The 72,089-nt window shown below is 39.3% G+C and overlaps 2 protein-coding genes and 2 non-coding genes across 13 annotated transcripts; 1 reads left to right on the forward strand and 3 right to left on the reverse strand.

Moving 5' to 3' along the window:
* The first annotated feature begins 24,025 nt into the window (after positions 1-24,025).
* On the forward strand, positions 24,026-32,682 carry LOC141653677 (uncharacterized). Of its 10 annotated transcripts, none has more exons than XR_012547485.1 (9): positions 24,117-25,217; positions 25,312-25,598; positions 28,806-29,948; positions 30,172-30,330; positions 30,471-30,777; positions 31,037-31,141; positions 31,276-31,346; positions 31,439-31,561; positions 31,934-32,682. XR_012547485.1 is itself a non-coding variant. In XM_074461510.1 (8 exons), exons 1-8 carry the CDS (start codon positions 24,452-24,454, stop codon positions 32,282-32,284), a joined length of 3,210 nt encoding a protein of 1,069 aa, XP_074317611.1. In that variant the 5' UTR covers positions 24,026-24,451; the 3' UTR covers positions 32,285-32,682. The 10 variants fall into 10 exon arrangements, 5 of the variants coding, with proteins under 5 accessions (XP_074317611.1, XP_074317612.1, XP_074317614.1 ...); XR_012547486.1 differs by having other exon boundaries at positions 24,135-25,217; positions 31,037-31,134; XR_012547483.1 differs by having other exon boundaries at positions 24,138-25,217; positions 28,803-29,948.
* A 12,988-nt stretch (positions 32,683-45,670) lies between these two features.
* LOC141654487 (small nucleolar RNA R71) lies at positions 45,671-45,776 on the reverse strand. The gene has a single exon (XR_012548046.1). It is a non-coding gene; the product is annotated as a small nucleolar RNA R71 (small nucleolar RNA).
* A 10,519-nt stretch (positions 45,777-56,295) lies between these two features.
* On the reverse strand, positions 56,296-56,401 carry LOC141654489 (small nucleolar RNA R71). The gene has a single exon (XR_012548047.1). It is a non-coding gene; the product is annotated as a small nucleolar RNA R71 (small nucleolar RNA).
* Positions 56,402-69,364: 12,963 nt separating this feature from the next.
* LOC141651851 (uncharacterized) lies at positions 69,365-70,105 on the reverse strand. Its single transcript, XM_074459545.1, has one exon. It carries the CDS (start codon positions 70,103-70,105, stop codon positions 69,365-69,367), a length of 741 nt encoding a protein of 246 aa, XP_074315646.1.
* Between the last annotated feature and the right edge of the window lie 1,984 nt (positions 70,106-72,089).

The following is a 72,089-nucleotide window of genomic DNA, read 5'->3' on the forward strand; positions in this document are numbered from 1 at the left end:
GAAATCATAGAACCTCGTAAGCATCTCAAGGGGGGTATTGAAGTTGTACCTCCTTGTCCCCCGAACATTTAGATAGGACTCAAGGAATGTCAAATCAAGGAGAGTGAACCTATCTTGCTCATATCTCCCATTAATGGTGCCGGCTACGAAACGTTCGGTGATCCGAATCACCGGGTGTTGAATAGCAAAGGTGTAGCATTGTTTTTGGTGAATGAAATCCCACCCGGAAATAGCCTTCCAAACTAGGTCCACATCAAAGTCGGAGGGTTTGTTGATGTTTCTTGTTGGTACAACAAGAACAAAAATTTGAGCAAATTGGTCAAGTGATAGGCTATGGTCGAGGTTGCACAACCGGAACTCCATACCAACATTGTTCCGTGTGTTCGAAACAATATGAAGGCTACTCAAAAATTCCAAGGTAAGGCTAAGGTACGTCTCTTCATGGGCATGGAATAATTTCCCAATCCCCAAACCATCAAAGAACATTTCGGTTTGGTACCTTATACCTAGGATTTCTAACACCCTAGTGTCAATAAATTGAGTCGGTTCGTAATGCTTACCTAGCAACTTGACGAACTTAGCGCGGTGGTCGTCGGATGTGAAGAGTACCTCCGGAAAGTACTCAAGTTGCTCCACCCCTCCTCTTATCACGGGATGAAAGTTTCTTGGTACCATCATTTCTTGAGGGGATGAAGAAGATGAGCCCTTGCGTTTCTTGGTAGCGGCTTCAACAAGCTTCTTGGCTTTTCTCTTGAGATTCATCATTTTTTTTTGGGAAAGTTAGGGTTTGGTTGGTTTTTGTTGTGAAGGGAGTGTTTGGAGATGAAGATGAGTGGATTAGGTTTAGATAAGATGAGGAAATAAGGGATGGTGGGGGTATTTTTATAGAAAAATGGGGTGGGACGAGCGGCTGAGGGTCGGGCTTGGGCGGATTAGTCGAGGTAAGTGCAGGAATCCGAACGTCTTTATGGTTAGGACGAGCGTCTTGCTGTATTTGGTCCGAGCGTCTTAGCACAAATCCGTTCGGATTTCATTCCAGGGATCCTGCTTTAGCTGGGATGGAGAAAAGATGAGCATACCGAGCTTGGGACGAGCGGCTGAACTGAGACGAGCGTCTTCTTCAGAATCCGCTCGGATTCAAGCCTAGTGCGAAATTTTTCTTTAGGTGTCCTACAGGACGAGCGTCCAACTAATAATACGGGCGTCTTTTTCTGGACGAGCGTCTTCCTGCATAATCCACTCGAATTTCATGTCAGCGCCAAACAGTACCCTGAGGACGGCTGAAGACGAGCGTCCTGCCCTCGGGACGAGCGTCCCTCGCTGCTTTTCAAACTTTTCTTTCTTTTCTTTGCAAGATCGTACCCTTGCACCTTTTTATCATTCCTCCTTATCTTTTTCTGAAATTTTGCTCAATAAAAATGTAAGGAAACTCTCTCTCACTACTCTCATGCAAGAAATTATAAATAAAAGTGCTAAAATGTACCATATTATACAAGGCAAAGGTTTCAAGGAATATCTTACAAATGGTGGTTTGAGATAGAACTCCACCAAACTAGTTTAAATTGTAGAAATTCTTGTCCATAGAGCTCAAGGCTCTTAGAAGGAGATCGAAAGCTTGTGAACAAGCTCCAAATAAGCATGAGTATGGTTTTCTTAACTTCAAGATGAAGCTTGGCCAAGGAAGTTTGTCATTCATTCTTGTCTTCTTCCTTTTATTGGCACTTGAATATTTACGATGCTTCAAACCGATTATCCCATGATTCTTGTTAGCGTAAGGTAGGAAGTATGGTTCATGGTTGTCCGGAGACTTCCACTCACTACCTTTTTCTTCAACTTCGGTGATGATGATAGCATTAAATTTATCAATCCTTCAAGAGTAGAAGGAGAATTCTCATAGCATTGATGACCGGATACCTTAGGAATTGATGTGGTGGGTGCCGAATTTCCACAAGTAGCTTCATGTGCAAGTTTCTTTTTGAGCTTTTCCACCAAGTATCCTTTGTATGATGTCTTGACCTTTTGGAGGAGATCCACCATATCGTCGTTAACAATCATAGGTTCCATAGTGGGTGTAAAGTACTCTTCATGGGCGTTAAGGAAGGAACATTCTTCTTCATGATAAGATATCTCAAATTTCTCAAGGATAGGCTCCTCAAGGAGAGCAACCTCATACACTTCCGTTTCCTTACCCCATTAGTTCTTGAAAAGCACGATTTTATCATCATAGCTATCTTCATAAGAATCATAGATGGGCGCTTCATTCAACTCTTTCTCCAACATCTCAAAGTTCACATCAAAAGACACACCCTCATACTCACAAAGGCTAAGAGTACTTGGCTTACTCAACCTCATGTCTTCTTCATCAAATACCATACTTTCATACTCACAAGAGCTCAAGGATATTGGCTCTTCCCACTTGTCATCTTCTATTTCAAAGGTTACTACTTCAAATTCACATTCATGATCAATGTTTAAGGATTGGTGGGGAGTGGTTTCTTGGGTGGTCTTTAATTTGGCAATTTGAATCTCCAACTCCTCACTTTGGGTAACAATGCCTTGAAGAACATTGTCCCTCTTTTGGCTCTCATCTAGCATTTGTTTGAAGAAGTTTTGTAGATCTCCCATTATTTGGAGAATTACATTTCGAATGGGTTCATCTTCTTGTTGTGGGTAGGTGTGAAAGTGGTTGTATTGTGGCAATTGAAAGTCATTATGAAGTGGGTATTGAGTGGGTGGTTGTTGTGGATATTGGATGTGGTGATTTTGGTGGGAAAATTTGGGGTAGTAGTTAGGATTTTCATTGTATGAATAGTAAGGTAGGTTTGTATTGAATTGCTTCTCAAACTCCCCATACCCGTAGTCATACTCAAAAGATCCACCACATACTCCATATGTCAAGTCTTGAGCCATCATAGCTAAGACAAGGAAATAACTACAAGCATGGAAACTACACAAAAACGGTAAGAACAATCCTTGAGAAAAAATTTCCTCAAGGTGAAAGCACAATTAAACTAGACAAACAAGTAAGAACTTAATCACATAGCACCATCCCCGGCAACGGTGCCATTTTGATTGTGAGCATGTCGTTATACACCCAATCAAAACACATTTATAATTCTCAACAAACAACTAGTTAGTGGTTAAGTCGAGGTCGATCCATGGGACGGTGTGCTTTGGGTTCTAAGTCTATCTATCTCAATTTGTGCTAGTGTCACAATTGATGGGGTTTGTAGTTGTGTCCAAACTAATGCAAGCGATAAAGTAGAACGAGCAATAAAAGGAAAGATGTAAACAATTGACTAAAAGTGCTAGGATATCATGGGGTTATGGGGGATTCATGGTGTTGATCATACAAACATGTTTACAAAGTTGCAAGCAATTAATATTGTGGAGGAACCGAGTTGGTTTATGTCTTACGGTTCATAGGAAGAGTTGGGTCCCGGAGCCGAATCAATTAGATTTTACAACACCTACAAGTCGACTTACTTTCCTCCTATTCAACTTCTATACATGGTCTAACAAGACTTGAGTTAGTTTATATCTTACAAGTCTCGTTGAAAAGATAAGAGATGGGTAAAAAATGCAAGGATTCATAGGCTTAGCATTTCATCAAACATAACATGTGCATAGGTTGACATCACAATAAGCAAGCAAACTAATTATGAAAACATATTAAATTAAGCATGATTAATCCCATGTTTGTTTCCCCTAATTACCCACTAATCCTAGTTAAGAGGCTACTCACTTATTATCATGGTAAACATGTCATTTATGGTGTCAATCATCACAATAAGTGTAAACATGATAAGAGAATGAGGAAATAAACAATAAAGAGTAAAGGGTAAAATAATTATGCCAACTTAAGATGATCCAAATAATAAAGAAAAGAATAATAGAAGAAAACACGATTGATTGATGAAGAGTTGTCAATTCTCCAATAATAACCCAATAATCTTGAATTACTCAATAATAAACTTGAATAATAAACTTGAACAATAATTAAGGAAAGATTAATGTGTAATTTGTGGAAAGGTTAAAGAGTAATCTATTCTAATCTACTCCTAATCTAATCTAAGAGGAATTTCTAATATGGGAACTTGGTTAAGAGAGCTTGGTCCCTTTGATTATTACAAATGGGGTATTTATAGTAGGGATTAGGTGCACAAATTAGGGTTACTAAGGGCTTAAATGACGATTAAGTCCTTGAGGAATCGCTCCTCTCAAGAAAAGATGCGGGTCTCCTTTTAGCTAGTCTTTCAAAAATATGCGCATCCCGAGCGTCTAGGCAGTAGGGACGGTTGGCACTGGAGAGGAATCCGAGCGGCCAAGGGGTCGGGACGCTCGTCCTGTAGCAGGGGGAGACGAGCGGATCAAGCACGGGACGCTCGGATCTGAAGGCCTCAAGACGAGCGTCCTGGAAGAGAGGACGAGCGTCTTGTCTCAGGGGACGAGCGTCTTAGTCTCGGGACGAGCGGATTGGCGGACAGCTTCTTTATTTGAGCTCGGATTGTAAAACGAACGTCATTTTCTCATCCGGACTCCTATTGGAGTGATTCAAAAGCCTAGATGACTTGATTTTTCGACGCTGTTTCATTTAGAGCCAAAGGAGCAACCCTTGGTTTGGTTTTCGACCAATTTCTTCTTGTAATGCCTTCCTTCTCGTCATCCTTGCTTTTAACCCTCTGATCCTTCTATATACTCTTTATTCCTACATCCTTGGTCATCATTCTTGCCTCCTCTTCATACTTAGTCCATCAAATATCGTCAACAAGCTTTCAAATATGCACGAAAGACGGGAATTTCCGCCTAATTGTCTTCTTTCCTACAAAACATACAAAATGTACTAGAAAAGCAAAATAGGAAACATTTGACGGATAAAATGGCTATGAAATGTTATATTAGTATGCAAAATGGGCTCAATTAGGGGACTAAATGTGCGCAATTATGAGTCACATCACTAACCGTTTTCAAATTTCAATTCAAATCAAACCTTTGAAAACAAATTTAACCGTTTTCAAATTTCAATCCGAAATCAAACCATTTGAAAACAAATTTAACCGTTTTCAAATTTCAATCCAACTTCAAATCTTTGAAAACAAATTTAACCGTTTTCAAATTTCAAACTCAATATCAAATCTTTGAAAACAAATTTAACCGTTTTCAAATTTCAAATCCAACTTCAAATCATTTGAAAACAAATTTAACCGTTTTCAAATTTTCAACCCAATTTTAAATCCTTTGAAAACAAATTTAACCGTTTTCATGGCCATTGTGATGATGATTCCAAATTCTTCGATTTTCGATTTTCAAATCCGTGATTCGGAATTTCAAAAACCGTCTCCGGAAACAACACTTTGTTTTTAGAGCCGCTGCAATTTCAATTCAAACCGTCTTTTCAAAACAAACCTAAGACAACCCTTTCAACTGGCCGACATTTTTGAAGATCCCTACTCTTCAAAAGTCGTAATGACGAATTCTACCCTCGAATTTTCAAAATTCGGAATCAACTTTCAAACAAAAACGGTTTTAAAACCGTCGTAATGACGATTTCAACCCATGCAACTTTCCAAATTTCAAAATCAAATTTGGCTTTTCTAAGCCATCATAATGACGATTTCAATTCTCACACTTTTAGATTTGCATACCGTCTTTCAAAGGTTAAAACGGTTTTCTAACCCGTCGTAATGACGAATTCAATCCTCACAATTTCCAATTTCAAACCATTTGAAAACAAATTTAACCGTTTTCAAATTTCAATTCAAAATTGTGGACAACGGGGGGCCCACGGGGGCGCTTGGGAGGAAGAGAACAAGCGTTTGCATTTTTGTGGAGTCGCCACCAATTTTTATGGGAAATTGGAACCGTTCGAATACCTCGTGCCATGTCAAGACACAAAGTAGAGACATGAACACCAAGCAATCGTTACCCTTAGCATTCTATGTCTATAATGACTCTCGTGGATGCCAATGAACACGGATATTCACAGAGATCTGGAGTAAGGGGTGAGGGTACGTATTAGGAAGCTCTTTTGATCGAACACCTAATCCCGCCCGCCTCGATAGCGGCCTCTACTAATGATTAGGGAAATCATCTATACTCGATATATCGTCGATTATATGCATGCAATGCAACATCCAAGTTTTAAATCTAGCATGCAAGAATTAGGCTAAGTCGGTTAACAATTAATTAGCAAACAATTAATGTCGAAGTAGGATTTAATGCTTGATTACATGTGAAGACATACAAATGATACAAGAAAATATGACAAATACAATAAAATAAAATTACAATAATGAAAATTACAATAATTACATTGGGTTTATTGATTTATGTCGAAAATACCTTTAAAACGGATAATTTGAGAAAAAAGAATAAAGGAATGAATCAACGAACAAGTCAGATGGTGATAATATGGATAATAGTTAATTAAACGTAAGCTAATTAAACTAGGTCAAGGCAGAACGGAAGTTCAGAGACAGAAATCATCCTGGGAACAAAGAAGCAGATCGCGCCCTCGGAAGAGGTGCGGCAGATTCTTTGCGTCTGCATTCCAAGGGTGAGTTCTGGCTGTGAAGCCGGAACTGCAAATCGTTAATATTAATTGATTAATTTAAGGATTGATTATGGTATTTACTCGGATGGAAGTGATTAATAGGTTATTTACATGTGATAAATGGTCATGAAAGCAACAAAACATGGATGAGACGGATGCAAACGAATTATTTACATGAACGAAGGATTGATTAGTGACATGGGTGAATTAAAATAGGTTATATATGACGAATTGATGACAAATTAATGGCGAACAACATAAATAACAGATGAAAATATACCAAAGGTCGAATTCCAGAAACTCAATATGAACAAATCGAATTTCTACAACCCGGATTTGAATTTTATAACGAAAACCCGCAAATATGAGATTATAAGGGATTTAAGTCGGATTTAATGATAAATTAAACATGTTAATGAGCGATAAACAATATACATGAGATTATTAGACTATTATATCAAAGAATTGAAGAAAACAAACGAAACAAATAAAAGGTTGACGAATTACAGAGGACGAAGGAAGAAGACAGGAAGCAGGAACTGCGGCAGCCTCACGAAGAGGCGCAGCAGGAACTGCGCTCCTTCGAAGAGGCGCAGCAGTTGCTGCGTCCTTTCTCGATGGTATGTCTTCTGGAAATCCGTAAAAAGAGGTTTTAAAGCACGGTTTAGAAATCGGGTTTAAGAGGTATTTTCGACATAAACCTTACAATAGTGGTGATACAAAAGTAAAGAACAATAAATAAAAGGAGAGATTTACACCCTCAGACTTACATGTTTGACAAAACGAGAAGGACTAAGTTATCGATTAGCGATGCTCGACTCGAACTATAATGCAAATATGAAAGTGCCCTCGTAAGAGGAAAACGATTAGATTAATTATGTTGATTGATGTGGAGTTGGTCAAATTGGTCGGTCATGCAAACGAGGCTGGTACTCAGAAGGATCCGAGCTTACGTGGTCGAATGTTCAAGCACGTAGACGCCAAAAAGTAAGAACAAAGGTCTAGAATGCAAAGGGAGAAGAGAAGGGCGGACACTCGCGTGAGAAATATGAGGAGCGAAGGCTCCTATTTATACTAATCACGTGAAGGAGTTAGGGTTTCGGAGAGTCTTTGGAAGTTAATCTCGGAAAGATATGAAAAAGATACGAAAATTACGCAGAAAAGGACCTGGGAAGAGGCGCAGCAGCCACTGCGTCTCGTGGAAGAGGCGCAACACTGCCGCGCGTCTTTCCCAAGTGGTTTCCTCCTGCGGAAGAAAGATTTCCGTGTTTGAGTTATAGAAGGACGGAATAATTTGGTTTTCCTTAATATCTTGTGTGAATATTACGGGAAACTGTTTACCAAAGATTAAAGATTGTGAAAAATTTATAAAATATGGAATAGAAATATCCGGAACATTCCAGAACATTCTGACTCGGGATTTAACGGTTATCAGAAAATGAAGACGGTTTTAGGCCCGGACTCCAAATGTACTCTAATTACTGTCAAAACGACCGCATCGGCACGTAGATGACAACTAAGAGGTAGACATTAGTATTTGAGCAATCACTTGACGATAAACTTACGAACTATCACAAATCGTTCCGCGTACCAAACATGCGGCTCAATCATCACCAGGTGGTTTGCGAAAGGAGCAGAAATGAGGTATCTACAAAAATCAAATCTTTGAAAACCAATTTAAATCGTTTTCAGATTTGAAATCCAATTTCAAATCATTTGAAAACAAATTTACCCGTTTTCAAATTTCAATTTAAAAATCAAATCTTTGAAAACAAATTTAACCGTTTTCAAATTTCAAACCCAATTTCAAATCTTTGAAAACAAATTTAACCATTTTTAAATTTCAAATCCAACTTCAAACCATTTGAAAACAAATTTAACCATTTTCAAATTTCAATTTAAAATCAAATCTTCGAAAACGAATTTAACCGTTCTCAGATTTCAAATTCAAAATCAAATTTTTGAAAACAAATCTAACCGTTTTCAAATTTCAATTCAAAATCAAACCATTTGAAAACAAATCTAACATTTTTCAAATTTCAATTCAAATCAAACCTTTGAAAACAAATTTAACCGTTTTCAAATTTCAATCCGAAATCAAACCATTTGAAAACAAATTTAACCGTTTTCAAATTTCAATCCAACTTCAAATCTTTGAAAACAAATTTAATCGTTTTCAAATTTCAAACCCAATATCAAATCTTTGAAAACAAATTTAACCGTTTTCAAATTTCAAATCCAACTTCAAACCATTTGAAAACAAATTTAACCGTTTTCAAATTTTCAACCCAATTTTAAATCCATTGAAAACAAATTTAACCGTTTTCATGGCCATTGTGATGACGATTCCAAATTCTTCGATTCTCGATTTTCAAATCCGTGATTCGGAATTTCAAAAACCGTCACCGGAAACAACACTTTGTTTTTAGAGCCGCCGCAACTTCGACTCGAACCGTCTTTTCAAAACAAACCTAAGACAACCCTTTCAACTGGCCGACCTTTTTGAAGATCCCTACTCTTCAAAAGCCGTCCATAAAACGACAAATGAATCTTTTTTGAAAATTTCTATTTTCGAAAATTTCAGTCCACCTTTCTGATCCAGCCTCGAGTCGATTAGAGTCCAGTCGATTTCAAGTCAAGTCGTCTAGATAACGTCGAATCTCCACGGAAGTTAGTACTTACCTTCTAGTTTAGGTCGTGTCGCCTAATTGTCGAGACATCTTCAATGTCATTAGCAGAGTCAAAACCTGTCGGGTTTTAAACCCGCTTTTCCCCTACATTACGGGTCAAAGGTCAAGTTTTTGTACATGTCTTGTCCAATGGCGTCACGTCAGCAACAAACCCCCAAATCTCATCAGAAGTCGTCTGTCTAGGCATCACTATGCCAAAGTCGACACTCGAGTCTAAGTTCAATGTCATGCACCAAGAGTTCAAACACAAGAGGTCATTCACGATCTTTAATAAACTCATAACCTAGTCACACCGTCGCGTCTCCATAACAAAACTGCCTTTTGTACATGTGTGTCGTACTTGCCTTTGTTTGTGCAATACCTTGCCAAGACAAGTTATAACGCCTATTGTTATGTCAAATAGGAATCCCTTGGGTGCCATCGATCGTCAAACAGAAACTCAAGAAGCTGATCAACCTTCATCTGCCATGACTTCCGCCGAAATCAACAACATGGTCCTTCGACTCCTTGCTACCATGGAAAACTTGAGCACTCGTCTCTCCCAAGTTGAGGACAAAATGATAACCAGGAATTTTCCCTCTTCAGATATTGAGCAAAGGGTTAAGCTCCTTGAAAGCCGGCTACTTGCCAACAACAAAAACAACCCTCCAGAAAACCCTATTGGACACAGTCAGGAACCTTCCTTAGACTGCTCTCACCTCATCTCTCCTGACGATGAGAAAATTCATGCAATTGACGAGGATGGCATACAGAGCGCCATAATGATGCTCTCCATCTCCATCAACAACATATTCTCAAAGCTGCAAGTGGTTGTCGATGACTTGAACACCCGGATGGCTAATTTGGAGAAAAGGGTCGGTACTATCGAAAATGAAACTGGCCATCAAGAAGAAAACCAACCCTTGGTTCACCAACCAACAGCTGTTGAAAATGAGGAATCATCTAATGGTTCGGACACCCATGAACCCACCAACAAAGAACATGAAATTGCGTCGCCAAATACCCTTTTAAAATGCCAAGCAACTTTCCCAAAACTTCCCATTGACAACGACCAAATCCTGCTTCCGCCCAGGATTGACAAAAACAAAAACAAAACTCACAAAAACATCCCAAAAAACACCAATGTTGGAATCATGGGAAAACATCAAAGGGTCTTCACAGATCTGGGAATAACATATGGCACCGCTCTGGGGATACTTACTTCGGAAGGATTACTGCAACCGATTGGACCAACTCCGGATCCATCTGAGGCTAAGAAAACCCGTTTATGGAACCCTAATGCCTATTGTCAATACCATCAAGGCAAGAGCCATGACACTGAAGCCTGCTTAAAACTCGAGCATGCCATTCAAGATATGATTGAAGCTGGCAAAATCATAATTTCACCTCTCAGTCAAGACAATCCTTCTGGATGTCTCAAGTCAAACAGCAAGGTTGAACGTTCTCAAAGGACATTCACCAACCTCAACACAACCTATGCCGCAGCCCTTCAAAAGCTCATGAGTGAAGGGAAACTACAATCAATCGGGCCAACTTCGGACCCGTCTGAAAGCAGGAAAACCAGTTCCTGGGACGGCAGTGCCTATTGCCAATATCATCAAGGAAGAGGTCATGACACTGAAACATGCTTCAAACTGAAACATGTTATTCAAAATATGATCGACAACCATGAACTGGTAGCTTCATCCCTAGGCCAACCAAGTGATGAAAACAACCCTCATAAACATCTCATTCTGCAAGGAGATGAAAGCCTCATGGACTTTTATCCTCATATCATTCCCAACAGCGAGAGTGAAGTGCTCAAGTGGGTCAATGCTCAAAACCAGACATTCAAGCCGCTGGATGCTGCGAAAGAGACCTTCGAGGAGGAACATGATGATTAGGAGTTTGTATCTACGATTGAGTCTGAGTCCGAGTCCGAGTCTTAGGCTTTCTCATATCTATCCTAGCGTCTGTCCTTTTATTCCTAAGTGACAAACTGGGGGCTGTCCCCATGAGTCGCACTTCATCGAGTCTGTGCTAACATCTTATTTATCTAAATAAAAGCACAATTTCCAACTATCATATATTCTCCCCTTTACCAGTTCCCGTCGATAACGAGAATTGATTTGAGAATTGATTTAAAACAAACAACATGTTCCAATTCAACGTGAGTATACTCGAGTGACGTTCCGTACCGAGTAAGTAGAGGACTCGAAACTCCGTGTCCATTCTCTTTACCTATTCCATGTCTGGCAATAGAAACCTTTCATTAACACCCAATTTAGAACGAGCTTTTATCAAAGGGATTCTACGACGAACCCAGATAACAAACCAGAACATCTCCTTGTTCATGGTCAATGACGGAAGGCAGGCCCATTCCCCACAAAAACATCCCATCACCAAATATCAACCTCTCACCAAAGGGTACATCCCCGTCTTCACCTCTACCTTCCTCGAACGAAGGACGGAAAAAAACCAATATATCCAAAGCAAAACCAAAGCGGAAGGCCAAAATCAAAGGCCCAAGCCAATAGCCATTCACCCAAAGCCAAAGCGAAAGGCCAAAATCAAAAGGCCCAAACCAAAAGTCATTCACCCAATGCCAAAGCAAAACCAAGCCAAAGCAAAGGCAAAAACCAAAGCCGAAGCAAAAGCCAAGGCTAAAGCCAAAACAAAAACAAAATAGTGAAATTCAAATTCGCTATTTCCACAAATTTCAAATAACGGAATTAAACCGTCACTTTTCAAACCTCGGACCAACAAATCCAACGCCAAAATACGAAGCCCAGGACCAACAAGTCCAAAGCCCAGGACCCATGAGTCCAAAACACCAAGACCAGGACCAACAAGTCCAAAGCCCATGACCGACGTTTCTTCCCTCCAAACTCCGGGACGGACAAGTCCAAAATACCAAACACTAAAACTTCAACAAAAACTGCTTCACCCCTAATTGCTTCTAGAGACTATTACAGGGAGACCTATCTAGGATCCTGGGAATTCCCCTCAAGATCATAACCAACATCGCTTCACCCTTAAGTCCTTCTAGAGACTGTTATAGGGATAACTGTCCAGGCTTCTGAGGATTCCCCTCAAGCTCAAAATATCACACCTTAACCTTTAAGGTCCAGACATGGGAATCTGATCCCACATTATTTACCAACCATTTCATGCTCGGGCCACATCAAGCCGGAGACCCCATTCCGCACCACATTACAAACCGTAATCCGTCGGTCTAAACACCACAAAATATAAACTCCAGATTTTATCTGTCAAACAAACCTCTTATTACCAAGCTTCACATTCTAAAATGCCGAAGCCATTTTTATCTTGACCCATATACGGAGTCTTCAAAAAACATTGCTCCCTGGAACGGAGCATGCCCATTGCTTTCTTAGAGTCCACTTTTTAGTGTGCTCACGTAACAAGAAACCTTTTCACAAACTATGCCTCTTCGATTCATGATCAAGAGGAAATTCTCTCCAATCAACTTTCGAGTCACCAAACGGAATTTACCGTCGTGACCCTCAACTCCAGATTTTTATCTGTCAAACAAAACTTTTATTACCAAGCTCCACATTCCATAATGTCGAAGCCATTTTTACCCTGACCCAGATACGGAGTCCTCGAATGCTTTGCTACCGAGAACGGGACATACCTACTCTACCCTTAGGGTCCACTTTTTAGTGTGCTCACATGATAAGGAACATTTTCACAAATTACACCTCTTCGATTCTTGATCAAGGAGGAATTATCTCAAATTAATTTCTCGAGTCACCAAACGGAGTTTACCGTCGTGACCCTCACACTTTAAGGTCCTAACAACTCGTTTAGGCACACATTCAGACGAGTCACCAAACGGAGTTTACCGTCGTGACCCTCACACTTTAACGTCCTAACAACTCGCTTAGGCACACATTCTGAACTACGATCTGGTTTGATTTCACTTCAGGTGAATATGTAGGCAGTCCTTCAAGGACACAACCATACACCTCAAAATCACTTCAAGGTCCTAACAGTTAGCTTAGGCACACAAACACATTCCGAACTACGATCCGGTTTGATTTCGCAAACACGTGAATACGTAGGCAGTCCTATTATAAGGGCACAACCACACCCCCACACACATTCAATTTTCACATCTTCAATTTGCAATCCATTGCACACAAACTCAGAACTACGATCTGGTTTGATTTCGCAAACACGCGAATACGTAGGCAGTCCCCCAACAAGGACACAACCGCACACCTATTTCAATCTCAACCATCAACATCAATCCTCAAAATCAGCCCACCCGGCTGCAAAAACTAATCTTATACCTCTTTACTGGAGGCTTCTTCCTTAAGACATCGCCCATTCCTCCTTTTGTCAAATTCCCACCTTCTCACTCTGGGGGCTTCTCTTTCGAGACGCCACCCGTCCTTTATCCTCAAACATCTTTTGAGTCTCAACTACAGTCCAAAATAAAACCGCCCATAGCCTAGTGCTCGGTTCGGACGATGACAAGGTCTTGGTTCCGCTCTCCGAATCATCATACCTCGAGAAGGGATCTCCAACAAGAAAACAGAGGCAAAGATGTATGGAGAAGATAATCAATTCATGTTCCCCAGCCGAGCGAACCTTCTACCTCAGGGATTTGATACTCGCACTTACATGTGTAAAGTCTATCAGAGTCACCCCCGTGTCGTGTCGATACTGAGTTGGCATCACGTTCATGACTGCCCATTTGTCAGTCTGTCAGTATACGTCTGTGTGATTCAGTGTCCCAACAGCCACGTGTCTCCAATCTATTAAATCACATATCTACGAGTAACAAGACTCGCCTTTAAGCTTTACAACATTCAAAACTTCTATCTCCCTTTGCGTGAGATATTACATGCTAGTTGCTTATATGCTAACTGCTCACATGCTTATGTGCCTACGTGCTTATATGCTTGCGTGCTAGTTGCTTATATGCTAACTGCTTACATACTTACGTGCTTATATGCTTGCATTCAACGTGTTTGTCTATGAGACTGCGGATTTGTGTGGTCACTAACCATGCAGGTAATCTTGAGAAGACAAACGCACTCCAGCTAAGTATTGGGTTCTTCCCAACAAACGCCGACCCGTTAAGTCCAAGGGCTTTAACCCCGCCGATTACATGGCTTACGCTACCTCCCAACGAGCAACAACTCATATCCTCGGCGAGTCTTGAGAAGTTTCTAACTCCCCAGCGAGTGCCGATTTTTAAATAGATGTCACACATGCTATTTTCCATTGTCGATCATTCGACCATAGATGGCTGGCGAGCCTTACAACGCATATAGCTGGCGAGCCTTTGTCCGCAAATAAGGTACAACTCAAGGACGTATCCCGAAGATGCCTTGGGTAGGACTCCTTATCACAGCTGGCGAGCCTTTGCACGCACATAAGATACGACTCAAGGACACATCCCGAAGATGCCTCAGGTATGACTCCTTCCTATGGCTGGCGAGCCTCAAAACACACCTTCAACATGGCTGGCGAGCCTTTGTGCGCAAGCATTTCAAGGACATATCCCGAAGATGCTTCAGGTATGACTCCTTCCTATGGCTGGCGAGCCTTAAAACGCACCACCTTCAGCACCGGCTGGCGAGCCTTTGCGCGCAAAGATTCAAGGACGTATCCCGAAGATGCCTCAGGTATGACTCCTTCTTATGGCTGGCGAGCCTTTATACGTAGTCTAATTGACTTTAAACGACCCAAAACGGACAGTCGACAGACTCTAAACTGTTCCCGATGACAGATCCTTGGCTCGTACCCTTGAGTCGCCTTGGCGTCGCCCTTCCCGACGGTAGGTTCTTGGCTCAAACCTTTTTGAGTCGCCTCGACGTCGCAATGGTCTTCAGGTTGTAATCTTCGATTGACCTGGAGATCATACTTTGACTTTCGCCCTGTCCAAGCCTCAGTCAAAGTGGGGGCTCTGTAGATACCCAGTATCTGCACCTTCCAAAAACCACCCGATGATGATCGAACTATAACGTGTTTTTGATATGCATGCGTGGATTGGCTATACATGAGACGGTTTAATGCACTAATCGAATATGAAAAATGATTTCAAAATTTTTCTAACTTCATTTGCATTAAAATAACACTATTTAGAGTTAAAACCGTCTTCGGGCCCAAAACCGACTCAGAAACCCGCAACTCGAGTCAACCCGAGTCAACCCAAATCCCGAATGTCAAAAATAATGCCATGAATGTCTTTATCATGTCATTTCCATTAAAATGACCCTAATTAGAGTCAAAACCGACACCGGGCCAAAAAACGACTCAGAAACCCGCAACTCGAGTCAACCTGAGTCAACCCAAATCTCGAATGTCAAAAATAATTCCATGAATGTTTTCATCATGTCATTTACATTAAAATGACCCTAATTAGAGTCAAAACCGACATCGGGCCAAAAACCGACTCGAAATTTAAATCCCGACTCACACGGGTCAAACCCGAGTCAAGCACACAAAACACCTACCTCAAGTCCTCAAGTAACACCAAAATCATCTTATTAGATGCCCATATTGTTACACGACATCTTATGTGAATACCACATATCAACAATGGATGGAGAATTTGTAACACCCCACGGTAATTTAAGAGGTCCAGTGATAAGCTTAAATGACTAGTGCTCAAAGGGATTGGAAGTACTACTCATATAAACAAAGTGCACTTTCTTTTATGGTCATCCATGCGAAAGAACTCCAAAGTTAAGCGTGCTTGACGGGGAGTAGTCTTAGGATGGGTGACCTCCTGGGAAGGTTTTCAGGATGCGCATGAGTGAGGACAAAATGCGCTATAAAGGACCCGTGTTGATCTGTGGGCCATGTACATAGCCTGGTGAGCTATCATAAGTAACCGCTCCCGACCCGGTTTGGGCCGGGGTGTTACAGAATTGGCCAAGTCCAAATTGAAAGAGACAATACACCCCATTACATCACGAGGTAGCTCGCGCCTCTTTAGGGTGTCTGATTAGCCTCTAAGCAAACACAACCGACCTACCTCCCCACATTTCTCTATAAATACCCATCATCACACAACACAATCCTCACGCGGGAGTCCGCCCCCTCCTTCTCCCTTAAACTTCTAGACCCCACTTCCTAAGTTACAAAATCGACACGTGTTTACGACCTACCGATCGTAAACACAAGCCTTACACATTTTGTTTGGTACCGTCGCCGTGCATTCGACCGACCCATTTGACCAACTCAATTCATCAATCAACATGTTTTAATTAACATATTTTCAACATATTTTCAAAACTAAATCTTTTTTTAAGGCACTCTTTTAAACTTCTTTGATCGCGATTAGTCACAACGAGAAAACCGTATCTAAAGTCGTCTACTTCGCAAACATCAATACACGTAAGTTTGAGGTTGTAATCAACTCATTTATTTCATGTCTTTACTGTTTTCATAACTTTATAAACATGAACAATGCATAACACGATTCAAATATAGGTTAGACGAGCCAAAACCGAGTTTTGGCCCGAGACAGAAGCCTTTTGCTATGCAAAGAGGCTCGCGCCTCTTGTGGGTTATCGGGTCAGACTCATTCGTGTTTGTTCTCGTCTTTCCTCTTTATTCATTTCTTTTATTTTTACCTCTTTCCTTTTACGGTTTTTACCATTTTAATTCATTTTTATGATAAACATATTTTGACCATTACAAAATCATCCTTGGTTCCTTATACCATGACGGTTTATCCCGTGACTCGATGATATTATGGTTAATTACATTTTAATGGGTATTTTAACACCCTTTTCTTTTATTCACCATTTTTCCCATTTATTTACATTTGCAAACATATTAGTCATGATTCATAATCACCCTTGGTTCTTTATACCATGTCGGTTTAATCCGAGTACGGTGATAAATATCGACTAATTACAAAGAAATGAACTTAACATAATTAGTTCAAATCAAACATTTTACATTTTTATTTGTAAACTATGCTTTTCAAACTTGCAAATCCGACAATGAATATTACTAACACAATAGTAATTATTCCGAGTCATGCAAATCATATTTGCAATCATTAATCACAAAAAATGGTTTTAAACAACCTTTTCAACAACCAGGAGACGACCTCTTAGGTCGGCTCATGGCTTGCGCCCCAAGAGGTCGTTTGTTTCCATCTTTCAAAACCATGGCAGAGCCCTTTATCTCGCCAACAGGCTCGCGCCTTAACAGGGCTGTTTGGCACTGTTCTGCCTCGTTTTTAGCACTTGTCTAGGACGATCCCGACTTCGGTTAACCCGAATACATGACGGATCATATTGACAAGTTTACGTTTTTACACTTTGTCATTTGACACCCTTTTTCAAATAATGGATCGTGTTAAGCATCATAACCCGAATTTGGTAAATAGATGTTTAATTTCCGTTTTCACATGCAAATCAACGTCTAAATCCAACTTGACATCTTATGCTTGATATTTGGATTAACAAACCGACTTAGAAAGCTCACATGTTAGGTTAACACTTTTGGATGTGCATTCATGCATTTACACCGTTTTATCAACTTTTGCACTTAAACAACCACGATCGATCAGTAGAGGCCGCTAACGCGGGCGGGATTGAGTGTCCGATTAAAGGGCTTCCCAATACGTACCCTCACCCCTTGCTCAGAACCTTTGGATAGTGGATGGCCTTATCCAGGGCGTACGAGAGTCATTCTAGGCATAGAATGCTAAAAGGGGGACGAGTCCTTATCTTTAGTACCTATGTCAAACACTGCTTTGTGCTTCGTTTGACCGAGGTATAAAGTGGATTTCGAACGGGTTCCAAGTATCCCACTAATGCTTGGTGGCGACTCCGAACATCTCTAATCGTTTCGAGACCTTTACCGAGATGAAATCGACCGATCTAAAACGATCCGGTTGAAAGCATTTTTACGTCACCGAGCGTGGCTTTCTAGACCGCTGCATGTCCACAGATTGGCTTGGCGTGCAGGTGGCCCGTGACCGCAGATCGGTAGGTGGCCCGTGACCGCGGATTGGTAGGTGGCCCGTGACCTCAAATCGGTAGGTGGCCCAAATCCACAGACCGGCCTGTCGCCCCTGTCCACATATATATATATATATATATATATATATATATATATATATATATATATATATATATATATATATATATATATATTTATATATATATAGAGAGCCAAGTTCAAATGAGTCCACCTAAATAATTGAGTCCCTAAGTCCTAATCTAAGCCATTAGATCTTTTAGATTGATGATTGAGATTTGAGACTTCTAATCAATTTTTGAAATGAAACTTTAATGTTTTAAAAGTGAAACTTTAATATTTGAGAGCAAATTTAATTCTTTATGATTGAAACTTTAATTTTTTATAGTCATTTTGTAACTAAAAAATTAAATTTATGTATTTTTAAATATAATTTTAATGTTTTACGAATGAAACTTTAATGCTTAAAATTGAAACTTTAATTTTTTTAGGCCATTTTTAATATAAAAATTTGAATTTATAAATTTATGTATTTTTAAATATAATTTTAATGTTTTACAAATGAAACTTTAATGCTTAAAATTAAAACTTTAATTTTTTTAGGCCATTTTTAGGTGAATTTTAAGCATTAAATTTTAAGAATTTTAAATATAATTTTAATGTTTTACGAATGAAACTTTAATGCTTAAAATTGAAACTTTAATCTTTTTATGTAAATTTATTTAATTTTACCAATTTATAAATTTTAAGTAAATATTGTAATTTTATAAATGGAACTTTAATGTTTTTCGATTGTAACTTTAATCATACTTTTTGAAATTTTATGTTTTTTAGGATTGAAATTATGTAATTTAAGTCCTTGACCGTATAATTAGTCCATATCAGAGCGTAACTTTAGTCCATATAAGCGTAACTTTAGTCCATATAAGCGTAACCACCGTCGTAACCACTACCAACCACCGTGACAACCCCCCGCCACCACGCACCACCAATCTGGAAAAAAAAGGCCACACATCACCACCATCGCCACAACTAACCCACCAACAACCACCACCATAGATCTTACAAAAAAAAAAAAAAGAGAGAGAGAGAGAGGAAGACACCGCACCCTACCTGTGCTACCACCACCAACCACCATATAGATCTGAAAAACAAAGAACAAAAAAAAAGAGAAAGAGATAGAGGCGGCAGCGGTAGCCTCACCAACACCCACCACCGACACTCACGGCAGCACCCTCCACGAAATCTGAAAAAAAGAGAGAAGGGAGATACGAAGCACAACCTAACAACCACCATGACACATCCAAAAAAAAAACAAAGAGAGGCGGCAACAACCACGCCGACAACCAAAAAAAAAAAACTAACACCACCGAGTCACGCCCACTGCCGACAAAACCACCACAAGAAAACAACCATCACCACCCCCTAACTACCACCGTGACAACAACCAAAAAAAAAAAGATAAGAGGAGGCAGCGGCAGTGGGTGAGGCAGGAGCGGAGGCGAGGTCGTGGTGGGACGGCGATGGGTGAATAGAGCGTGGAGGCAGCGAGGTAGTGTTGGCGTGGAGGCGGCGGAGGCAGGAGGTGTGGAGGAGCGGAGGTCGTTGTGGCATGTGGGAGGTAGAGAGAGAAAGGGAGGAAGAAAGATAAGTGGGAGATGGTAAAATGAATAGAATTAGGGTTTGTTGTGTCTTTTATAGGTCATTTATTTTCAGAATAAATCTTAGCCATTGATTTTGTTATAATCTAATGGCTAAGATTAGGACTCATGGACTCACCTAAGGGAGGTGGACTCATTTGATCCTAATTATATATATATATATATATATATATATATATATATATATATATATATATATATATATATATATATATATATATATATATATATATATATATATATATAGGCTTAGGGCAACACATTTCGCATATCACTAGACATGTTATTCTACTTCACAAAATTTACAACATCAAAATGCCAAGGTGAAAGAACCAAGAAGCAATGCTTTAGAAATTTAGCACAACTTACATTTTCAAGGATAAGAAAACACATGTTACAACTTTCAAAAATCATAAATAAATAATAACATAATTACTTTTTTAGCACTTATACTTTTTAGAAAAAGCAGAGAGTTATTAAATCATAAGAGAAATAATCAAGTTAAAAACACATAAGGTCAATTTATAATGCATTTTACAAATTATTTGGTCGAAACAGAAATTTTACAGCAACTTGTCAGAAACTTAGGTCAACTTGTAAAAATTACTATAAATTGTCAAAATATTTCCTTAAAACATGGCTTATCAATTTAGAAGCATATACAAATCCTTTAAACAGTGGAGTTGGAATCATACCTAATCAATAAGCAACTTTTAAATGGCGATTTTTACAAAAACATGAGACAAAAACATAACTGTACAAATATTCTGACCACTGTCCACTAAAATATTTATTTCTCCTAAACCGTATACTATTTAAGCATGAGACCAGTGGCATATGAAAGTTAACTCACAAGGATATAACACATAAAAATTTTATATAAGAATTTTAAACATGGAGTAAATGACAGCCAAAACAATCAAGCATAAAATTTCGAGAAATTAACCGAAATCACATTCTTCACAATTCCACACAATAATTAATACTTTACATGTTTAATCATATTCACACCTTCCACATACATACCAACATACTTTCCCCATATCAACATGCTTATAACAATGCTTAAAAGAAAATCATATCACATCCCTTCTCCGTAAAAGCAAAGTTACGTCCCCGTAACCGCAATCATCAAAGAAAACAACATTTAAACAAGGCAACAAGAACTTCCAAGGTGAAATAAACAATATTCATTTTAAATTACCCCACACTGTAATATCTCTCAAGGTAACCGGTTCAAAACTGGAAGGGCCAGATCAAGGACGTCTCCCTAACCTAACAAGGGGCTCCTAAACAGTTTCTACCCGGGTTCATTTTAATAGACACATCCTAAGTTCATTATTAAATTCATTAGTTAGGCCTGAGGATCGTTTTGCTCTGATACCACTTTGTAACACCCCCATTTATTTAGGAGCCTTTAGCTAGACATTCCCAAATAAATAGGACTGTTACCATCTCGGTTTCCCGAGGTAGTGAATAACAAAGTCATATTCACCAAAGTACTTTAAATTAAAACTTAGCGATTACATATTAATTACAACTTAACAAACTAAAACTTGATATAAAATAATTACAATTCGCAGCGGAAATAAATAAAGTGATTAAATATTCTATGTGGTCTAGACTTCTAGGTAGATTGGCCAAGTCCTCACGCATTCCCATAGCTCCCAAGTCAGCTACTCTTAGTACCTGTCAAATCTGCTCCCCATTATGGTTCACCACAGGTGTTCACGAATACACTGTCAACCACGAGGTTGAGTAGGAATAGCCAAACAACAACAATAAATGAATACAAGACAATATCAAATGCAAACGCAATGCATGCTCATGATTAATCCTCTTACGCTCCCATTCATCCCGCCAATCCCTGGCCGGGTAGTCTCATCATCCCAACCGAAGTTGAGGTAGTCTCATCATCCCAGTAACAAGTCCTGCAGAACCTGTTCTGAGGTATCCAATGCAAGTGCTCATGATATGAAAATGCAAACAATTGAGCAACACAATTTCTTACCATCTCAGACACGAAGCTGAGGAATCCAATAATCAATATAATCATCTCAGTCACGAGCTGAGGTAGTCAATAATCAAGTCATCTCGGTCACGAGCTGAGGTAGTCAATAATCAAGTCATCTCGGTCACGAGCTGAGGTAGTCATTAAACAATTAATCTCGATATAGTCATCTCAATACAACAATTCAACAATCATAATTCATCCAACACAATTCAATCAAACAATCATATAACATTATCCAAGTAATCATTAAAGTGATTGAGTAGCTATCCTACCTGGCAAGCAATATCCAATTAAGCGGCTTAAAGCGATCCAATAATAAAGCAACCAACTAGAAGTATTATTCTTTAATAAATCCGTTCAACCAATTCCGTCACCTATACAAAATATTATAATTCAATTACTTATTTTTTTATTCCTTTTATTATATTAATTATTCAAATTAATTATTTATTATAATTATCAATGGTTTACGATACTTAAAAACCCGATTCAATTATAACCCGAGTTAACCCGTCTAAAAATAAACAATCATCTCACCACACATACCCATGCACCCCGTGAAAACTCACAACACAAACCACATACAACCCGTCGAAGCCGTGTTCAACACTCCCACCAAAACCCGTCCTTCACGACTTCCTTAACCACCATCAGCCCCGCCCAATCCTGCCACCTCCTAGCCCACACCACGACGAACACCGACAACCAAAACCACCAGCCAAACCGCCACCAGCAGCCCCCAAACACCCCGCCCTAACAGCCCCCTTCAAAACCCGACACAACCAACACTACACCCTCACTCACCTCCTTAAACCACCCTACGACCACCAGTAGCCACCACCATGGTCTCCCTTGATCCACGGTGGTCCCACCACCAGACACGACCACTCACGACACCCCACAACCACCCAGAACCGACACCAACAACAATGACTATCGAACTTGACAATACACAACGTAAACCCAATCAACCACCACACGCCACCAGTCAGCCACCACCTGCAACTCCCCCTGACCCGACATAACCCGTCACGACCAACTACCAACCCTAGTTACCCTACCTACGACACCCACAACGCCAATAACAACATTAACGCAAACACCCCTGTTTTTGTTTTCAGGCAAGCCGTCGCACAAACCACCGACTATAGCCACCCCAACACCACCACCATAGTCGACTCTCACCCCTGGTCTCAACCCAACCATGCCCAGACCAAGTCGAGTCCAGATAAGGGTTCGAAACCCGTGTTCAATCAATTCGGTACTCCCTTAAACCACCCTAAAAAACACCCTTCAAACACCCCTTTTACGTCGGTCAATGGTGGTCAACTATGGGTCCGGCCATTCCCTGATGTCCCACGGTCAAGGTCACGGTCACGGCTTGTCCTACGGTGGCCTAGTTTACGAGTTATAGCAAAGCAAAGTATATACATGAGACGGTTTTAAAGTATTACCTTGAGGCGATAATAAAGGTTAATTCTTTTGCTTTTCTCTTCCTTAATTCTTTTCTTCTTCCTTTTAGATCTCTTCCTTCTTCTTTTATGAATTATTTTCAGATTTATTATGTATTTATAGTCTAGGTTTAGGGAGTATATGAGGCCAATTAGGAAACTATTGCCTTATTCTGATTATTATAGGAATTGCCATTATTATAAATACCATTATATTATTATTATTATTACATATATTAGTCTTACCATAAGTAAGATTTCCACATACTACCTTTACTAGTTTTATTATTACAATAACATTATTATTATTAGGCTTATTATTGATATAATTATTATTACCTTTACTATTATTATTTCCATATTATTATTATTAAATCCCGAAATAAATCCCGATCACACTCATACTAGATTAATAAATTTCGGTCCACATAACTATGGCACACGGCCAAAAGCTCAATTATTAGCTAAGCCCAATTCACGACTTTGATACTTAATTTATTATTTAATTAACGTCTTACTTGTAATTATTATTAGAAATGACTTTAATCAATGATTTAAATTACATAAATTATTCTCATAAATCATTATCAAAATACGGGTTATTACACCACTATTGAAAAACAAGTAACCATACATGGTAATTGTGGCTGTACCATTACGGATACATTTAACCTTAAAATGATCACATATGTCCATTTAGAGTTTGAGACGAAAACGAACCGTATAAACAACAATTGTCGAAAAAAAAAAAAACGTATAAACAAGAATTTGCGCTCAAATACGCGTACACTACTCAAGTGGATTGCCGACTTACATTATTTTGACTTGGATTATCTTGAGTTCTTGACTTTGTGTGCCGGCTTTGAACCAAAATCCTACGCTAAAAACTCCAACCCCAATTTCTCCGGCGATTCTCCGGCGACGTTCACTTCAACATCGAATTTCTCAATTCCAATCCACTGAGGTTCGTTTTTCTTACAATTAATCTCAATTTCAATAACTATATACACTGAGGTTTTATAAACGCGTAAACCCTAGATTCAATCGCCACTCAATTTCCCCCAATTGCGAGTTTAATTACTTGATTAGCTACAGAAATTAGTATAATTGATTAGTTAACAATGAAAGGAGCCCGGTCGAACCGGGTAGCGACTACTGAACCGCCGGATGACTGGGTGAACGGTTCTTGGACCGTGGATTGTATTTGCGGAGTGACTTTCGATGACGGGGAGGAAATGGTTAATTGCGACGAGTGTGGGGTTTGGGTGCATACTCGTTGTTCTCGTTACGTTAAGGGGGATAAATCATTTGCTTGTGATAAGTGTAAGAGTAAACGGAGGGTGAGTAGTAGTGTTGCTGATGCTGAGGAGACCGAGGTTGCACAGTTACTCGTTGAGTTACCGACTAAAACTATGCGTCATAGTCATCATAGTATTAAGATGAGTAGTAATAATAATGTTGGGTCTAGTTCTGGTTGTTTGTGGGCTGAGCGTCCCTTAGAGGACCGTGTTCATGTGCAAGGAGTTCCTGGTGGGGATGTTGACTTGTTTAGCTCTAGTGGGAGTGCGTTTCCCGTTCTTGTTAGTTCACAGCTTTGGAAGTGTTCCGGGTATATTCCAAAAAGGTTTAATTTTCGTTATACGGAGTTTCCTTGTTGGGAAAATCGGGATGATGGGACTGAAAATGTTGCTGTTGTTGATAAGAAGACGGCGCTTCCTCCTCCCAATTCGGGGAAACAAAATAAAAATACGCTGCTTCATGTTTCTAGTAAGAGGTTTAGGGAAGAGTTGAAAGATGGTGTTGCGAAGAAGAAGATTAAATCTTTTCATAAAGAGCATCAGCCGCAGCACGAGAGTAAGCGAGATAGGTTACCTGCTGCTAATACAGGTAACGGTGTGTCCTTATTTATGTTTCAATCCATCTTATTGTTTTAGTGTTTGTTAATGTTCACTGCATAGTTTTGTTTGGTAATCTACTGTAGTTGTCCATGCTACAAGTACTACCACATTGGGGCAGGGTTTCGGAAGCAAAACTCACAAGGTGGGAAATAAGGCAGCAAGGAATCTAGAAAAGTCCAAACAAAATGCAGCTGCTGACGACGGGAAATTTGCAGTTAAGTCCTTTGAGGACTCTGTCCTTACTACTTCAGCTGATAAGTCCGCTCTTGATCATACTTCTCAGCTTCGCAAATCCACTAGAAGCACCCTAAAATCGTTGTCTTCTCAAGACAAGGATGATGTTTCTGTTGGGACCTTTATCAAGAAAGAGGTATGTACAAAGGATTTTAATGGACACTATTTCACTTTGTTACGTGTTGTTAGGTTCTTGTGAGAGACTCATTTTCCATTTTCCTCCTTTATTTTTATACAGCTATTTTGATTATAATCAATAGCCTTTTGGCTTGTCTGTAACGGTGATCCGTTCGTGGAGTTGAAGGAAATTTTGTGCATAAGCCCTGTATTATTACACAATATAGTACGTTTGGCTTTCAAGAGGAGTCACATTGAAACGATATACACTATGGAGATTGCGTATACTTTGTTGGATTTGTGGTTGTAGTAGGATGAATTAAGTAGTACATGATTTCATTGCGGGAGTCAGTGTGACATCTGATATGAGCGTAAGATTTGGAATTCGATTGTGTATGTTAAGCAAAGGGATAAGTCTTGCAAGCATGACATTGGCTAACTTGGTATTGATGAAGTGTGGTGTCTGGTAGAGCCCAGTGGATATAGAACTCATCTTGATGTTCGAGCGTGTATATTGTTTCACCCACCTTTTGCTTCTTTGGTGTTCATTTGTCTAGTGTCCTTGATATGTTTTATCTTAGGTCGCTCCTATTCATCTGTCAATCCTGTGCAGATTGCTTTTTGACCCACAGTAGAGTCCAAAATGCTGATGCTATCATGTACATGCACAACTAAGTAATGTATATGTTGCATCCTGTTGTTTAAATTTGTCAATTTCCAGTCCTAGCTTATATATGCATATACTCATACATCGAACCCCTTATAGGGTAACTTGTGCATAACATGTAAAATGACAAAGTAAAGTTGATTTATGTGTGGTGCGTACTTGTCAATCAAAACAAAATGTCAAATTATGAGTAAGTGGAAAGTATTTCAGCTAACTCTGTAGGCATAATGTTAAACCCAGCTCATTCCTTTCTCCTTTTTTTACTTTCGCTATTTGACAGCCAGATCACTATCTCATTTAAAATGTCTTGTTAGCTTGTTTACTGTTACTTGGCTTAAAAGTGATATTTGAGGCATGTGATACATTGCAGTATGACGTACCCTTAAGTGAAATTAGTTAACAAGAATACAACTATACAAGTGTCCTTACTCCTCCATAATACTCCCTCCTATACTTCAGAAGGTTCCCACTTTTAGGAGGGAGGAAATTTAAGAAATCTGCTAATGACAATATTACCTATACTTTTACCCGTCTCACCAACCCTCATGACCTCATCCGCCTCCTCCTCAAGATTAACCCGTCACCTACATCCACTACTATCCACCTCCGCCCAACCTAAACCACTAGACTTCACCCACATCAGCCACTATAGTCACCCACTCACACCACCCACTCGCCAGCAATTGGCTTCAGATCAAGTGTCCTCCGCCCCTTGTCGAGCAAATCTACCATGTTAGGTGGTTTGATGGTGGGTTGGGATTGAATGGGTTGTCTATGAAAATGCTAAACTTGGAGTGTGAGGTGGTTGCACTGGTTGGTGGTGGGGTTTCCAGGTCAAGGGGTAAGTAGGGGTGGGGTTGCGGTGGGTTTGAGTGGTGTTAGGATGTCGCGTGGTGGAATGTTGGGTGAATCTGGTGCGGTTACATGCGGTCACAGGTCACCCCACCACCAACCGAGCCAATTTGAGCTCGAGCTCTGGAAATGAATGGAAACGGAAACGGCTCGGAGTTTTCCGAGCTTAAAAAATTAAAGCTCAAAATCAGCTCGAATTAGGCTCGAGCCCAATTTTATTTTAGCTCAACTCGAGCTCGTTGAAATAATTATTTTCTTTACTTCCCTTCACTTTTAAATCATATTTAAAATAGCTTCAAATATTAAAGCTCAAAATCAGCTCGGATTAGGCTCGAGCTCAAAAAATTTAAGCTCAACTCGAGCTCGGTTAAATTATTAATTTTTTTTTTTAAATCATATTAAAAATAAATATATTTTAAGAAAAATGCAAATGTAAAATACTTGTCAAATATAATAAAAAGATAATCATAAATGCTAAATAACATTTTATTAAAAACAAAAACAATTGTAAAATGCTAAGATTAAATAATAAAAAATAAAACGAGCCTAAACGAGCTTGCTCGAATCAGCTCGGATTTGTTCGACCTCCGCTCAAAATCGACTCAGAATCAGTTTTCACCGATTTCAAACGATCATTTAAAGCCCTAAGTTCGGTGGTTTCTGGGTGTAAATGTGTAATAGTGGTGCAACTCATGAAATCATGGATGGGTTAGGGTTGGGGTTAGACTTGTCAAACACATTAGGTCATGTCTGGTTCATGATGACATTAACTTGGTCATTATCATCCCTTTTCGTATCCAATCCTATTACACAAACGGGTCAATGGCATATGCCTTAACCCGACCCATTTAATTTTTCTATAACTACTCTCGCATGTTCAACCCATTTATATTTTTAAGCTGTTCCTTTCAACCCATTTAACCCGAATTCCCTATTAACCCAACTAGCATATATATATATACCGTTTAACCCAAAAATGCTGAATGTTATATCTTAATATTTGAATAGGTTAGGTAGATTTTTATGGTTGGTGGTAGGGGTTTCTAGATTAAGGCCTTAAGGGGTAAGCAGGGGTAGGGTTGCGGTGGGTTTGAGTGGTGTTAGGATGTCGCGTGGTGGAATGTTGGGTAAATCGGGTGTATTGCGGTTATTCGTGTCGTATTCGTGTCGAAAGATATAACCCTAACCCAACCCAAATAATTCCGCATCTTGAACATGTTTTCCCAATTCTTAAATGGGTCATGGGTTACAACATCTTAGCTCGAGCTCTCTAACTTTGTGTCGGTTTTTCGGTCACACCGACAATTGGAAATGTGGAACCTTCCAAGAATAGGAGGGAGTATGATATAGGTAATCCCAAAAGCAGTCATTTTTTTTGAATCTTTTTTGTTACCTCAAACCTTCATTCCTTAACAAGTGTGCAACTCTTACTAAAATTCCTTCACTGTGGTCCACCTTGTACATTCCCTTTTTTAGATCCTACTTGAAACACTTTATAAACAATTTTTCCTCTATGGCTGAGATCTGAGACCGCAGTTCTGGCCTGCGACTGCACATCTAGTTTTACAAAATTTTCAGCTGATCACATTATCATAAGCAGTAAGATATAGACTTCAGCTGTCAGCTCCTCATGCCTGGTACTTTTGCCCTATTGTGTCGCATGGTCTTTTTTATAAGCGTAATGCTGACTTGCTGATGCCATAGCAGGGGCTCGTTGTATCTGTGGATGAAAGTCAAGCAACAGATTCTGAGAGTCGAGCTTTAACAAGTGATGTGCCAAAGTCAAAGCCTATCATTGATGAATCAATGCATGCTGATTCAGAACGGAAAAATACTGAAATTGTTAGGAATTCAGAAGCTATCATTCTTCCCGGAACTGACCAGTGTAGTAATGAAAGAAAGTCGGACGTCCCTTGTGATAATCCAAAAGAGGTTCTGGCAAGCCATCTTGATGGCATCAATATCAAATCAGACTCCAGCAATTTGTGTGAGCATGTAATGTCCCCTGATAAAGAATGTAAAGGTTCTAAATTAAGCGAAGTAGCAACTACGTCTAAACCTTCAGAACAGGATGCAAAGGACAATGTCAATGGTTTAGAACCTGTGACCGACTACCAGTTTGGCGGAAATGATGAAATCACTGATATTCGATGCAGTGCAAAACTTGAATGTGAGGCATCAGAAAGCTCCATTAATATGCAAAAACTTCTTCATGATTCCAAAGAAGCTGCAAGTGCAGGACAGACACCCCAACCAAGTGGAGCAGCACCATCACCACGGAATCATCACAAAATCTCATTTTTTGGGAAGTCATCATCTACCTCTCCTGCTATTGTATTTTCCAGATCATATACCTCTGACAAAAGTAGGAGTGGAGGTTCTCAAAATCATAGTTCGGTTGGCAACTGTTCGATGCCAAAATCTTGTGTGAATACGAAGAAGGAATATGCACCGGTGGATACGGCGAAAAACGATGATAAACATGACAAGTCAATGAGCACATTGAAAGATAATTCAAAACCCTGTTTTAATTCCACCTTGAAGTCTTCACAGCCAAGCAGGACCACTCTGAAATACCATGCATCCGCTGGGAAGGACCCATTGAGGCATTCATCTTCTAAAGTATCATCAGTTGATAATTCCCCGCTTTCTCCTAGTAGTAATGAGCCTGCTGGAGCTCTGCAGAGTGAGCATGCTTTGCGTGGCCAAAATAAAAATAATTCTTCCGGGGGCCAGCAGCGAGGTGAAAAAGTTCCGCAGTCAAATTTACAGCCATCGCCCAAGTCAAATCAACCAATTGGATACCCACTAGCTTCGTCAAATTCTCCTGCAGGATTAAGTGACGAAGAGGTTAGTTTAAGATACTTTTCTATCGAGTGTTTGGTTATTTCTCTCTCCTCCCTATTTCTCCCTAGGCACAATACATACGTGAACATAGTTACACCCTTGATTAGCTTTATTTAATTCACACATGCTTTACGTACTAAGGTTATTGTTGGCTTGTTGCTACTATTTATCGTTGGTGATTACTGGAAAGAAGGTTATAACACAATTATTGGGGGGACTGGTGCAGCTTGCTTTGCTTTTACATCAGGAACTTAACAGTTCTCCTAGAGTTCCTCGAGTGCCACGTGTACGTAATGTTGGGAGCTTACCTCAACTACCTTCTTCCTCTGCGGCAAACTTGTTAATGAAACGTACTTCCATTTCAGGAGGGAAAGAGAAAAATACGGTAACATCGTTGTTCCTTTTTCTAATCTCTCTATTTTTCTTATTAGAACCTTATTTGTTTTGGTAATCAACTTTGCAACAAGATGATATTGTTCCTCCTCTAGTACATGTAAACTAATATGATGGGTAACGTTGTACTAGTTTTCAAGAAGAAAAAGTAGGGACGCTCCCAAGGATGAGGCTCGTAGTTCTCGTGAACAGGACAGTGAAGTTGGTAAAATTGATCGGGTGCCCTCGTCTCCTGATTCATCAAAGCAACCAGACATTTTTAATCTAGCTGAGGTTAATACTGATTCTAATGCGAGAAAATCTCGGATCTCTTCGTCAGCTGCAAGTAGTGGCCCATTAACTACTGACGCTGCTGAATTGAAATCTTCATCAGTAAATAGTCACGAAGATGAGACAGAAGCACATAAAAATCCTGATGGGACTTATCGCACTTTACCAGGTAGCAGCACTATGAATTCTATGTTATTTTGCTTTTGAGTTACACTTTTGGGATTTGGAGGGAAGGAAAGGAAAGGAGATGTAAAAGGGATTTAAAATCCCTTGTTTACTTAGCAAATAAGGGTGGAGGGAAATTGTATCTAAACATCCCTACTTCGTTCCCCCTCCCCTTCACTGTCCTCCCTTAACTTGCATCCTCTCTCCTCCCTTCCCTCTTAGTTTGCTATCCAAACAAGCGCTAAGAGGTGGTTTGGATGCAGGGAACTCGAGGGAAAGGGAAGGGAAAGATACAAAATTCTTTGTTTAGCTATCAAGTAGGGTTTGACGGAAATGGACAATGAAAATCTTCCCAACATAGGTAGTTGGTGAGAAATCTTCCTTGATCCATAGTCCTTTCCCCCTTCTCTCTCTCTCTTTCGTTCCTTCCATTCCCCTTCCGTTCCCAAATGCTGCCAAAACATAATCATTATTAATTTTACTTGTTTCTCTTTACTTTTAGGATTGATTTCAGAGATCATGGGAGCAGGCAAGCGTATGGCATATGAAGAATTGTGTGACGTTGTCCTTCCAGTGAGTTCCTTTATGTGAATGATGCTCCTAGTGTTTTGAATTTTTATACCATGCTGATTGTCGTGAAATGTGTGATTTTGTTTCATTTACAGCACTGGCCACACTTGAGGAAGCATAACGGTGAGAGGTATGCATACTCCACTCACTCTCAGGCTGTTCTAGACTGTTTGAGGAATCGCGCTGAATGGGCACGGCTTGTTGATCGTGGTCCCAAGGTATATGCTAGCTGCTTCTGGTTTCATAGTATTCCACTCTCTTTCAGATATGATTTGGTCAGTGTGCATCTTGTGGCCTACACATTCTGTAGTTATTTTGATTTTAGGACTACTGACCAACACTTCTGCACTAGTTAAATTAGAGGCAAGTTTAGTGCATTTAGAGTCTTGAGGTGGCATGTTCATTACTATCGGATTGTTGAGATATTTTTGTGGATGGTGATAGATAGTTACTGGTTTCCTTAATAATAGACCCTTGTGAATTGTGATATAATATATTAGCTGCTAGAGTCACCTATGACGAGTAGGATGCATTATGCATCAATTTATTATACTACACGGAGTATTAATTTGGAAATTTGTCTGGACCAGACCAGTTCAAGTCGGAGGAAACGGAAGATTGATGCTGAGCTTCTTAGCTCCGAATCAGAGGATGAAAACCATAAAGACGGTGAAAGCAAGAGCTTTGAGTCAAATAAAGAGGAATTTCCAAAAGGAAGGAGAAATGCGCGTAAACGCAGGGGACTGGCCCTGCAAGGAAGAAGTGTCCAAGATGGTCAGAAGAAACGAAAGGTAGAGGTAGGGTCGTCTTGTGACTCTGGTTCGTTTTCCAACTCCAGTGAAGACAGTGTATCTTCTCAAGATGACAGTCAAGGAAGCGAAATGGATGTTGCTAACACCGAGGTATCTGCCAGTTCACAGGAGATGGGAGCGATGTCCTGAAGATTCGGTTTACACTGACTTGCCGAGTGAGAAACTTTGTTAGATGTGAAAGGTTGTCAGGGAAGATGCTATGCTTTTTAATCCTCCGATATACTTTACCGTTGTGATTTAGCCATTATATGGATGCGATTGTATCGGAGGTAACTGGGTCGTTAGATGATTCTACTGGATCATGTTATTCTGAAGAAGCGTCAGACACAATACTCAGTGTTTAAATCCAGGAAATGTTGTGTCCTTTCTAATGTAAAATAGGTGGGTGGCATGTAAATGTGATAGTAAGATTACACAGTGTAGTGTGGAGTTGAATCTTGAGACGGGCGATTTAATTGAAACAAAACCCAGCAAGGAATCATTCGTATTTTGTTGTTAAAAATGGAAAGTTAATTGTTTACTGATCATACTGTTGAGATCTTGGTATAATGAGATTCAAATTGTAATTTAAGTCAGTCATATGTCCGTTGGGGATACTGTTAAGAGATATAGGTCTAATGGTTCAATCAACCAGCACAATTTTAAAGGCCGAATATCATGAGAACACATACGGAATTTTAATTACAAAAAGTTTATTAGTACAACCATAATTAAACATGTAAACAGACTAACATATAATTTTGAGTTTGGAGTTTGAATTGAGCTTAAATTAAAAAAAGTTGTATTAATAAATCTGTTTTATATATAATGTGAAGGAATATAAAACGGCCTTTTATAAGATGATAAACATTTAATTTTCTGATATGATAAATTGAATTTCTCGTGAAATTTTAGTAAGAAGTTTAATTTCACCTATTGTGTAACTTTTGGGGCCTATCACTCCAATTTAAATTTAATGGTTAAATTTCACAATGGTACAAAGTAAATAAGCTTGATTACCACCTTCGGGATACTTGTGTAAGATGGTTAGCCGCCAACCACCGCCTCCTTACCACTGTCCTTCCCAGCCTCAGTTAGCCGCCAACCACCGCCTCCTTTTCTCACTTCCTTTGACCAATGATGCCCACCACACTTAAATAGCAAAAAAGAAAATACAAAATATTTATAAAAAAAAGGAAAAATAAAATAAAAAAATGAAACATGTAGAAGGAGTAACGTAGTTGTTCATCCTTAACAGTTCACATGTTCTAAACGCTATGTGGTCTACGTCGGCGACGGCAATCCTACTATGTCGGCCATCCCTTAACCTAACGCCGGCGACGATTTAAACAAACCCTAATTTAGTTAGTGTAAATCAATTTCTTAATTTGATATAATATAATTAATAAAATAAAAAATTAGAATTATTATTTAATCAATATGAGAATTAACATCCAAAATTGTCTAATTTGACGCATTTAATTAGTTTTGCGAGGGAGAGAATTAGAGAGACTTAGAGAGAATTAGGCAAAGGGCATATTATGGAAAAATAATGAAAAAAAAGTCGATGAATGAGTAAAACCCGTACATGAATGAACAACTACGTTAAATTTTATGTCGTCAATGAATTTTTCGAGCATCGGTATGAATATCGATTGTGTTATTTGATGACATAATGTGTGAAATTTTAGGGTAATTGTGATTCAGGCCAATATTTCCCTTTTTTTAATGTTTCATTTATTTTAAGCATATCATACCTACAAATTGAGTCATTTTTTAGTCTTTTCATCGATTTACAGCATCTGATTGGGATCACTAGTCATTACACCGTTTTACGATAGATTTGCACATATGATGGGGAACCAGGGAGGTGAAATAATTTTGTAACAATGGAATCAAAATCAAATGTAAAGTTAAATTTTATCAACAAAATTTTTAACTCATGGAATTATTCGTTCAGAATAGCGCTTATGGTTGAGTGAGGCAGGTCACGGAGGAGAGGCGAAATGTTGGTCATGGTTGTTGATGGTGCTATTGCTAGTGCATGACGATGGTATCTACTGATGTTGTTATGCTATGGTGGATTGGTGGGTTAACGGGTGGCCAAGAAAAAAAAGTTGTTATCTCATCTTTCACTGCTTACAAATTGACAAAATAATAGCTTAACATCAATTTGATAATTTGTTAAAATTGATTCCGACCAGCCACCATAACCTTGATTACGATTTTATGAGATTGACTCGAATGAAAGATTAAGCCTTAGTAAGCGTGTATTATTGGTTTTACATGTAAGGCTCTCAAGTGTATTTTGATATCAAGAAAGAATTTAAATCTAAATCTAATATAAACTGTTTAAAAATCTCCCAAAGATGTGTTACTGTTCCCAGAACAGTAACTTTGTGCTTTTCTTACCATTTTGCCCTTCCTTTTCATTCTTATTCTTTTCGTTCCTTTCGTTCTCTTCTCTAATTATTATTGCCCAAACTTCTTCTTCTTCTTCTTCTTCTTCTTCTTCTTCTTCTTCTTCTTCTTCTTCTTCTTCTTCTTCTTCAGTGTTTGCCTTAATTTCTCATCTGCTTCTTCTTCTTCAGTATTACTCTCTCTCTCTCTCTCTCTCTCTCTCTCTCTCTCTCTCTCTCTCTCTCTCTCTCTCTCTCTCACACACACACACACACACACACACACACACACACACACACACACACACACACACACACACACACACACACACACCTATGGGATTCATCAGCTGCCCTTTTTTTTTACTCGGCTCATACTCTTTGCCATCTCCGGCTCCGTATGTTTTGCAATTTTCTCTTTGCTTTCTCGATTCTTAATTAATTGTTTTTTCAGTTAGGGTTTCTTGATTGTTAATCGATCAGTTAAGGTTTCTTGATTAGCAAGTATAAAGTTACCTATGTGTATTTAGCTTATAATCTAAGATTTTGTTTAATTATTTATGAGTAATTCTTCAGTTACAGATTGTCCATTAATTGCATGATGCTTAATTACATGTTCTGGGTTATTTATAAGGTGATGGCTGCTGTTAGTTCAGGTTCGATATTTGATTTAACTTGTTTTTTTTTTATTTAATTATTTAGGTGTTCGGATGATTTTTACGTTGTGTTTGAGTTGTTTATTTGTAATTAGTTGTCCATTTTTATTGATGGATGAATCTACCACAATATTTATCTGTTCATGTTATCAATGGATTTTCCCAAGTACATTGCATATATATTATAATAATGGTAGGATTCATCATAACTCATAAAAAAGGAAAAACTCTCCAAACACCAATGCTATTTTGAATCTGTTTTTGTTTTTTTTGTTCTTTTTATGTTTGCGAACCCCTATCCGTTTGGGACTAAGAACTTGTTGTTGTTATTGTTTTGTTACTTAGCTTAGGTAGGCAAGCAACATCCTAACTCTCAATGTCGGAGATTTCTTATAAACCCCACATTTTCTTTCATCTGGTAACTTTATTAATGCCTTCAGATATGTCAGGACCAGTTTTAGGAATCCAGTGTCTTTTGGATTCAACAATAACTTTAACACCTCCTTCTTACCCGGCCAAGGTAAGCGGGAGATGTCACCATCTCGGTTTTCCGAGCCAATGCTATCGAAATTACAATTTAGAACACTTATATAAATAACACGTTTAGTTAATTACATAATGAATAAAAGAACAATAAATGTAAACTAGACATTATACAACTCAACTATCAACTCTGTCGACTATCATCTAACTATACAACTCAACTCCAAGGTCCGAAGCTCGTCCCATCTCTTGCGTAATACTAAACCAAACCGGTATACAAATTGCTCCCTATATGATCGAAAATATCATACGGATCAACACAGGCCACCCCGGAAATAGGTGAAAATTTACACACAACCAACACATGTTAGTTTCAACAATATAAGTACCTGAACATGACACAAATGTATGAGTATGCAATACGATATAAAATGTATAAGACACGATGTTACCTCCAATACAACTACACAATTATCTCACCGATACCAGGGACACACTCACGGTACCACAACCGGTGACGACACCGCAGCACCGCCCACCAAACAGCCCGACCGCAGTCCGTAACAAGGTTCTCAGGACAGACCCATGGTATCGGACTCGGGTGTTAACCGGATCCCTGCCAGGCGTCATGCCTCAACCACACGAGTCCCTCCATAACTCAAGTCATTAATGTGCACATCCTTCTTGGAATGGGAAGCTCTAAGAGGCGACCAAGCGTAAGACGGTCTCCCAACCGCTTTACGTCTGCTCAACAACCACCATATCCTTAAACATATACAACAAACACAATAATGTAATATGAAATACAATAAATCAAAATACGACTAATTATGAGACACACTTCCCAAACATGCCATGAGTTGTAACACCCCCTTCTTACCCGACCAAGGTAATTAAGAAATGTTACTATCTCGGTTTCCCGAGGCAGTGAAATCGGAATTACAATTAAGAAACTTTATTAAATAAATAACAAGTTTAGTTATTACAAACATAAACTAATGAATAAATGAAATACAACTCGTCTATGACTATGTCATCTACTTAATGACTATATACTCGACTCCAAACTCCGTAGCGCTGCCCAAATCCCGATCACGTCAATAAGCAAACCTGTACTTAACATGCTCCTCATATGATCGAAAATATCATATGGATCGACACAGGCTACCCCAAAAATAGGTGACAATTACACAGACAGACAAACGTTAGTTTCAATAAATAAAGTGTGACACGACTCGAGTGTGTGAACATGCAAAATGACTATGATATGAATGACATGCTATCCAATAACCACCACCACGGTACCGTGACACGCCCATACATACCGATAACCACACTGGTATCGGAATACGCCCAGACATACCAACAACCGCAAACAGGTACCCGGACATGCCCAGACGTACCGGGTCCGGAAGCCAACCGGATCCCCTGCCAGACGTCGTGTTTCAACCACACGAGTCCCTCCGTAACTCAAGCCATTAATGTGCACATCCCCCTTGAAGTGAGAAGCTCCAAGAGGCGACTTAAGCGTAAGACGGTCTCCCAACCGTCTTACGTCTCTTCAATAACGAAGTAACACCACCAAACAATCACAACCGTCATATTCTCCGATATACATGATAAATACAATAATGCAAGATGCCACACAATATGCAAATTTCCGACTCATCAAGTCATCTTAACCAATATCATGTTATAATACAATACAACCAACATACTTATCTCCTTGATGACACTATTAACCACTAAACATGTTATAATGGAATTACCCTAATTATGTGACACTAATTACAACATTAACCACAACATATGTAATGACCATATTATTGAAACCGAGTAGGATTAACCTACCTTTTTGCATTCTTCATAAGAAATCTGAAACCACCAAGCATCCATATCATAAAACCGTCTCATCCTACATAATTCCATAACAACTATCAGAAAGCATCTTACAACAACTAATACTACTAATTAACCCTTCATTATTATCCATTAATTACTCCTAATATTAATTAAAATACTAATTAACATTACCCATGGAAATCCTCTAAATTCTAGAGTTTAGTTTTAAAATGAATTATCCAAATTAAAGGGAAAAAGGTAGTATAATACTCACCAAGTGATAAAGAGCAAGAATATGTGAATGAATCTTCCAAATTCTTCATCCATAGTTGTATATCTAGTATTTAGAGAAGGAGAGATTGTAGAGAGAGGTAAGAGGGGTTTAGAGAGAAAGAATTAGGGTTTGGAAATGAGAAAAATCAGAAAATAGGGTATCTATATGTCAAGGCCCATCAATAGAAAAGTCCACGCGTGAAAACTCAGCGGTTCCCGCAGCACTCGGTCGAGTGCTCGGTTCACTCGGTCGAGTGAGGCTGATCACTCAGTCGAGTGACACATAATCAAGAGCTCTGGAGTCCTGCCTAGAGGGCACTTGGTCGAGTGAACTGGCACTCGGTCAAGCGCCACTTCCACTTGGTCGAGTGTCACCTTACTTGGTCGAGTGCCGCTGTACTTGGTCTAGTGCCAGCTGCACTTGGTTTGCTGCCAATTGCACTTGGTCTAGTGCCAGCTGCACTTGGTCTAATGTACGGTCATACTTTATTTCCGAGTACACGTGTGTCTCCTCACATGTCCCGAGGTCCTTTGTGGGTCCCAAAATATCCGGGTATTACAACATCCATTTATCAAGTATTCCAACTCCTTGAATCACCACAATCTAATTCTGTACTCAGATGCATTTCAGACAACAACATATGACTCAAAACAATCCCAATATCATAATATGATGCAAAACGACCTATACTATGGAAACATGAATGAAACACACAACAAGTATTCACATTATTAAAACCGAGTAGGATAAACCTACCTTTTAGCGTACTCCATAAGAAAATCCGAGACAAACAAGATTTTGTCTCCTAAAACCGTTTCATCCTACATAAACCATATAATGACTATCATAATATGTCCTATACTATCATACAACACAAAACCCCTTATTATCACCCTTTAATTATCCATATTACTCACACTAATTACTAATTAATTACCCATAACAAAACCCCCCAAAAGTTAGGGTTTGATAAAAGAAAGAGGAAAGGTAGATCTTACTTACAAGGTGGAAAGAAGAAGGAGAAAGGTGTATAATCTTCTAATACAAGCTTGAATCCCAAGGAGAAGTGCTTAGGAGGGTTTTAGAGATAAGGGATAGGATTTGGAGTGACAAGAAGAAAGAATGAAATGATTTAGGGTTAGGTGAAAATAAGATCTCGTCGTAGGTTTTATCGCCTACTGATGAGCTGCACTCGGTCGAGTGATGAGTCCACTCGACCGAGTGCCACCCACTCGGTCCACTGTACACTGACTGCTCAATAGGTATAGTCTAGGTCCTACTTGGTCTAGTGTACCATCACCCCTTACTCTCTCGTCAAGTCTGAAGATCCTCTCACGCATCCCGAGGATCTGTTGTGGATCCTAAAATATTTGGTTATTACAATATTCGCTCCTTAAAAATGAACTTCGTCCCCGAAGTTCGCCTCACTCTCCTTTTTACCATTACAATAACTACCTGTGAATGTTTCGGTGTTCAATTGTGATGTCACTCTAGTGTTGTATGCTTGATCAATGACTAGAACATTAGCTTTTCTGCATAATTGGATTGAAGCAACCAGATTTGTCCATGTCTATCAGTCTGATTTTAATGGTTTGGTATTTTATACCAGTAGATTGATTACTAATATAAATGAAAACAACAGTAAAATAGTTCATCTATTTGGGTTCTTTGTCATATGTTACCAGCATATATTATTGTGTGTGGTTTTATATTTTCATGTATTAAATAGAAAATCGAGTAGTCTTTTTGAGCTAGATATTAGCGAGGTCACCAAGTCACTCGATCATTGTGAAACTGTTATCAGTCTTTAATCTTTGTGAGTGCATGTGTATAACAAATTGAAGGCTTGAAGCGGGTGTTCTTTCCTTTTTTTATAAAACATTTGATTTTGATTCTTAAATAATAATTTTTGGCTAGGTACCTACTGTACCTGCTAATGATATGTATGATTTATTTGATCTTAATCTGTCATGCTTGTTAGATTTTCTCTCTATTGACGTTCTTTTTTTGTTGCAGTTTCCTGATACTGATGGCCAAATTTGACATTGGATCTTGATCAAGATGGGGAGCTGGGCAATTTAAAAGGGCCATATGATATGTTCCTCTTTATGTGTAAAATGTTTCTTTTCCTAATGAAGTCCTCCCTTCTCCAGAAAGAAATTGAAATTGAAAAAAAGGTATTAGTTCATTTCCACATGTTGATAATCTTCAATAATAATTTGGTACATTTAATGATTAAATATCGATTATTGATAACATGGCAATTGCTGTGCCAGATAAAGGAAATAGAGATGAGAATAGGTGCATGGGATGAGGAAGAGAAAGGGAATGAGATTAAGGCCAAGAATGAGTATGAGAATGTCCTAGGAACTTCTAAAAAAGTTTATACTGAGATGTACGGGAAGAAGGCGAAGTATGAAACATCTAAATCTGACTATCACAATGCTGGTTTGCAAAAGTAGACCTTGGCATGTAAAGAAAGATGGTTAATGAGGTTAGCTATAAGACCGAGTTGTACTTTCCGTGTTATCTAAGGCCTCTGATTATATTATCTGCTACATGACTCATACTATTTTTAATATTGGGATTATGCATTGGCGATTATAGTTTTTGGGACATCAGAATTGTTCGTTGTTGTGCTTATTTGTAAGTTTATGCCAAGGCTAGGGTGTAAGTCGCTGATGCTTTTGAAACATGCAACCTTTTGCGAAGCAAGAGTACATGGGGTACTTGGTGCTTTTCTTGGTTTTGTAGTTCTTGTTGAAGCTACGTACCTGACAGTGTGCTTGCTGACAGATTGGATAGAAACGAGATCGGTTCTCAATATCTTTATCTAAATACGCTTCTTGTGAAGAGCGTAGCTCCATTTTTTATTTTAAACTTGATGCGTTCAATTTGCAGTCAACATAGTTCATCTTCGAGATACCAATTCACTTATCAAATCGACAAAAAAGGCGATCACGAACTGAGTCTCATGATGATATGAGTTACAATGCTTGCATGTGGTGATTGGTGAGTGGTGGTATAGCCATGAAAACTTATGACATGTAATTGAACTCTACCTGCTAGATACTAGGTACAAATTTCAAGGTATTTTTTCTGGGTCGGGTAATGGTGGCCTTGTTGCGATCGGGAGTCAAACCATATATTTGCAGTGCTAGGATGCCCATATTAGACTTTTAGGCTAAAAAGACTGCAAGAAAATCTCACGGTATAGCGTTTGTTCTTTTGACAAGGGCAGAAAACTAGGCTGATCGCCTAAAATAAGATCAAACCATCTCATTTTTAACAATGGAGGAGCAGAAGAAATTAACCCCAAAATCCTCAAAACTGAAGGCTACTGCTAATCATCAAAGAGTCTATGAAATTTACATCTTATGGTATTTTTTTCCGCAAATGCTACATCAAGTCTTTTATCCTTGTGTATATAGCCTACTTAAATTCTCGTGTTTCATAAAAGTTTGATTCTAATTAGTTACTGATTATCACATTGTAGACAATAATGTGAGCAAAGCTAGATTTAACAAATGTGAAGTGCATTTGTTCTTTCCTATCGTCAGTTTGATGTCATTTTTCAATCATTAAACAAGCAACATCTCGATTTATTTTGTTGTTAGAAAAGCTCCTTGGAAATGATCTGGCTCCACTGGACTACAACAGATTTGTTAAAAGGGAAGTTGTACATGTTAGCAAGCCCGAAACAATCATCTTCAAGCTTCTGTCGCATATTTGGCTTCATATAAATACACGATTCATTGCTTTGTTGTGGCTGGATTTAGTAACAGACTTTTGCTTTTGGAGGAGGGTTAGTTCAGTCACATTTTTTTCTATAGTATATCAATAGTTCTCCCTTTGACCACCTCGTCAGGTTAAATGATTACTTTTGCGATTGTAAAAGACTAAAAGTGTGTGATATTTTTTTAACCCTAGGCATCCTTCGTCCTTGATGTTGGTTGTCTACCATTTTAAAATAAACTCAATTATCGAAGCAAATGATTATTGTTGATTGATAAACATATTAAGTAAATGAAGGTTGGATGGACTATAGACTATAATTCTTTCCTTAACTTCAATCATCTAGAAAAAACCGTTCATGATCTTACTACCCTATGTTTTATTTGATGGTTAAGAGTCCTTGCAGGATTTACCTTGAGGTTCCTTCTATCTGAACGTTTTTCCTTCAAGCAGATATAATATTGCTCAAGAGAATGGATTCTCGTCTTGGATATATCAACTCAAAGAATATGCTTCATGGAGTTTTGGGAGACAATGAAATTTCTGTGTCCGTATCATCAACAATGGAACTTATATCACCTGGTAGAGTTATTAAATATTTCTTTCTTCTTATATGCAACCAAAGTAGTTCCATTGATTATGTTCTCTACTGTATGCAAAGATGCCTTTACTACTGGGTCCAGTTTTTGCGTGCCTGGTTGTGCATCATTTGGCGTTACTTTGTTTCCAAAAGTTTCATAATAGTAAAGTAATTTTCTAAGAACGACAGTCAAATGTAGTACTAATATGCTGGTACAAGTTATCGTACAACCAATGCTTATAACTTTGAAATATGACCTCATTTAAGTTACCCTGAGTTCCTGAAATTCTATATTCTTGCAGCTGATGTGTCTTATTTTTATAGGAAGTTCACCACCCTTTTTAGCTCACTTCTACATGTCATTTGCATTTTACGAAGTGTTTTTAGAAGCTAATCCCGTGTTCTAGGTGTTTTGCATGTATTGGTTGTGTTTTATAGGAAATAAAGCATCTATGACTTATTCTTAACATTTTGACATCCACCGAGTATCACGGGGCTATAAGGAACGTGTCTAGGCCATGGAAGGGCGTTTTATAAACCCAAGGAAGAAGTGGCGGGATTTGATCAAGTCTTCAGTGAAGATATGGAGCTTTGAAGGAGTTGCACGCATCCCCATGTGCGTCCCCTACCCCTAGGGGATGTGAGTTGATGAAATAATTGAAGAATTAAGTTCCAAAATCAATTAGCTATGTCCCCCTACCCCTAGGGGAAGCGAGTATGAGCGAATTTGGCTAAGTATAGCCACCTACATGTGTTCCTGGGTGCGGGATGCATGTCTCAACGCCAAAATGCTTCAACTTCTCCCATTTTCCAATATAAACTCTTCTATTCCGTCTAAGTTCATCATCCAATAATTTACATTTCAGTTTTCACATCAAAACCCTAGTTTAATAATTTAGTTTGTAATCGTTTGCTACAATCGTTCAAGTTATTTCAAGTTAATTTCCGGGTTTATATTGTTCTTATTTCCTTCAAGTTCTTGTTCTTATTTCCTTCTAGTTGGTAATTTCTGTCCCTAAGTTACTTTATCATTTCATTTCTAATTTTAAATATCGTTATCATGTTCATGTTCATATATATAATTGTTGTTAGTTTATTTGTCAATATGTGTGAGTAGTTTCTTAATCTAGGGGCGGGGAACCAATGTTTGATTAGTGTTTGTTTCGTGTTGAGTTAAACAATCTTAATATCAATTTGTTGTTATAATTCATGCTTGTTTCGTATTGTTAATCTTTGGTTATTGGCCATGATCCTAGAATAATTTGTTATTCTTTTCCTAAGAGCGAAAGTCGGGAATTGAATTAGATAAAGCATGTTTAGTAGACCGACCTAATTTGTGCGAAAGCTCGTTAGTAATCGTTCTATGGTTGAGTAATAGGCCGAATGAAAATTGCTAAAAGCCTAAACAAAAATTGGTATCTATGTTCTTCTAATTTGACATCGTCTTATGCTAATGTATACATGTGTAACCCCATTCCCCCTAGATCTTTTATCATAATTGCTTACATCTTTTTTTCATAATTGTTTTCATTTTAAACAACCAAACCAAAACTCAATCGTGACCAACCTTGATAGAATTCTACCCATAAGTTGTCATATTATAACCACCGTCTCCCTGAGATCGACCCCTACATCCCTAACTACATTTTTTGTTAGCCAAGCCTAGGGTATCTTTGTTAGGTACACGATAAGCTTATCAAATTTTTTGGCGAATTCGTTGTCGGGGAGCACAGTTTCGTTTCTTGTGACTAGTTGAATTTTATCTTGTTTTGCTTTGTCTTAAGGAACACTTGTTCCTTGAGACCGTTACTTATAATCTTCTCTAGATTGTTGCCCTATGCCCATATCCTCTCGAGTTGGCGAACTACTACTCATTGATCCCGAGCCCGAGAAAACTTTGCGTAGAGGGTTACGTTTTGTCAAGGAAATTATCAAGCCACATCTCTTGCGGAACTTGAAAGCATTTGAACATCTTATATAGAAGACCTCAAAGCTCTTGAAAAAGAGGAAGCTTCTACTTCTCAACCAACAATAAAAAAGATGGTTCATTTATCCGATCATTCTAAGCCCATCGCGGCTATACTTCCTAGGGGTATTGCTACTAGCCAAAATTATGCAGCGAATTTTGTGATCAAGCCGGCTTTCATTAGTCTTGTTGAGAGGAAGCAATTTGGTGGGACCCCAACGGAAGACCCTAGCTTGCATGTTCAAAACTTTTGTGACTATTGCTCGATGATTAGGCAAACGGGGGTTACTCAAGCTCAAATTCAGGAGATACTCTTCCCTTTTTCTTTAAGGGATAAGGCCAAGTTATGGATTAATAGCCTCAATAGAGAAGCAATGGGAATTACTGATTAGGATTCTTTGGCTCTTGCATGATCTTTTGACAAAGGACTCTCGCAGTTCACTCAAGCACACAATTTATGAAAAGGCAGTTTATATGAGTGACACTCACCTAGCTCTCACTCATGATAGTGCGCCCGCAATCTAATATGGTAATCATTCCAAGACCATAAGTCAAAACAATCAACATACAAGCATAGAAAGAAGCCAAATGTAAAGAGAAGGTTAAGGAAAATGGGTAAGAAGGGGGAACAAATGAATTATGGAAAGTGGAGCTAAGTCAAGCTAGCAACTAACCAAAATGTGCATGGATGCTCAATCCAAACCCCGACCCAATCCCAAGTAGAGGACATGGAGTCAAAAACAGTACATTGACTCCTTTTCATTTCAAACCAAGAGTAAACTTCCCAAGAAATATGGTGAAAACATGGAAGCTACTTCACAAAAACTCTTCTTCTCTTTTCGTCTCAATAAATGCAATTGCACGCTTCTTTCCTTTTACAATTCTCAATTTTTCAAATTTTCTCATCTTTCAATTTTTCAATTTTTTTTCATCTTTTTTTTTTCAACATCTCACTTTCTTTCACAACTTTCTTCAATTTCAAGAACCAACGGAAATCAGTAATTCCGCTCAACCAAGCTCACAATGACATGACAAATATGAGTAATATACCAAATGAGCACCCAAACACCAATGATAACACTAGTAACTCAACAAGGTAAGCAAGTCTTTGAATGTAGCTAAATATGAGGAAATGTGTGTAAGGTTTCAATATGGGCAACAATAATCAATGTGAATGGCTTCAAATGCTCACAAATTATGAATGCAATGCTTACGAGAAATAGAACAAAGACCATACTTGTGCGTTTTTTATGCAATGCACACTATAAGGAGACCTACACACACCTAGATGAGATCGGGTATAGATACACCGATCTAAGGACGCTCTACCTTTCCAATTTTTGTAGGTTGCCAATGTCAAGATCAAGCCTAGTAGGTCTAAATTCCATCCTCCACCCACTATGTCAAGAGATCCCCAAGTATGCAAAATCATGTCGATAAGTGTGATTCAATAGCTATAAAGCTACAGTTGAGATAAGCGAGGAGAGAAAATAGTAAGCTCAAGTGGGTAAGCATCACAAAGTCTCATGGTAAGCGCAAAATTTTCAAATCTTTGGCTCTTACTTTTTATCAAAAATATTTCCCACCGAAAAAGACCTAACAATTGAGAAGTCAAATCACAGGATTTCGTCAAAATGGCCATGAAGGCTTGTATGAAGCATGAGAGACATACAAGGAATTGCAAAGAGAATGCCCTCACCATGGGTTGGTCCCATGGTTCCTTGCCATCACATATTATAATGGGTGTTGTGCCGAGTCTCGTAGAATTTTGGACTCCGCAAACAACGGGAGATTCGATCAAATCGACGTGGGACTTGCTCATTCTACCATTGAATATATGGCGGTACATGACTCAAATATGTCAACTCCCGTAATACCCCATTGAAGGTCAAGGAAGAGGATCCAAGTATGTCTCTATTGAAAGCTTAAATGGCACTTCTCCAAAAACAAGTTGATAATCAAGGATCAAGCTCATCACAAATCCAAGAACAAGTTAATGTCATTAGCCAAATCATTGTGTGTGACTATTGTGGAGGTGCGGGACATGGTGCACAAGAATGCCGAAGTACCATTGAGGAAGTGAATGCCTACCAAAGTTTTAGGCAATGTGGTAGTCCTTTTTCCAACACCTACAATAAAAATACCAAGCAACATCCCAATTTCTCCTACAAGAGCAACAATGTTCTAAATCCACAACATCAAATTCAAAATGTGCCACAACAATAAAGGCAAGTTCAAGTTACCCCACCGGGTTTCCAAAACCAAGGTCAAAGAAATCAATTCCAACAAAGTTTCCAACAAGGTTACCGACAACCTTTCCAAAATCAATAAGTTCAAGGTCAATCATCAAACCCCCAAAACAATCAACAATTGAGCAAGATGGAGGCTTTGATGACACAAGTGATTGAGACACAAAAAAGCTTTGCTAATCATGTCCAAAAAACTGACCAAGTTAGGGATGCCACCATCAAAATGTTTGAGACCCAAATTGCTCAACTTGCTACCTCAAATTCTCAAAGACAACAACGTCAATTGCCACCTCAAGGAGCACAACCTCATGAAACCGCAAATGTCATCACTTTGAGGAGTTGTACCACTTATGATGAACCCCCTATGTAACACTCCCATACTCCAAGTGCCTTACCAGGACCACTTAAGGCATGGGAATGCTACCATCTCGTTTACCCGAGAAAATGGATATCAAATAGACCATAAAGAAACATACTTTAAAAATTAAGTTTAAAGCAATACAAGTTCAAATTCCAAAACTGATAAAGTACAATACAAAAGTTCTCAAATTGTCAAACCAACTAATTAAATAAAAGAATGTTCGACACAACGGAAGACTTCTAAAATAGCTCGTGATGACTCAACCCAGCTATCCCATGCGCATCAACTCATACCTGCTCAATAACTACTCACCATCCCCGAATGGATCACCACAGTTTTTAAAACAATTAAACGGGGTCAGTACTGATTACACAAAACAAACAGCTGTAATAGAACAACATTACAATCCAATCTAACCAACCAAACTCCGTCACATCACCACACACCTGACTACACACTAAGGTGTGTAGTCCTGCCAGAATACTCATCACAACAAGTATTCCACACCGCCAGTAGGGGACCGCAGCCATTCCCACCTAAGCCCCGCTCATCTCATCCGAGCGATAAACCCAAGTTCCTAAATGTGCACATCCCTTATGTGGCGGGTTCCACAGAAGGCGAATCAAGGACGTGAATCAACTCCCGCAAGTGACCCCACTCAGCCGAGGATGCACCTCGCAAACCACAGACAATATACAATAACCACATTATACTACCAACAATCACCAATTCCAATTCCAATTCCAATATGATATACAACACAACAACAAACAATCACCAACACATTATGTAATCAATACTGAGTAGGGAAAACCTACCTGGAATAGCAATCACACGAGACCGTCAAGCAGCTAATCAGAAATTTTCCTCTACGAATCCTCATCCTATAACATGCATTCATACAATTACTACCAAATCCACATGATACACCCAAAATCCCCAACATTACCCAATTAGGGTTTTAATCAAACTCAACAAAACGCTATAAAAATTATATAAGAAACTTACCCTCGACACAAAGATCACAACGGCGTAAAGAATAAGACAATCCGACAGTCCTAGCCTTGGGATTTGTTAACAATGCGATGGACGCGATGTACGTAACTGTTAATCTTCTCTTTGAAAGGTTTTTAGAATGTTAAAAGTGATTAAACAAAGTGACAAAATCCCTTTTATATTAATCTCGCATTATTAACAAAACCCGGCTAATCAACTGAAAAAACACACTTACTCGATCGAGTGCCCCTTACTCGATCGAGTGTCACACTTACTCGAGCGAGTACCCATCAAGTCAGCTACTATTTTGCGTAAAAAGATACTTACTCGACAGAGTAAGTCTCACTCGATAGAGTACCCACAGATATAGAAAACCGTAGTATTATTACAATCTTCCCTCCTTAAAAAGAACTTCGTCCCCGAAGTTCCAACCCATAGACAAAAACAAAACATACTATCTCCACTCCGACACAACAACATAATCACAACTCAAAACAAAACTCAAAACACAACTCCCAAACAACACTCAAACCGACTCAAGGCAACTACTAACTGTACTAAAACCAACCTAAAACATACAAAAACCTTATGTGACTATCTCCTACCCCCCCTAAAAGAAACATGGTTACATCCCCGTAACTAAACATACCTGATAAAAAAAAAGAGACGGATACCGCTCCCTCATAGCCTCCTCCGCCTCCCAAGTAGCCTCCTCAACCTCATTGTTAGACCAAAGAACCAAGTGATAAAGAGCAAGAATATGTGAATGAATCTTCTAAATTCTTCATCCATAGTTGTATATCTAGTATTTAGAGAAGGAGAGATTGTAGAGAGAGGTAAGAGGGGTTTAGAGAGAAAGAATTAGGGTTTGGAAATGAGAAAAATCAGAAAATAGGGTATCTATATGTCAAGGCCCATCAATAGAAAAGTCCACGCGTGAAAACTCAGCGGTTCCCGCAGCATTCGGTCGAGTGCTCGGTTCACTCGGTCGAGTGAGGCTGATCACTCAGTCGAGTGACACATAATCAAGAGCTCTGGAGTCCTGCCTAGAGGGCACTTGGTCGAGTGAACTGGCACTCGGTCAAGCGCCACTTCCACTTGGTCGAGTGTCACCTTACTTGGTCGAGTGCCGCTGTACTTGGTCTAGTGCCAGCTGCACTTGGTTTGCTGCCAATTGCACTTGGTCTAGTGCCAGCTGCACTTGGTCTAATGTACGGTCATACTTTATTTCCGAGTACACGTGTGTCTCCTCACATGTCCCGAGGTCCTTTGTGGGTCCCAAAATATCCGGGTATTACAACATCCATTTATCAAGTATTCCAACTCCTTGAATCACCACAATCTAATTCTGTACTCAGATGCATTTCCGACAACAACATGTGACTCAAAACAATCCCAATATCATAATATGATGCAAAACGACCTATACTATGGAAACATGAATGAAACACACAACAAGTATTCACATTATTAAAACCGAGTAGGATAAACCTACCTTTTAGCGTACTCCATAAGAAAATCCGAGACAAACAAGATTTTGTCTCCTAAAACCGTTTCATCCTACATAAACCATATAATGACTATCATAATATGTCCTATACTATCATACAACACAAAACCCCTTATTATCACCCTTTAATTATCCATATTACTCACACTAATTACTAATTAATTACCCATAACAAAACCCCCCAAAAGTTAGGGTTTGATAAAAGAAAGAGGAAAGGTAGATCTTACTTACAAGGTGGAAAGAAGAAGGAGAAAGGTGTATAATCTTCTAATACAAGCTTGAATCCCAAGGAGAAGTGCTTAGGAGGGTTTTAGAGATAAGGGATAGGATTTGGAGTGACAAGAAGAAAGAATGAAATGATTTAGGGTTAGGTGAAAATAAGATCTCGTCGTAGGTTTTATCGCCTACTGATGAGCTGCACTCGGTCGAGTGATGAGTCCACTCGACCGAGTGCCACCCACTCGGTCCACTGTACACTGACTGCTCAATAGGTATAGTCTAGGTCCTACTTGGTCTAGTGTACCATCACCCCTTACTCTCTCGTCAAGTCTGAAGATCCTCTCACGCATCCCGAGGATCTGTTGTGGATCCTAAAATATTTGGTTATTACAATATTCGCTCCTTAAAAATGAACTTCGTCCCCGAAGTTCGCCTCACTCTCCTTTTTACCATTACAATAACTACCTGTGAATGTTTCGGTGTTCAATTGTGATGTCACTCTAGTGTTGTATGCTTGATCAATGACTAGAACATTAGCTTTTCTGCATAATTGGATTGAAGCAACCAGATTTGTCCATGTCTATCAGTCTGATTTTAATGGTTTGGTATTTTATACCAGTAGATTGATTACTAATATAAATGAAAACAACAGTAAAATAGTTCATCTATTTGGGTTCTTTGTCATATGTTACCAGCATATATTATTGTGTGTGGTTTTATATTTTCATGTATTAAATAGAAAATCGAGTAGTCTTTTTGAGCTAGATATTAGCGAGGTCACCAAGTCACTCGATCATTGTGAAACTGTTATCAGTCTTTAATCTTTGTGAGTGCATGTGTATAACAAATTGAAGGCTTGAAGCGGGTGTTCTTTCCTTTTTTTATAAAACATTTGATTTTGATTCTTAAATAATAATTTTTGGCTAGGTACCTCCATGCACGCTAATGATATGTATGATTTATTTGATCTTAATCTGTCATGCTTGTTAGATTTTCTCTCTATTGACGTTCTTTTTTTGTTGCAGTTTCCTGATACTGATGGCCAAATTTGACATTGGATCTTGATCAAGATGGGGAGCTGGGCAATTTAAAAGGGCCATATGATATGTTCCTCTTTATGTGTAAAATGTTTCTTTTCCTAATGAAGTCCTCCCTTCTCCAGAAAGAAATTGAAATTGAAAAAAAGGTATTAGTTCATTTCCACATGTTGATAATCTTCAATAATAATTTGGTACATTTAATGATTAAATATCGATTATTGATAACATGGCAATTGCTGTGCCAGATAAAGGAAATAGAGATGAGAATAGGTGCATGGGATGAGGAAGAGAAAGGGAATGAGATTAAGGCCAAGAATGAGTATGAGAATGTCCTAGGAACTTCTAAAAAAGTTTATACTGAGATGTACGGGAAGAAGGCGAAGTATGAAACATCTAAATCTGACTATCACAATGCTGGTTTGCAAAAGTAGACCTTGGCATGTAAAGAAAGATGGTTAATGAGGTTAGCTATAAGACCGAGTTGTACTTTCCGTGTTATCTAAGGCCTCTGATTATATTATCTGCTACATGACTCATACTATTTTTAATATTGGGATTATGCATTGGCGATTATAGTTTTTGGGACATCAGAATTGTTCGTTGTTGTGCTTATTTGTAGGTTCATGCCAAGGCTAGGGTGTAAGTCGCTGATGCTTTTGAAACATGCAACCTTTTGCGAAGCAAGAGTACATGGGGTACTTGGTGCTTTTCTTGGTTTTGTAGTTCTTGTTGAAGCTACGTACCTGACAGTGTGCTTGCTGACAGATTGGATAGAAACGAGATCGGTTCTCAATATCTTTATCTAAATACGCTTCTTGTGAAGAGCGTAGCTCCATTTTTTATTTTAAACTTGATGCGTTCAATTTGCAGTCAACATAGTTCATCTTCGAGATACCAATTCACTTATCAAATCGACAAAAAAGGCGATCACGAACTGAGTCTCATGATGATATGAGTTACAATGCTTGCATGTGGTGATTGGTGAGTGGTGGTATAGCCATGAAAACTTATGACATGTAATTGAACTCTACCTGCTAGATACTAGGTACAAATTTCAAGGTATTTTTTCTGGGTCGGGTAATGGTGGCCTTGTTGCGATCGGGAGTCAAACCATATATTTGCAGTGCTAGGATGCCCATATTAGACTTTTAGGCTAAAAAGACTGCAAGAAAATCTCACGGTATAGCGTTTGTTCTTTTGACAAGGGCAGAAAACTAGGCTGATCGCCTAAAATAAGATCAAACCATCTCATTTTTAACAATGGAGGAGCAGAAGAAATTAACCCCAAAATCCTCAAAACTGAAGGCTACTGCTAATCATCAAAGAGTCTATGAAATTTACATCTTATGGTATTTTTTTCCGCAAATGCTACATCAAGTCTTTTATCCTTGTGTATATAGCCTACTTAAATTCTCGTGTTTCATAAAAGTTTGATTCTAATTAGTTACTGATTATCACATTGTAGACAATAATGTGAGCAAAGCTAGATTTAGCAAATGTGAAGTGCATTTGTTCTTTCCTATCGTCAGTTTGATGTCATTTCCGTTCGAATCTGTTAAACAAGCAACATCTCGATTTATTTTGTTGTTAGAAAAGCTCCTTGGAAATGATCTGGCTCCACTGGACTACAACAGATTTGTTAAAAGGGAAGTTGTACATGTTAGCAAGCCCGAAACAATCATCTTCAAGCTTCTGTCGCATATTTGGCTTCATATAAATACACGATTCATTGCTTTGTTGTGGCTGGATTTAGTAACAGACTTTTGCTTTTGGAGGAGGGTTAGTTCAGTCACATTTTTTTCTATAGTATATCAATAGTTCTCCCTTTGACCACCTCGTCAGGTTAAATGATTACTTTTGCGATTGTAAAAGACTAAAAGTGTGTGATATTTTTTTAACCCTAGGCATCCTTCGTCCTTGATGTTGGTTGTCTACCATTTTAAAATAAACTCAATTATCGAAGCAAATGATTATTGTTGATTGATAAACATATTAAGTAAATGAAGGTTGGATGGACTATAGACTATAATTCTTTCCTTAACTTCAATCACCTAGAAAAAACCGTTCATGATCTTACTACCCTATGTTTTATTTGATGGTTAAGAGTCCTTGCAGGATTTACCTTGAGGTTCCTTCTATCTGAACGTTTTTCCTTCAAGCAGATATAATATTGCTCAAGAGAATGGATTCTCGTCTTGGATATATCAACTCAAAGAATATGCTTCATGGAGTTTTGGGAGACAATGAAATTTCTGTGTCCGTATCATCAACAATGGAACTTATATCACCTGGTAGAGTTATTAAATATTTCTTTCTTCTTATATGCAACCAAAGTAGTTCCATTGATTATGTTCTCTACTGTATGCAAAGATGCCTTTACTACTGGGTCCAGTTTTTGCGTGCCTGGTTGTGCATCATTTGGCGTTACTTTGTTTCCAAAAGTTTCATAATAGTAAAGTAATTTTCTAAGAACGACAGTCAAATGTAGTACTAATATGCTGGTACAAGTTATCGTACAACCAATGCTTATAACTTTGAAATATGACCTCATTTAAGTTACCCTGAGTTCCTGAAATTCTATATTCTTGCAGCTGATGTGTCTTATTTTTATAGGAAGTTCACCACCCTTTTTAGCTCACTTCTACATGTCATTTGCATTTTACGAAGTGTTTTTAGAAGCTAATCCCGTGTTCTAGGTGTTTTGCATGTATTGGTTGTGTTTTATAGGAAATAAAGCATCTATGACTTATTCTTAACATTTTGACATCCACCGAGTATCACGGGGCTATAAGGAACGTGTCTAGGCCATGGAAGGGCGTTTTATAAACCCAAGGAAGAAGTGGCGGGATTTGATCAAGTCTTCAGTGAAGATATGGAGCTTTGAAGGAGTTGCACGCATCCCCATGTGCGTCCCCTACCCCTAGGGGATGTGAGTTGATGAAATAATTGAAGAATTAAGTTCCAAAATCAATTAGCTATGTCCCCCTACCCCTAGGGGAAGCGAGTATGAGCGAATTTGGCTAAGTATAGCCACCTACATGTGTTCCCGGGGTACCGGGGATGCATGTCTCAACGCCAAAATGCTTCAACTTCTCCCATTTTCCAATATAAACTCTTCTATTCCGTCTAAGTTCATCATCCAATAATTTACATTTCAGTTTTCACATCAAAACCCTAGTTTAATAATTTAGTTTGTAATCGTTTGCTACAATCGTTCAAGTTATTTCAAGTTAATTTCCGGGTTTATATTGTTCTTATTTCCTTCAAGTTCTTGTTCTTATTTCCTTCTAGTTGGTAGTTTCTGTCCCTAAGTTACTTTATCATTTCATTTCTAATTTTAAATATCGTTATCATGTTCATGTTCATATATATAATTGTTGTTAGTTTATTTGTCAATATGTGTGAGTAGTTTCTTAATCTAGGGGCGGGGAACCAATGTTTGATTAGTGTTTGTTTCGTGTTGAGTTAAACAATCTTAATATCAATTTGTTGTTATAATTCATGCTTGTTTCGTATTGTTAATCTTTGGTTATTGGACATGATCCTAGAATAATTTGTTATTCTTTTCCTAAGAGCGAAAGTCGGGAATTGAATTAGATAAAGCATGTTTAGTAGACCGACCTAATTTGTGCGAAAGCTCGTTAGTAATCGTTCTATGGTTGAGTAATAGGCCGAATGAAAATTGCTAAAAGCCTAAACAAAAATTGGTATCTATGTTCTTCTAATTTGACATCGTCTTATGCTAATGTATACATGTGTAACCCCATTCCCCCTAGATCTTTTATCATAATTGCTTACATCTTTTTTTCATAATTGTTTTCATTTTAAACAACCAAACCAAAACTCAATCGTGACCAACCTTGATAGAATTCTACCCATAAGTTGTCATATTATAACCACCGTCTCCCTGAGATCGACCCCTACATCCCTAACTACATTTTTTGTTAGCCAAGCCTAGGGTATCTTTGTTAGGTACACGATAAGCTTATCAAATTTTGGCGCCGTTGCCGGGGAGCACAGTTTCGTTTCTTGTGACTAGTTGAATTTTATCTTGTTTTGCTTTGTCTTAAGGAACACTTGTTCCTTGAGACCGTTACTTATAATCTTCTCTAGATTGTTGCCCTATGCCCATATCCTCTCGAGTTGGCGAACTACTACTCATTGATCCCGAGCCCGAGAAAACTTTGCGTAGAGGGTTACGTTTTGTCAAGGAAATTACTGAAGCCACATCTCTTGCGGAACTTGAAAGCATTTGAACATCTTATATAGAAGACCTCAAAGCTCTTGAAAAAGAGGAAGCTTCTACTTCTCAACCAACAATAAAAAAGATGGTTCATTTATCCGATCATTCTAAGCCCATCGCGGCTATACTTCCTAGGGGTATTGCTACTAGCCAAAATTATGCAGCGAATTTTGTGATCAAGCCGGCTTTCATTAGTCTTGTTGAGAGGAAGCAATTTGGTGGGACCCCAACGGAAGACCCTAGCTTGCATGTTCAAAACTTTTGTGACTATTGCTCGATGATTAGGCAAACGGGGGTTACTCAAGCTCAAATTCAGGAGATACTCTTCCCTTTTTCTTTAAGGGATAAGGCCAAGTTATGGATTAATAGCCTCAATAGAGAAGCAATGGGAATTACTGATTAGGATTCTTTGGCTCTTGCATGATCTTTTGACAAAGGACTCTCGCAGTTCACTCAAGCACACAATTTATGAAAAGGCAGTTTATATGAGTGACACTCACCTAGCTCTCACTCATGATAGTGCGCCCGCAATCTAATATGGTAATCATTCCAAGACCATAAGTCAAAACAATCAACATACAAGCATAGAAAGAAGCCAAATGTAAAGAGAAGGTTAAGGAAAATGGGTAAGAAGGGGGAACAAATGAATTATGGAAAGTGGAGCTAAGTCAAGCTAGCAACTAACCAAAATGTGCATGGATGCTCAATCCAAACCCCGACCCAATCCCAAGTAGAGGACATGGAGTCAAAAACAGTACATTGACTCCTTTTCATTTCAAACCAAGAGTAAACTTCCCAAGAAATATGGTGAAAACATGGAAGCTACTTCACAAAAACTCTTCTTCTCTTTTCGTCTCAATAAATGCAATTGCACGCTTCTTTCCTTTTACAATTCTCAATTTTTCAAATTTTCTCATCTTTCAATTTTTCAATTTTTTTCATCTTTTTTTCAACATCTCACTTTCTTTCACAACTTTCTTCAATTTCAAGAACCAACGGAAATCAGTAATTCCGCTCAACCAAGCTCACAATGACATGACAAATATGAGTAATATACCAAATGAGCACCCAAACACCAATGATAACACTAGTAACTCAACAAGGTAAGCAAGTCTTTGAATGTAGCTAAATATGAGGAAATGTGTGTAAGGTTTCAATATGGGCAACAATAATCAATGTGAATGGCTTCAAATGCTCACAAATTATGAATGCAATGCTTACGAGAAATGGAACAAAGACCATACTTGTGCGTTTTTTATGCAATGCACACTATAAGGAGACCTACACACACCTAGATGAGATCGGGTATAGATACACCGATCTAAGGACGCTCTACCTTTCCAATTTTTGTAGGTTGCCAATGTCAAGATCAAGCCTAGTAGGTCTAAATTCCATCCTCCACCCACTATGTCAAGAGATCCCCAAGTATGCAAAATCATGTCGATAAGTGTGATTCAATAGCTATAAAGCTACAGTTGAGATAAGCGAGGAGAGAAAATAGTAAGCTCAAGTGGGTAAGCATCACAAAGTCTCATGGTAAGCGCAAAATTTTCAAATCTTTGGCTCTTACTTTTTATCAAAAATATTTCCCACCGAAAAAGACCTAACAATTGAGAAGTCAAATCACAGGATTTCGTCAAAATGGCCATGAAGGCTTGTATGAAGCATGAGAGACATACAAGGAATTGCAAAGAGAATGCCCTCACCATGGGTTGGTCCCATGGTTCCTTGCCATCACATATTATAATGGGTGTTGTGCCGAGTCTCGTAGAATTTTGGACTCCGCAAACAACGGGAGATTCGATCAAATCGACGTGGGACTTGCTCATTCTACCATTGAATATATGGCGGTACATGACTCAAATATGTCAACTCCCGTAATACCCCATTGAAGGTCAAGGAAGAGGATCCAAGTATGTCTCTATTGAAAGCTTAAATGGCACTTCTCCAAAAACAAGTTGATAATCAAGGATCAAGCTCATCACAAATCCAAGAACAAGTTAATGTCATTAGCCAAATCATTGTGTGTGACTATTGTGGAGGTGCGGGACATGGTGCACAAGAATGCCGAAGTACCATTGAGGAAGTGAATGCCTACCAACGTTTTAGGCAATGTGGTAGTCCTTTTTCCAACACCTACAATAAAAATACCAAGCAACATCCCAATTTCTCCTACAAGAGCAACAATGTTCTAAATCCACAACATCAAATTCAAAATGTGCCACAACAATAAAGGCAAGTTCAAGTTACCCCACCGGGTTTCCAAAACCAAGGTCAAAGAAATCAATTCCAACAAAGTTTCCAACAAGGTTACCGACAACCTTTCCAAAATCAATAAGTTCAAGGTCAATCATCAAACCCCCAAAACAATCAACAATTGAGCAAGATGGAGGCTTTGATGACACAAGTGATTGAGACACAAAAAAGCTTTGCTAATCATGTCCAAAAAACTGACCAAGTTAGGGATGTCACCATCAAAATGTTTGAGACCCAAATTGCTCAACTTGCTACCTCAAATGCTCAAAGACAACAACGTCAATTGCCACCTCAAGGAGCACAACCTCATGAAACCGCAAATGTCATCACTTTGAGGAGTTGTACCACTTATGATGAACCCCCTATGTAACACTCCCATACTCCAAGTGCCTTACCAGGACCACTTAAGGCATGGAAATGCTACCATCTCGTTTACCCGAGAAAATGGATATCAAATAGACCATAAAGAAACATACTTTAAAAATTAAGTTTAAAGCAATACAAGTTCAAATTCCAAAACTGATAAAGTACAATACAAAAGTTCTCAAATTGTCAAACCAACTAATTAAATAAAAGAATGTTCGACACAACGGAAGACTTCTAAAATAGCTCGTGATGACTCAACCCAGCTATCCCATGCGCATCAACTCATACCTGCTCAATAACTACTCACCATCCCCGAATGGATCACCACAGTTTTTAAAACAATTAAACGGGGTCAGTACTGATTACACAAAACAAACAGCTGTAATAGAACAACATTACAATCCAATCTAACCAACCAAACTCCGTCACATCACCACACACCTGACTACACACTAAGGTGTGTAGTCCTGCCAGAATACTCATCACAACAAGTATTCCACACCGCCAGTAGGGGACCGCAGCCATTCCCACCTAAGCCCCGCTCATCTCATCCGAGCGATAAACCCAAGTTCCTAAATGTGCACATCCCTTATGTGGCGGGTTCCCAGAAGCGAATCAAGGACGTGAATCAACTCCCAGTGACCCCACTCACTCCGAGGATGCACCTCGCAAAAACCACGGACAATATACAATAACCACATTATACTACCAACAATCACCAATTCCAATTCCAATTCCAATATGATATACAACACAACAACAAACAATCACCAACACATTATGTAATCAATACTGAGTAGGGAAAACCTACCTGGAATAGCAATCACACGAGACCGTCAAGCAGCTAATCAGAAATTTTCCTCTACGAATCCTCATCCTATAACATGCATTCATACAATTACTACCAAATCCACATGATACACCCAAAATCCCCAACATTACCCAATTAGGGTTTTAATCAAACTCAACAAAACGCTATAAAAATTATATAAGAAACTTACCCTCGACACAACGATCACAACGGCGTAAAGAATAAGACAATCCGACAGTCCTAGCCTTGGGATTTGTTAACAATGCGATGGACGCGATGTACGTAACTGTTAATCTTCTCTTTGAAAGGTTTTTAGAATGTTAAAAGTGATTAAACAAAGTGACAAAATCCCTTTTATATTAATCTCGCATTATTAACAAAACCCGGCTAATCAACCTGTAAAACACACTTACTCGATCGAGTGCCCCTTACTCGATCGAGTGTCACACTTACTCGAGCGAGTACCCATCAAGTCAGCTACTATTTTGCGTAAAAAGATACTTACTCGACAGAGTAAGTCTCACTCGATAGAGTACCCACAGATATAGAAAACCGTAGTATTATTACAATCTTCCCTCCTTAAAAAGAACTTCGTCCCCGAAGTTCCAACCCATAGACAAAAACAAAACATACTATCTCCACTCCGACACAACAACATAATCACAACTCAAAACAAAACTCAAAACACAACTCCCAAACAACACTCAAACCGACTCAAGGCAACTACTAACTGTACTAAAACCAACCTAAAACATACAAAAACCTTATGTGACTATCTCCTACCCCCCCTAAAAGAAACATGGTTACATCCCCGTAACTAAACATACCTGATAAAAAAAAAGAGACGGATACCGCTCCCTCATAGCCTCCTCCGCCTCCCAAGTAGCCTCCTCAACCTCATTGTTAGACCAAAGAACCTTAAGTAACACTGTTTCCCCATGTCTAGTTTTCCGAACCTTGCGATCAAGAATCTGTTTTGGCACCTCAAGATAAGAAAAGGACTCATCCAACACGATGTTCTCTACATCTAACACATGTGAAATATCACTCACATACTTCCGTAACTGAGACACATGAAACACATTATGCACCCTGTCCAAAGCAGTTGGCAACGCTAACCGGTAAGCAACCTCACCCACACGATCTAAGATCTCATACGGTCCGATAAACTTCTGGCTCAGCTTCCCTTTATTACCAAATCTCATGACCCCACGCATAAAAGACACTTTCAAAAGAACCTTGTCCCCAACCTGAAACTCTATGTCATGACGATGTAAATCTACATAACTCTTTTGTCTATCCTGGGCCGCTTTCATCTTTTGTCTGATCAGCTTAACCTATTTTACCATCTCCTGTACCATTTGTGGTCCTAGCACCACTACATCAGCTCTATCATCCCAGCAAATCGGACTCCTACACCTCCTCCCATACAAAGCCTCAAAAGGTGCCATACCAATACTCGTGTGATAGCTGTTGTTATAAGAAAACTCAATCAGATCCAATCTCTCCTCCCAGCTACCACCAAAATCCATAACGCAAGCTCGCAACATATCCTCTAAAGTCTTGATGGTCCTCTCTGTCTGGCCATCTGTCGCAGGATGAAATGCAGTACTCATCTTCAAAGTAGTTCCCATCAACTCCTGCAACTCTTTCCAAAATCGCGATATGAACCTCGCATCTCTATCTGACACTATATCTTTAGGCATCCCATGCAAATGAACCACATGCTTCCTATATGCCAAAGCTAACTGTATCTTGGTCCAAATATCTTTCATCGGCACAAAATGAGCTGACTTGGTCAAACGATCAACTATAACCCATATCATGTTATTACCCTGTTGACTCCTCGACAAACCCACTATAAAATCCATAGAGATAGACTCCCATTTCCACTCAGGTACCTCAAGAGACTGAATCTTACCTTGTGGTCGTCGCTGCTCCCCCTTAACTCTCTCATATGTCAAACAACGAGCCACAAACTCAGCTGTTTCCTTCTTCATCCTAGGCCACCAGAAAGTCTTCTTCAAATCTTTATATAACTTGTCACCGCTTAGATGTACCGAATATGGTGTGCAATTAGCCTCTGTCATGATCACCTTTTCAACTCCTCATCACTAGGAACACACCATATCCCATCAAATCTCACACCGCCACTGTATGAATAGAGAATCGAGACACCGTCCTTTTCTCTACTCCAGCTCTCCACTCCTCAATCTTAGGATCCAACGCCTGTTTCATGCGGATGTCATCATAAAGATATGACTCCACTGTCAAGTCCCCTCTAGCATCCCCTTTCTGTATCATATGTATCCCCATCTGCCCCACCTCATCTCTCAACCTCATTAAAGACATAGCTGTGCAAAGAGAATGCACACTCTTCCTGCTCAACGCATCTGCAACCACATTAGCCTTCCCTTCATGGTATATAATATCCATGTCATAATTCTCAATCAGCTTCATCCACCTCCTCTGTCTCATGTTCAACTCCTTTTGAGTGAAGATGTACTTGAGACTCTTGTGATCTGAAAACACCTTAAAGATCGCCCCATAAAGATAGTGCCTCCAAATCTTGAGAGCAAACACAACTGCACCCAACTCCAGATCATGTGTCGGGTAGTTCTCCTTATACGGCTTCAATTGCCTAGAAGCATAGGCAATTACTTTCCCGTTCTGCATCAACACACATCCCAAACTATTCTTTGAAGCATCTGTGTACACTTCAAAGTTCTCACACCCTTCAGGTAATGCTAAGATTGGAGTTGTGGTCAAACGCTCCTTTAACGTTTGAAACGCCGTCTCACAAATTTCACCCCAACGAAACCTGTTCTCTTTCCTCATCAAAGTTGTCATAGGTCTGGCTATCTTGGAAAAATCTTTCACAAACCGTCGATAGTACCCTGCAAAACCCAAGAAACTCATGATCTCTGCTACATTCTTCGGTGCTTCCCACCGAGTAACTACCTCTATCTTTGCAGGATCCACAGCAACACCCTTCTTTGAAATCACATTCCCCAGAAAAGCAACCTCCTCTAATCAGAACTCACACATAGACAACTTTGCATACAGCTAATTATCTCGCAAAGTCTGCAACACTATCCTCAAATGCTCCTCATGCTCCTCCTTAGTCTTAGAATAGACTAAGATATCATCGATAAAGACCACCACAAACCGATCCAAAAACTAACTGAAGACCCGGTTCATCAGATCCATAAAAACTGCAGGTGCATTAGACAACCCAAACGACATCACAACATACTCATAGTGACCATACCTCGATGTAAAAGCTGTCTTCGGTATGTCCGCCTCCCAAATCTTCACCTGATGATAACCCGACTTCAAATCAATCTGAGAAAAGACTGCTGCTCCGTTCAACTAATCAAACCAATCATCTATCCTTGGCAAAGGATACCTGTTCTTCACGGTAACCCTGTTCAGCTCTCTGTAGTCGATACACAAGCTCAAACTCCCCTCTTTCTTTTTCACAAACAAGACTGGTGCTCCCCACGGTGATACACTAGGTCTAATGTATCCCCTCTCAATTAAATCATCCAGCTGTTTCTTCATCTCCTCTAACTCCTTAGGACCCATGCGGTATGGGGTCTTATAGATTGGTCCCGTCCCTGGTTTCAACTCAACACTGAAATCTATCTCCCTCTTCGGTGGAAAACCTGGTATCTCATCTGGGAAAACATCTGGATCGACTGCAAAAGAAGTACTCGATCGTCAACATTTCACTCAATCGACTGCAAAAGAAGTCCCCATATGTGCTTTACTCGATCGACTGCAAAAGAAGTACTCGATCGTCAACATTTCACTCGATCGAGTACAAAAAGTACTCGATCGAGCTCTTTTCTCGCGTAAGCTCTTTAGTTTCGTCATTCTTCCTTTGGATTTGCGTAAAAATTCCCCAAACCTGCATAAAAACACGTGCAAAAATATCCCAAAATACCAAATACGCTAAGGAACAGTCTATAGTCTTAAATCTATGCTAAAAACTGTCTAAAAGCTAATTGTCCTAATTAAAAGCAATAAAAGAAATTCAACGAAAAATACAAAAATTGTTTTTACAAGGTGTTACACGGGGCATTTCCCCGCTCACTTCCCAATGCAATTCAGTAGCCCCTTGGAGGGCTCCTGACTGGAGGACGTCATCTCAGCAACATTGATTGTCCTCTTCAGCTTCCATGAGCTTGAATTTGAATCATTTAATTCAGTAGGAGGGGAATAGTTCACATTCACATATGCACGAACTTTCCTCATCCTTGCTCCTTTATCACCGTTTTTAGCATCCTCACTCCCAATTTGATTGACATTAATTTCACAATGTCCTTTGACAGCTCCTTCATTGCTTTCATCTGTACCTGCAGCAAGGAAAACAGACGAACTTTCCTCCTTTTTGCTCTCAACTTGAGGCGGAGGGGTAACAGTAGCAGCACAATACTCCAAATTTTCATCTGGAGTGTCAATAATAGGATCAATAGAAGAGAGGGCATTGCAAGGCTGAGCTTGCATGGGAGCCCTCCGGAACTTAGACTGATGGAATATCAGCTCCTCGTCCCCTACCTGAAAAGTCAAAGTCTTACCCCGACGTCTATTCGCACGGGCGAGTAGATAAAAATGGTCTCCCTAAAATAATAGGGGTGTGTGCATCTTAGGGGATGTCTAAGACAACAAAATCAACGGGAATAAAGAACCTCCCGATCCGAACAGTATGTCTTCTATTATACCTAGTGGTGTGATATACTACGGTCGGCCATCCGGACGGTCATGTTGGTGCAACTCACTTTGTCAAACCAAGTCTCTTAGCCAGAGACAACGGTAAGACACTCACGCTAGCGCCTAGATCGCATAACGCGTTATCAATCAAATGGGTACCGATATGACACGGAATTGAGAAACTACCCGGATCTGACTGTTTGGGAGGTAACTTATTTTGAAATAGGACCGTCCCTACCTCAGTCAAAGCTACTGTCTCATTGTCACTAATATGCCTCTTACGCGTTAAAATTTCTTTCATAAATTTAAGGTAAGAGGGTACCTTTGTCAGCAACTCGGTGAATGGCACAGTGACTTCTAAACTTCTCAGAAGTTCGACAAATTTGCCGAATTGCTGATTAGCTTTAGTACTCTGCAGACACCTCGGGAAGGGAACCGTGATAGGTATCTCGAGTCCCTTGTTTCTCTCTTCTAATGTATCAGCCGGAGCAAGCTCTGTATCCTTTGGACGCTTCTTACCTCTCGAACGAGGTCTTTCAGGTGATTTATCGCTTAATCGAGCACTAGCAGGCCCTCGATCAAGCTTCCCGTCATCTAAACTACTCGATTGACCAAAAATCCCATTCGATCGAGTAGTTTCTTCATTAATATCACTCGATCGAGTGGAAATCTCACTCGATCGAACAGTCTGCTTTTCCTGTTCACTCGATCGAGTAGAAAAACCACTCGATCGAGTACTTTGACCATCAAAACTGCTCGATCGACCTCCAGAAACCAGTCGATCGAGTACTTTCTTAGCCGTCAGCTCATTTCCTTCGACAGAACACTGTTCATCTTCAGTTATAGCCTTCCTCGGGTCTGATTTTTGCATTTTCGGTACCTCGTATGAACGACCGCTTCTCAAATTTATCAAATTTACCGTCTCATGTGGATTCTTCTCATTTTGAGTCGGTAATTGACCCTGCTTTCTTGTGGATTGATTCGTGGCTAGTTGGGCAACTTGAGTTTCAAGTGCCTTAATGGGACATCTTTCGTTGATCACTCACCGCCACGCTTTGTAAAGGACTGCAACATAGACTTAAGCTCACCTATTTCACTCACCCCACCAGAAGATGATGCACCGTGATTGGGAGGAGGGAAGGAAGGAGGCTTCTGAAAGCCTTGTTGATTCTTATGTGGAGGAACATACGGCTGCTTTCTTTGGTGCGGAGGAGGGTAGGATTGAGCACATTTTGACTAGTCCACCTCAAATTGGGATGGATCGCCCCTTGGTTGTTGTAATAGGAACCCCTCCTTGCCTATATTGTTGAAAGGCAAGGACTTGTTCCTTCTCCACAAGACAACCAACAACAGTGTGGCCATCATTACTCCCACATCTCTCACATGTGTGATCTCCCCTCTAGTAAGAACATGGACCGTCCGAGGCTCCCAGTGACTTGTAACTCTAATTTGTCAAATCTAGCATTCATGGCTTCCAGCTGAGCCACAACCTGCTTATCGACTGTAAGAACTGTTCTTATACTATCCATCGGGTTTCCATACTCAGCACTGTGATTCGCCATCTCTTCAATAAGGGCCCATCCCTTATCATCATCTGTATTTTCCTGGAATCTCCCACTAGATGACGCGTCAAGTATGGCTCTGTGGTCGTCATACAGCCCATTGTAGAACTAATTAGCTATAAACCATGGGTCAAAATCATGGTGAGGAATAGACCTCACCAACTTCTTGAATCGTGACCACGCCTCATATAAAGTCTCATCGGGAGCCTGCCTGAAACGGTAATCTTGTGGACAGGCTAAAGTCGTATGCCTCAAATTAACAATTTATATCACTTAAATCCAAATACTAAACAGTAGTAAAGCGGAAATAAGGGTCGAACCCAAGGGAATCAGATTAACAATTTATGCAATTTATGGTGTAGGAACAGTCGATCTTTAATGTAATTAAAGATCGTAGTAACAAAAGGGGGGGATTTGAGTTGATTTTCTAATAAACTAAGATTAAAAGCTAATGCAAATTGAGTAATAAAACTAATGACTTTCGGTGTATCAAATGATTTAAAAGGATCTTAGAGCCAAGCATATATCCACACTCAATAACAGTTGATCACTGTAAGACGGTTTCAATTACTAATCTTGATTACTCTATCGTGAATGACAAATTCCAATTCTCCTTACGAATAGTTAATTAAAACGAATCCCGTTCTTAATCAACCCTAACTGTTAAACAACCTTAACAATCCAGTTCAAGATTTAATTCAACAGCAGCAATATAAAATAGAGAACTCGATAGAGAATAAATAATGCATACAATCCAGTTGCACTTTAGATATTTATGTGAATCGCTTCTAAGTACTAATATCAACGTATCCCGTTCAATATTAATTCCTAGCTGTTACTAGCGTAGAGTTAATCAATAAATCCTATTCAATTAACAATACTAACAATAGAATGAAGAAATCAATCACTAGTTGTACACCTAGCAATAATCAATCGAAATTCATAAAATTAATAACTAAGCAATTCACAATAATCAAGACAAGAAATTAAAACATTCAAACTCACAATCGTATTAAGAGTGCTTCAATTGCTCGAATCCAAGAAGAAAGATTAGTTACACATCGTCTGCTAATAACAATAATAGGGTTTTCTCTCCTCAAAGTTGTGTCAATCTTTTCTAAAACTAAAATAATCAGTTATATAGTAATAAGGTAAATAATTAAAGTAGGAAATAAAGTACTAGAAATAATAATAATAATAATAAAATTCATCGGAACAAACCGAGTCAAATAAGGAAACAAAACACGAGAATTTAATTGGAAACAAAGCTGGAAGCGTGACACAGCAGCACGCGCATAGGTCGCACATAGGTCGCGCCTCGGTCGCGCGTAGGTCGAACGCAGGTCAAACGCAGTCACGAGCTGCGCCGCCGCCTTTTCTTTTCCGATTTATGCGCTCTCAATTAGCGCACTCTAAGCGCACGCGTCTCATGTATCTCCATAGGTATCCGGGCCTATCTCTCCTCGGACTTGGACTCTGTTTAAAACTTGTAAAACCGGCCCAATAGCTAACCAAAGCTCACTAACAAATAACCTGCAATTAAGCTTCATAATACTACTCCAAGCCATTAAAACCATACTAAATCGCTCCAAATAACTACGACTAAATGAGTCGTATCAAATTCCCCATGCTTGAACTTTTACTCGTCCTCGATGTAAAACCAAAGAACACAATGAAAAAGCATACCAACACTCAAACCCAAAGACATGGTAGAAAAATGACAGACAACAAGAATGCTCACTTCCCTCTCACGCCCTCCAAAGCACCCTCAAAAAGTGTAATCGTTTCCACCGCCTAGCAAAGAGTAACACACCCACATCCTCAAAATACAAAAGAGCAAAGTAACAATAATTAGTGACCGTAGTCACCACAATAGAGCAATAGAAAACAATGCTACGCCCCTTATCGCTCCATCCTAACCAAAAATTCACAAGGCTCACAATAAAAACCAACTAGCCATGTATATAATCTTAGACACCTCTACTCCACTAACTAGCACAAAACCAACAACCGCCATAGCAAGGTGCAACCAACAACAACATAGCACCGCGGTTCTCCTCACCTTAGCCACTAGTCCTACCCGACCGACCTTCTTTAGCACCTTTCTTATGACGCCACACCAAAAACAGGACACAAAAATTAGTGTGAAATGGATTTTTTTTTTCTAAATCTCTCATTTTGCCTAGAGCGCCCGCCCTTGCGAGTTTTCACTCTAGCTATTTCCTCACACTACTCTCGTGGCACGCATCTCAATTCTTCATTTTACCCGGAGCGCCCTTTCGGGTTTTCACTCCGTCCTCGGCCACTTTTCCCATTTTTGCCTAGGCGCCCTTTCGGGTTTTCACCTAGCCGGGATACTTTCCTTTCTTTTTTTTCTTTTCTTTTTTCAATTTTTTTCCGTTTTTTTTTTTTGCTGTTTTTTTTTTAAATTGGAAAGCAAACTAAATTACAAACGACGGAATAAAATGTACAATAGTGACTATACCCCTCCCCATGCTTGAACTCAACATTGTCCCCAATGTTGTACGAATGTACGGGAACACAAAAGAAACAAGAAGGGGCATACCACCAACTAGGAAGAAGGAGACCCGCAGCGACGGGTCTGCCGGACTCTTGCACGAGCCCCTCTGCCAACTCTCCATACATGGAATCCACGGGGTTTTTGTAAGACCCCGGATTCATGTCCTTGAACATGTCACTCATCTCTCAATTCCTCAGCTCAATCGCTACACGGCCTCGCCAAGAGGCATCATCAATAGCTTCTCCACCACTAGTACCCTCACCATCATCAGCCTCCTCTTCCTCATCATTCACAGGTTCGCCCGAACCGCCATGAGCCTCCTCCTCCATAGCCACGGCCTCACCACAAAGAACTCCAACAACTTACGACAACTTTTGAGGTAGTTTCGCATCTTTTCGGGGTGGATTTTTCCGTTTTGGGGCCATCTAACAACAACACAGCAATAAACCAATAACAACAACAACAAAACAGCAGCAACTCGACAACACCGGCAATCTCAACAACACCACAGCAACTCCAACACTCCCTTTATCCAAAGAATAACTACACAAGACTCCTCGCACCACACAAAAACTTCAACAACTCAGCACTCCCACAACACAGCCCAGCACTACCTGTCTACCTAACCTCACTTCACCAACACCTAGTCACAGCAACTCTAGCAACAAATTCACAAAGAACTCCAAAGAACAAATTCACAACAATCCAGAAATTCACAGCCTAGCAACAACGCAGCAACCCAAGAAATACACTCAGCAACTCCAACAACAACTCACGACAGCCACTACCTCACTCGCGACAAAACCAGACACCTGAACCTTACGACAGCCTTCAATTCAGTAACAGTGCCCAGCAGAGAAATTGAAATTAAGCATAAGTACTTACAGACCAACCGCAATTGTTAAGAACTTGAAACTCGCCGAAATAGAGACAACAAACCCAATTCAGGCCTCAAAATCGCTTCCACCCAGGTATCAATTTTCGAGTTCATAAATTAAGGGTATGAAACCCAGATTTCCGCCCCAAATTCAGCAGTACAGGACGAAATTTCAGCAACAATGGATCGAACTCACAAATTAGGGACTGAGCAGTTCGAAGTCGACACACAATACCCAGATTAAGCGCTCAAAAACGAATTGGGGCAGAAATTGTTTAAATGTTTCAATTCCAAAATTAGGGTTAGAGAACCCCCAAATTTTCGGACCAAATTCAGCAACAATAGGACAAATTTCAGCATTAAAGGGACGATTTTGTTGTTGAAATAATAGTGAATGAACACGATATGGGAATTGCAGCAAGAATCCCCAATTGTTTCAGAAATTAGGGTTATAAACCCCAATTTTTTGCACCAAATTTAAGTAGTATAGAGATGAATTTGGAATTTGAACAATGAATGAACAAGAAGCAACGATATTGTGCGGATTATATTTTTTTGATTTATTGAGCATCAATTTGTGGGAGAGATTTGGAAATAAGAAGGATTTGTATGGAAGTGATTTGATTTTTAGGAAATAGGAAGAAGAAAGGGAAGGGTTATTACCTGAGAAAGAGGCGCGCGACATTCAGGCAAACCTCGGGTGAGCGTCGAACGCGCGTTGGGTGCGCATAGGGTGAATGTCGAGCGCGAGATGAAGACTGCTCGTTATTAATTCTTCGATTTATGCGCGCGGAGTTAATGCGCTCGATGCTCAACTATGGCGCGCAATACTTGACCCCTCCGTCTCGAGGACTTTTCCTCCCGTCTTGAAATATTATTCTACGGTCCTAGTATACATAATAAACCGTCAAAATAAAATTAATTAAAACGAGTAATAAACATAAAACAATAAAATTTCTAATTACTAATGAAACGAAATAAATTAACTAACTATGAACCTTAATTAAAGAAATATTACAAAGAAAAAGGATACAAAACCCGGGTTGCCTCCCGTGAGCGCTTTTGTTTAACGTCGTTGGCTCGACATCTCCGGAATGGTAACCACCCGACTGAAGATAGGAAGAAGTAAACTACCTTAACTTACCAACAGGTTTGGAAGAGGAAGAATGATGACGAGATTTTATATGGATAGTTTGCAAACCTTTCCCGGAGCCCTTCCGGCGAATTAACTTATCAAACCAAGCCTCATTTTTACCTCTAAATGCCCTCGCATCGTCCCGACAATCCCATAAGATAACACACCTTTGTTCCTTATGAGGGGATCCCTGCAAAACACAAGACACATTGCTCGGAATAGGAGATTTCCGGCACTTTGGTAACACATGGTTAGTAGAAGTGTCTATGGCACACAATGAATGAATTGTCGGAGAACGATAAGATGGTTTATTAATTTCAAATTTAACAACCGTCCCATCAAATTCCATGGTAACAGAACCTTTAGGGACATCTATCTTCGTCCCCGCGGTCCTCAAGAATGGTCTCCCTAATAAGACCAGTATAGCACCGCCTCATTTTTCATATCCGAACATAAAAGTCAGTAGGAAGGCCAACTTTCCAACCCCTACCATGACATTCTCCACAATCCCCTTAGGATAGACACTAGACCTATCAGCCAACTGAACTACAACACTAGTGTCTTTTAAAGGTCCAAGTTTCAGAGTCTCATAAATAGCAAAAGGGATGACATTAATAGACGCCCCTAAATCTAACATGGCCTTCTCAAACCTAAGGTCTCCTATGGTACAAGGGATAGCAAACATACCAGGGTTACCACATTTAGGGGGTAATTTCTTTTGAAATAGAGCAGACACATATTCACTAATAATCTCCCCCTTGGAACCCTTACCCTTTACTTTCTTCATCCCTTTCAATTTGTTATTCCTCTTAATAGTGCATAATTCTTTTAAAAACTTAGCATATTTAGGAACACTCTTTAAAAGATTAAGAAGAGGGATATTTACCTCGCACTTTTGAAATACCTCATAAATGTCTTTGTCATGCTCAAAGTGATGGGTTCTCTTCAATGCATCGGGAAAAGGTACCTCCGGTTCCTCCTTCGGTATAGAAGAGGGAATCTGCTCCTTCTCCTTGACATTAGAAGCTTTTTCATCTTCCTCGATCACTATCTCTTCCTCTTTTTCATGAATGGTCACCACCTTAGGCTTAGCTTTTGGCTTTTCAATCTCGACCAATTGCCTACCATTCCTTAATGATACGGCACTCACATTCTCCCTAGGATTCACCACCATTTGAGATGGTAGTGCATTAGAATCTCTAGCCTCCAACCGATTAATTGCGGTACGGTGACTAACCGATTTTCAAGATTCTTAAAATTTTGCTTATTATCTGCTCTATCTTGAGTAACACTGAGAGTAAGAGCCCGAATCATATCCTCCGTGGACATTGATGAACTCGGTGGTGCTTGCTCATTGCTTATTGAGGTACTTGTTGATTAAATTGTTGTCCTTGTGGTCTTTGGAGAAACTGGCCTCTAGGAGGGCTGGACGATGAACCGGCTTGAGAGTTTCCCAACGAAAGTTAGGGTGAGCCTTCCATCCTTCATTATAGGTCTTGGAATATGGATCCCATTTCCTGTTATTTGTAGTACTCTCCCAAACACCATTCACTTCTTCTTGGCCATTTTCTCGCAAGTAAGGACACAAATCATTAGGGTGACCCTCGATGAGCGCATATGCCACACACAGTAGCAATTTGTCTCCCAGATAACATGTCACGGAGAGTGGAAACAATATTATCAACCTTTTCCTCTAAGCCAAGACTAACACCCATAGCATTCACTCCTCTTCGTGATGGTTTCCTCTCAAACTGTCTAGAGGTCTCAGCTAGCTCTGAAATAACCTCCCAAGCCTCATCTGGATTTTTGTTGGCTATATTTCCTCCACAAGCAGAGTGAATCATTCGACGGTCATCTTGGTTCAGTCCACCACAAAAATACATAATAAGATCCTGATCAGAGTAACCATGGTAAGGGCAACTAGCACATAGCTTCTTAAATTTCTCAAGATACTCATACATAGTTTCCCGTCTTTTGTTCAACATTCGATGGCTCTTTTCATTTGAGATGATCGAGAAGGAGGAAAATATTTCTCCAAGAACGCCTTCTTCATACCTACCCAAGTAGTGATACTTCCTGATGGGAGATAGTTTAACCAGTCTCTCGCATTGTCCTTCAAGGTGAAAGGAAATGCTCTCAATTTCAACTGCTCGTCAGTAATAGCAGGTGGCTTCATACCAGTGCACACAATATGAAAGTCTGAAAGATGCTTATTCGGATCCTCAATGCTCATACCACTGAAACTTGGTAATTGATGTATCAAACCAGATTTCAGTTCAAAAGTGACTCCATCATCCAATGCTGGAAAAGTGATGCACAATGGTTGAACGTTAAGATTTAGAGCTGTGAGCTCCCTTAGAGTGCGGGTTTCTCGAGCCATATTCAAAGGTTCGGGTTGTTCAGAAATTTCAGAATATTCAGAGTCTGAATGTAGATCGTCGAACTCGCTGCCTTCAGGAACAGCCACTATTGCACCTCGTTTGTCCTTTCGTAACCTGAAAAGAGTATGCTCAATCTCTGGATCGAAAGGCTCAAGGTTCAGGTTAGAAATACGAGTATTATGCATAAACCTACACTAAAACACAAAAATAATTAATGCCAATTCCCCGGCAACGGCGCCAAAATTTGACAGGCTAAAGTCGTATGCCTCAAATTAACAATTTATATCACTTAAATCCAAATACTAAACAGTAGTAAAGCGGAAATAAGGGTCGAACCCAAGGGAATCAGATTAACAATTTATGCAATTTATGGTGTAGGGCGATCGATCTTTAATGTAATTAAAGATCGTAGTAACAAAAGGGGGGGATTTGAGTTGATTTTCTAATAAACTAAGATTAAAAGCTAATGCAAATTGAGTAATAAAACTAATGACTTTCGGTGTATCAAATGATTTAAAAGGATCTTAGAGCCAAGCATATATCCACACTCAATAACAGTTGATCACTGTAAGACGGTTTCAATTACTAATCTTGATTACTCTATCGTGAATGACAAATTCCAATTCTCCTTACGAATAGTTAATTAAAACGAATCCCGTTCTTAATCAACCCTAACTGTTAAACAACCTTAACAATCCAGTTCAAGATTTAATTCAACAAAGAAACAATATAAAATAGAGAACTCGATAGAGAATAAATAATGCATACAATCCAGTT

This window comes from Silene latifolia, chromosome 4, assembly GCF_048544455.1.
Source record: "Silene latifolia isolate original U9 population chromosome 4, ASM4854445v1, whole genome shotgun sequence".
Lineage (NCBI taxonomy): Eukaryota > Viridiplantae > Streptophyta > Magnoliopsida > Caryophyllales > Caryophyllaceae > Silene > Silene latifolia.

Coding starts and splice junctions, on each gene's coding strand:
- LOC141653677 (XM_074461510.1), top strand. CDS start 24,452: ATGAAAGGAGCCCGGTCGAACCGGGTAGCGACTACTGAACCGCCGGAT. Junction 29,949..30,171: donor CAGGATTAAGTGACGAAGAG/GTTAGTTTAAGA, acceptor GGACTGGTGCAG/CTTGCTTTGCTTTTACATCA. Junction 30,778..31,275: donor GACTTATCGCACTTTACCAG/GTAGCAGCACTA, acceptor CTTTACTTTTAG/GATTGATTTCAGAGATCATG.
- LOC141651851 (XM_074459545.1), bottom strand. CDS start 70,105: ATGGTGGTGAATCCTAGGGAGAATGTGAGTGCCGTATCATTAAGGAAT.